This window comes from Brachyistius frenatus, unplaced genomic scaffold (assembly GCF_029030835.1).
Source record: "Brachyistius frenatus isolate BFR_SWC_R1_liver_20210118 unplaced genomic scaffold, ASM2903083v1 Contig_151, whole genome shotgun sequence".
Lineage (NCBI taxonomy): Eukaryota > Metazoa > Chordata > Actinopteri > Embiotocidae > Brachyistius > Brachyistius frenatus.
In genome coordinates, this window is record NW_027210750.1 from 3,230 (window position 1) to 74,202 (window position 70,973).

General features: G+C 42.2%; 5 protein-coding genes across 7 annotated transcripts; 3 read left to right on the forward strand and 2 right to left on the reverse strand.

Moving 5' to 3' along the window:
* Nucleotides 1–21,314: 21,314 nt before the first annotated feature.
* On the reverse strand, nt 21,315–26,291 carry pctp (phosphatidylcholine transfer protein). 3 transcript variants are annotated; one of them, XM_069716048.1, is made up of 6 exons: nt 26,138–26,291; nt 24,756–24,873; nt 23,394–23,473; nt 23,139–23,310; nt 22,727–22,794; nt 21,315–22,044 (listed from the first exon to the last, which is right to left on the reverse strand). In XM_069716048.1, the coding sequence occupies exons 1-6, from the start codon at nt 26,264–26,266 to the stop codon at nt 21,970–21,972; spliced, it is 642 nt and encodes a 213-aa protein (XP_069572149.1). In that variant the 5' UTR covers nt 26,267–26,291; the 3' UTR covers nt 21,315–21,969. The 3 variants fall into 3 exon arrangements, with proteins under 3 accessions (XP_069572149.1, XP_069572151.1, XP_069572150.1); XM_069716050.1 differs by having other exon boundaries at nt 26,125–26,205; XM_069716049.1 differs by lacking the exon at nt 24,756–24,873 and having other exon boundaries at nt 26,125–26,291.
* A 990-nt stretch (nt 26,292–27,281) lies between these two features.
* On the forward strand, nt 27,282–30,609 carry tmem100a (transmembrane protein 100a). Its single transcript, XM_069716096.1, has 2 exons — nt 27,282–27,352; nt 29,328–30,609. Exon 2 carries the CDS (start codon nt 29,432–29,434, stop codon nt 29,837–29,839), a length of 408 nt encoding a protein of 135 aa, XP_069572197.1. The 5' UTR covers nt 27,282–27,352; nt 29,328–29,431; the 3' UTR covers nt 29,840–30,609.
* Nucleotides 30,610–45,462: 14,853 nt separating this feature from the next.
* On the forward strand, nt 45,463–45,765 carry LOC138631208 (small integral membrane protein 36-like). The gene has a single exon (XM_069716006.1). The coding sequence runs from the start codon at nt 45,463–45,465 to the stop codon at nt 45,763–45,765; it is 303 nt and encodes a 100-aa protein (XP_069572107.1).
* A 6,552-nt stretch (nt 45,766–52,317) lies between these two features.
* Nucleotides 52,318–58,248, forward strand: mmd (monocyte to macrophage differentiation-associated). Its single transcript, XM_069716115.1, has 7 exons — nt 52,318–52,713; nt 53,853–53,934; nt 54,180–54,340; nt 54,824–54,898; nt 54,995–55,096; nt 55,619–55,688; nt 56,568–58,248. Exons 1-7 carry the CDS (start codon nt 52,688–52,690, stop codon nt 56,769–56,771), a joined length of 720 nt encoding a protein of 239 aa, XP_069572216.1. The 5' UTR covers nt 52,318–52,687; the 3' UTR covers nt 56,772–58,248.
* A 2,139-nt stretch (nt 58,249–60,387) lies between these two features.
* Nucleotides 60,388–70,242, reverse strand: LOC138631281 (hepatic leukemia factor-like). The gene is made up of 4 exons (XM_069716114.1): nt 69,788–70,242; nt 68,264–68,650; nt 63,093–63,307; nt 60,388–62,600 (listed from the first exon to the last, which is right to left on the reverse strand). Exons 1-4 carry the CDS (start codon nt 69,900–69,902, stop codon nt 62,385–62,387), a joined length of 933 nt encoding a protein of 310 aa, XP_069572215.1. The 5' UTR covers nt 69,903–70,242; the 3' UTR covers nt 60,388–62,384.
* Between the last annotated feature and the right edge of the window lie 731 nt (nt 70,243–70,973).

A 70,973-nucleotide genomic window follows, 5' to 3' on the forward strand; every position in this document is an offset into this window, starting at 1 on the left:
ATATATATATATATAGTTTTGGTCTGTTGGGACAAAACCAGCAGTTTAAAGACATCATATATATTGTTTTGAATCAATTAATAAATAAAAATCAGATTCATGAAGTGTAGAAAAACCACCATTACGTGCAGCTTTGCCAAGAAACGCTCACTTATATCCTCATTCTGCTCGGTCGTGAGTGAATACATGAAAGCTGACCTGAAAAGGCCTCGCGCCGCTCAAGACTTCGCGCGTTTGTACCGACAAAAAAAATCTGCGGGTTTTTTTTCCTTCTTTTTTCCGTTTTGTTAAACTGCGGCTTGGTGGAATTAAACCCGTTTATTCTGCAGATCTGGAGGTTTGATAGGAAGGAAACCTATAAGCTGTTTACCGCCTCCACGAGCTCCCCTCACACTCCCTCCAAATTCACGCCTCAGTCGGTGGCAACAACAGCAACAGTGTTGTCGCCTCGAATTTGAAACACAGACGGGATTTAATACCGTTTCAGGAAGGCGAGAGTCTGCGTTTTTTCTCTCTCTCCCCGTTTTTTTTTCCACTTTCATCATAAAACGTGACAGTAAGGAGGTGAGGTTTGAGTGTTCTGGTCCAGAGCTGGACCAGGACTCCTGCCCCCCCTCCTCCTCCTCCTCTACTCCCTCCCTCATTGATTTATCCCAAATTGTTATTCGCGGACGAGTTGAACCCTCCTCCCCCTCCTCCGACAAAAAGTGTGCGAACGGTATAAATCATCCGACCTGCGCAGAGAAAGGAAAGATTAATTCACGTTTTTTACAGTCTGTTTATGCTGCTGGTGTTTTATGGTGATTGGTTTACGGTTGCGGGGCAGAGGTTGTGTGTTGTATCCGTCACCTTGTCCCTCCGCAGGACAAACAAGCCATCTTCCTTGAGCACTGAGGAGCTGTTTTTTATTGCATTTTTCTGTTGTTAAGTCAAACCTTAAATTTAGACGGGTTACGACGCGGTCTGGGATCCTTCAGACAACTTAAGAAAACTGATATCTTCCCCCCTTCCCCTTTATTTTTTTTCTGCTCTGAAACACTTCAGGAATATTTTTATTTTTTGTGTTTTTTTTTGTTTAATCTCAGGCCATTTACAGTCAGTCAATTTTAAAACTGAACTTTTCGTGTGTTGGGAATGTTTTTGAAAACTTGCAGAGTCATGTCACTGTGTGGAAAGGAAGAAAGAAAAAAAAGCTCTGTGCAGCTAAATTTGATTGAGTGCAGTTAGCTTTGGTTGACAGCTTCCATTTATGACCCGACGTCAAATCAGGAATTTACACTCGTCTGACAGCAGAAACAGAAACGCGTCGCGTGTGCAGCGGCTCCGAAACGTTAAATATTCATCGCACGGACGCCGACGATCCACATGACTTCTTACCAAATGATGCCGGCGCATCCGTGCGTCCGCCTGGGAGACGCTTCCCAGCATGCAACGGGGCGAGAGGCCGAGTCTGTCACGTGATGATGGATGTGGCGGCATCTGAAAGAAGACAGACTGTAAGACGACAACGCAGTAACATCGTTTTTAAATGAATATTAGCGACCGTTCAGTAAAGCGGGACGTCGTTTGATGGTTTTAAAACAGAGGTTCCCCCGAATTCTTCCCCGTATGACAAAATTCAATCACATCTTTCTCCAAATTTTAACAATTGGCTGCCTAACGATCTTAACCCATACACGTTGACGGTGTCATGCGAAGCTGTTTTTGGGTGAAATTTTGCGTCACCTTTGTGCTGCAAAACTATTTCTAAACAAAGGCTTCCTTCCAGAGGCAGGAAGAGGAGCCCTGAAAAATGAAGGAAAACCAGACAGGAAGAGGAGCCCTGAAAAATGAAGGAAAACCAGACAGGAAGAGGAGCCCTGAAAAATGAAGGAAAACAAGACAGGAAGAGGAGCCCTGAAAAATGAAGGAAAACAAGACAGGAAGAGGAGCCCTGAAAAATGAAGGAAAACCAGACAGGAAGAGGACTGAAAAATGAAGGAAAACCAGACAGGAAGAGGAGCCCTGAAAAATGAAGGAAAACAAGACAGGAAGAGGAGCCCTGAAAAATGAAGGAAAACAAGACAGGAAGAGGAGCCCTGAAAAATGAAGGAAAACCAGACAGGAAGAGGAGCCCTGAAAAATGAAGGAAAACCAGACAGGAAGAGGAGCCCTGAAAAATGAAGGAAAACAAGACAGGAAGAGGAGCCCTGAAAACCGTAGGATGGAGGAGGAGCTGGAGACAGAGGTGAGTGGTAGGAGAGGGGTAGGAGAGAGGAGAGGGTTAGGAGAAAGGTAGGAGAGAGGAGAGGGTTAGGAGAGAGGAGAGGGTTAGGAGAAAGGTAGGAGAGAGGAGAGGGTTAGGAGAAAGGTAGGAGAGAGGAGAGGGTTAGGAGAGAGGAGAAAGTTAGGAGAGAGGAGAGGGTTAGGAGAAAGGTAGGAGAGAGGAGAGGGTTAGGAGAAAGGAGAGGGTTAGGAGAAAGGTAGGAGAGAGGAGAGGGTTAGGAGAAAGGTAGGAGAGAGGAGAGGGTTAGGAGAAAGGTAGGAGAGAGGAGAGGGTTAGGAGAAAGGTAGGAGAGAGGAGAGAGCGGTGGGAACTCAGGAAACAAGAGGAAATCCATAGGTGGGACTTTGAGGGGAAGAAGGGATTGTGTGTGTGTGTGTGTGTGTGTGTGTGTGTGTGTGTGTGTGTGTGTGTGTGTGTGTGTGTGTGTGTGTGGTGTGTGGTTTGTGGTTTGTGCGGTGGTGGGGGGGGGGGGGGCATCCCTCTCGGGTTGCTGCTGTCCCCAAGCAGTCCTGTGGGAGCTCGGGCCAGCCTCTCTGTCGCTGTCTGCCCGCATGGGGCCCCCCCCCCACCACCACCACCACCACCTTCCCCAGGACAGCCCCGAAGACAACCTCATGCCGGCTCTACTCACCCTCCTTTGTGCACTTTCAACACAGGGATACCAGACAAATTATGCTTAATGACCGGAGGAGGTTGCCAAGAGCGATGGCTGCTTTGTTGCCCGTGCCAAGTGTGTAAATGTTCGGGTGCAACCTTATACAGCCCCCCCCCCCCCCCAGTCCCACCAAGCAGATGCTCCTGCTGTCACTAGGAACAAACAGGCCGGACTGGGTCGGCGGGCCGAGACCTATTTTCACAAATTGTCCAAAAAAAAAAGAGAAAAAAAAAAAAGGAACCTGAAGTCTCTGAGTTTCAGCTGAGCTTCTATGTTCAGATGATCCAGTTCAACTGACGGGCTATAAAACACATCAACTACCTGACGGGTTTTTTATTCTACGGAGTTGTTTTGGGACTTTAGAGTGAAAAAGAGCAAATAACTCTCGATCCCGGACAGTTGAAATTAATAGAAAATATTGAGTCCATGAGATCAGTTTCAACTTTTATCACTTTTACCAAATCATATTTAAGAAAATTTGTTCTACTGGTGATGAAGTCACGTTTCCTCTGCTATCTTTAACTAACGCGTTGCTAAAAACTACAGTGAGCATGTAGAATATCAGCAGCTTTTAATGAACTCAACTGAACTGTTGCATTTAATATCACAGTATTGTTTTATTGTGTTTTAATGATTTGATAATCAATAATTTGGCTTCATTTCTACATTTCTCGACCTTTAGAAAAAGCCAGAAAAGTAACTGGAGAGTTTTTGGGGGTTTTTTTGCTGTGGAGCGAGCAGCGCTGCAGACTCTTGATTTATCTCCGGTGGAGTTGGATTACAACGCGACCTCCAACACAGGAAAATGTTAATTGATTTCTAATCAATGTAACCGAGCTGCGCGGGTTGAAGGCGAACGACACGAGCTTGAATTTCGACCGATTCCAGGAGTCTGAAAAATGAGGAGTGGCGGAGAGAGAGGAGACTTTATAAAAAATAAATAAATAAATTTTTAAAAAAGCTGGAGTCAGTCTGATTGCTCCCCGGGGAGACATTTCCACCCGAGTGTCCCACAAATGACATGTTTGTATGTAACGTAATATGCTTTCTTTAAGAGGTGACGCTTTAGTGGGAGACACATTCTTCCCGAGGGCCCTGCAGTCAAACGCTGCTCCACTTCATCTTTCTTTTGTCAAGCAGAAAAAAACAAATTAGTGAGGAGCTTCATACCTGCTCAGGTATGATCAAGCCTGATTCATCCACATGCAGAGCTCCTAGATAATCTTGGTTTTGCACTTTTATCTGTACATGCTGCAAAGAGAAGAAACAACTTGACTGGAATTTTATCCCGATTGTTTTTTTTCTTAAGAGGGATTTTATTGGACTATGAAATCAAACATCTGTGTTGCACACAAGCAAATTAACAGGCAATTTGTACCAATGAGATCTGTTTTAGTTTAAATTAGACCGTCACATAAACACAGACACAAAGACATTTTCCACTGCTTGGGGCTGCGTTGCTGTTTGTTTTCTGAAGCATTTTTCTCACGCAGAACACAACGTAAAGACTTTCTACGGCCGTCCGACCGCGGTACCTGCGGAGACACCAGCTGCATTCATTTATTTCAAAAAGAAATTGTTGTTTTATTTTGGTCACGCCCGTGTAAAGTTTTGGTCCGTAAAACTGACTTCCATTGAAACGTGGCCGAACGGTGACAGAAGAAAACAAATGCAGTTTGGTCTGTTTCCCAAAAACCTGATGTGTGAATGTGAAAAACACTAGAAAGAGAAAAAAAAAAAAGTGCAGAGACGAGAAGGAGTTTGTCTTCACGACGTGAGATTTCACGGAGCCCGAAAAAAACAGACAAACATTCAACCGAGACGACAGATTTGATCCGAGCCGGATCTGTTTGTTGTTAGTTTAGTCTTCGACTGTAAAGCTGTCTGCACTTACACGCGGGACAGAAAAATGTTCGGCATTTTAACTACATGGATTTCGACCACGTGGATTAAAGAAGGGGGACACGTACCACTCTTACTGTGTTCATGTGATGTGATAATAGTTTAATAATCACTATAAAACAGGGGTGAGAATCACCAGAGCCTTATTATTACAATACTAGCATGAATATTGAAATTTATTGTGTTTATTCAGCTTTAACTGTTATTAATTATGTCCTCAAAAGAAAAACTTGGTCAACATCTGCTTTATCTAATAAAATAAAAGTTTTCAGTCTGTTTATCTCACTTCAGTCATTTTCATTAAAGCATCATTAGAAGCCACTTGAAGCATCTGCAAGTGTGTTTGCCCACACGTGTGCAGTAGAAAGCGAAAAAAAAAAGATATCTTCACTTCATCTGTGCACATAATAAATTTCATCACTGCCAATTGACGACATCATCATCAGTCAGCTGTTCTGTAATAAAATGACCGAGATATTTAACCTCGTTACAGACGCCAAAGCTTATTAATCGGACCATTTAAAATCAGGGAAACTTTGGACATTTCTCCTCTTTGGTTCTACAGATCATGACAACAGTCTTTACTGGCATTATATTTGATATCAATAACCACACCATACACAGAATATACATATTAAAGAGCTGCTGGAGACCAGCACCACATGGACTAAAATATATATTTTTTTAAATCACAAGATCATCTGCATACATGGCTCATGTATTTCTAATCAGGCTCCTTTAAGGCAAAATCTAATTAAATGTGACACGTGGTAACCAGTTAGCTCGCTATCCAATGACGTAAAATGTGATTTGTCTCTATTTCACATTGTTAATGTTCATTTTAAAATGCATGTATTGTACCAAACCATGTTAAAAATGATTGGTCCAACACAATTTCCCAGGGTCCCCCGGGGGTACGATTATTTTCCCATTTGATATAATGGAATTGTTGAATATTTGGTATGAAAACCAATCGATCAGTTATCCAAACCGTTTGATCAATACTCAAAATCTAATCAGCTGCAGATCGAATCAGAGAAAAAAAAAAAAAAACCGAGTCCCACATGCGACACGTTTGTCCCGCCTCCTCGCAGCATTTGAGAGCGCCGCTGCTGATAAAACGCAGTTTTCTTTTGAGGGAAATCTAGATTGATAGATGGTCTGCTCCGTTGTGACACGGCAATTTGGCGTGGAACGGTGCACCGTCACCGAGGTCCAGTGATCAAAGGGAGTCGAACCGGGGTCGGCGGGACGGTTCACAGTCTTTCACACCCGTTACCGGCCCTCCTCCTTCAGAATCACTGCACAGTTTCTCCATCGTCTCCCCCCGCCGTGTGAACTCTGGAGGTTTTGACTTTTTGGCTGCGAGCGAACCATCTCTGATTAAGGGGAAGCTGCATTTTTCATATATTCCGTTTCCAACTTGGCAACGGGGATTGGCGGGTTTTTTGGTTTTTTTCTCTGTGTGGGTGTTTTTTGGGCAGAAGTTCCTTGATGAATTTTAACAATGGGGTCCCACAGTGTCAGCTTCTTTTGAGTTTCTGCAGGCAGCGGGCTCTTTTTTTTTTTTTTTGGGGCAAATATTACTGCACAGCTAAGAGTATTTCTTTTCCCAGGAAGACCTAACCTGACACCTGGAATTTACAGCTACCGTAAAAACGTTAATGAATTGTGCGGTCGTCGCGGCCAACGTAGATATTTGCCTACTTTTAAACTATTGATTATTTTGTTAAATAATTGACCTGGCGGAGGGAGGGAGTGCAGTAGCACATCTTTCGTGGGCGGGGGGATCAAAGAAATTCTCGGCCAGCATGGGTGCCTTTTGACTGCGAACACTCAACGCTGTGCCCCCCTGACTAGGAGGGATTCACCGAGATAGAGACTGGAGAGGGGATCAGTGGATCGGCAGAGGAGGAGGTGGGGGGGGGGGGTTGAAAGCAAACAGCCTACTGCCAGTGTGATATATGTTTAAGCCCACTGGGTGCAGAGCAGAGACACCCAGCTTAAGATCTTTAACTCGTCTCAGCAGCCGGGATGGTCGATCCCCGCCGACTTTGTGACTCAAGCTGGCGCTTTATTAAAGAAAAACACACACTGTGCTTAAATGCTCACATAAAAGGCGAAGACCGGGAGCGTCGTCTCTGCTTTCAAATCGGTTTAGTTACGTCACGTATTTATTTTTTCCCCAAAGTATTAAACGCAAGAGTAAATACGAGCATCTGCAACCTGTAATCGGGCCTTTTAGTATCATTTTGACAGCGTCTGAAAACGATAAAAAAGAGCTTCTAATAAGGCGAGCGTCAACACATTCCTCGTTGCCTTAGTGAGAGTTGAATTATGTAACTTCAAGGGGCTAAAAATGAACTATACCTCAAAAAAAAAAAAGGACTATTTTTAGATGAGGAAAAGGGATTTGTTTGGACAATGTGTTTGTGAAAAGCCTCTAGAAGTTTCTAGAATTTAAGGAGGAGCGAGGGATACTACGTCCCGCCCACCGATAGCTGTAACCTGCCTGCACCACAGGCCTGTCAATCAAACAGACACGCCCCCACGCCCCAGCTTTTTGAAGCTTATTTTCTAATCAATGACGAATGACACAGGGAGAACGCGTGGATAAAATGTATTGACTTCGAATTTGATGAGAGAAGTTGAATGGGAGTCTATGGAGCAGGAGGCTTTTTGGAGCCGACCTCTAGTGGCACTCGGTGGTATTGCAGTTTAAGGCGCTTCTGCTATGTCCACGTTTATATACAGTCTCTGGGAATATTTGTTTTTGTCTAATCCTGTAAATTCAATGTTTGATAAATCGGGAAAATTTACATTACATGAACTATAATGACTTCAATATTGTAAAAGACAACTACAATGATATGTATAAAGAAATGTGCATCTTAGCTGAGGAAATACAATGACGAAAGAAGTTTTTTTAGGAAGCTAATTTAGCTGTCAATCAGGACTAATATCTTTTGATCAAAACGTACTATTCCTCTAGAAGTTCACTTCACATTAAGTCGATTCAATTTCAATATAAGCGTGATGCACTAGTTCCTATTTTTAGACCGAAAATGTTTGTGCTCACGCCACGTTAAAAGGGCATATTATTATTTAAATACCTGCAGTTAAGTTTGGGTGAATGTTTGTAGGTTTTGTGTGACACGATATCGTGCATATTTATTGATATTTTATCCGATTATACTCATTTTTACGGCGTCACAACCTACAAATCACTACGAATGAAATCTAACCGTAAAACCAGATTCAATAATGTTCATAAAATTAAAATAAAAACTGTCTGGAGGTTTTTGTGTCAACGCAGCATTCATGTGCCACCGTGACAAATCGTTTCAGAAAACTGTGTATACATATTTAATCTGATTATAGGTGCTTTTTATAGCGTTCTGACCAAACAATAAACTCTTATTTCACCGTCAACCAGGAAAAACAATCTTCTGGTGAAAAGTTATGTTTGATTTATTCACTTTCGGTTGATGGAATTTTAATGTCCTCCGGTCGATCAATATAAAATGATGGAGAGTTTAAATCGACTGGAACAATGCTGCATCTTTATGATAAATACATACATGACATCCACCGCCCTCCCCCACCCACCACCCATCACCAGCTCCATCTGGTTTTACATTTATCCGCTCCGTCCAGCTGCTCCGACAGACTCTATAACTGTACCGTGAAAATCCATCAAAACCCTCTATGAACATTTATTGCTCCAAATCAGCTTCCCAGACACTGAAGTATGAAAATAGTGGCTCAGAGACAGCGGCCCCGACCCGAGAATGACTCGAAGTCACAATTTTCTTCTTTTTTCTTTCTCCCCACCTCCTCCTCCTCCTCCTCCTTAAAATTTCAGTCCAACGCCAACCGAGGTCTGAGAGTAAAGACGGGTGGGGAGGGTGGGGGGGGGGGGCTGCTTGCTATTTGCCATGCTGTAACAATTAATTAGGAGACACTCAAATTACCTGAGTGGTCCTGAGACAGTCAACCGAGAAGCTCCCACGAAGACAGACGACCAACTCGGACCACCCAGACACAAATCTTTAAAGATAATAGTAAATAAAAACGATACATGCAGCTAAAAAAAAAAAACTAAAATAGAAAAAAAAGAAGTCAGACCCCAGCTGATTGGGGCTTCAAATCTAAAAAAAAAAGAAGAAGGGTGCTTTCGGATGATTTTAACAATCCTGCGAGCAGTTTCAGAGCCCCGATGACGGCCTGATGGGACTGAATGTTTGAAAAAGGTCACACTGGAAGCCCGATACTTCTTACTGGGTTTGTGTAAACTTCCATTATTTTCCCCCGTGGACTTTTTAAAGCTAACAGCGGTGCTCGGTCGTCTGGGGCGTGCGGGGAGCGGGGTGGCGGGGTGACGGTCAACACGGGCCGGAGTTATGACAGTCACAGCTTGACGGACAGCGGTCCGACATCCTGTACCTCCGCGCGGCCGATTTATTTAATATTGTAAGTCATATCACAGAAATTTCTCTGCAGCAACAAACAGCTGGAGCCGGTGAGGACAGACAGACGGGGGAGTGTTGACGGTGAAAGCCGAGGAGTCTGTGGTCGGACTTGTTTTTATTGTCTTTCCGATTCTGCTTGGCGGGGAGCCGCTTCTGCGCTGCCCGATACCGCCTCCCGAACACGCCGAGGTGAAGTCTACCCGTATCGTTGAAGAGTTGAACTAGCGTGGGATATTGAAGGTTGATCATATAGTACATATGAACAACACTGGTATGAAGGTAAACAGAAGAAAAGTCTTACATCGCATCTCCAACAGGACAGTGCCTCATTCTGCTGCATTTAAACAGGTTAAGAGGACCGATAGTTATGCATCAATAAAAACTGGGCACCTGGACACTCGGTCAGGTTTTAAACATTTGAATAAAAGTGATATGAACACGTACGGACTGCCGTCTCCAACAAACATGTTCCCGACAAATGCCCCAAAAGGAACTCAAGTAAGCGGAGCTACAGGTCGTTATGAGGATTGCGAAGATAATAGGTTTACAAAAAAAAAAAAAAAAAAAAAAAATCATGTTTTGTTCATTGACTGTGTATAAAAGTGGACGTAGCTGTAGTCTGAAAAATTAGGCTGAAGTGCCTTAAGCTGCAATACCACCGAGGGCCACTAGAGGTCGGCTCCAAAAAGTCTCTGGCTGCCTCGACTCCCATTCAACTTCCACAAGTTCTTACTGTGTTGTTAGCTTCTGCACCCAGATGTTTAAATCATGACAACATGACACTTCACACAAGATGTGGATCAGCTGCTTTTTGCTCCAATGGAGAGGAAAAACATAATTTATGCCTTTCACAGATGATTTATAGCTGCGTGTTTGGAAAGCAGAGGACTTTATACTTGTTCTCCTTCTAGGTTTTGCAAGAAAATACTCTTTAATCGGTCAGTTGGAGTTCCTAGTGGGTTTGTAAAATTAGATTTCATGGGCAAAATAATTTATACGGTAATGATTCTTGCTCTAATTTCTAACCAAACATTAAACTCGGTAAAAAAAAAAAAAACCTCTACTGGTTTACACCCAATAATGAAGTTTTATTGTCACAGAGAAATCTATAAAAATAAAAAAACTTAATGTGCAAAAATGTTAAATGATGACAATTTTCCTCTGAATATTTGGATATTAAGGCAGTAAATGCAGGTAAAGTTTTGGCAGTTGAAGGTTGTTGGTTTTTTTTACATTGTGGTACGACTACTTTCATTTTGGTGAAGGATCCAAACACTTAAAAAGCATCGAGTTAAACATACGAGTGCAACACAGCAGCTGCAGAAATAAAAACTTAGAAACTCAATCAAGACTTCATTAAACCTCATCGACGAGACGGAGCGTCCGTCCATCTGTTACAACACAATGGCTCTAATTGACAGGCCGAGGTATTGAACCGACAGTGACTGATGCGCCGCCGGTCATTCAGACACCGAGATTAGCGTCTCCAAGGGCTTTAGGAGCAGAGGAAGCACACCGAGGTCAGACTAAACAAAGACCTGTCCACCCCGGACTCTCCGGGGACCACAAAGGGAAAAGCTGCTCTTCTCAATCCACTTCGAATCCCAGACCGGGGCTCATGGCAGGCGGCAGGTAAACCACTTTAAGAGTTCAAATGATTTGGTAACAGACACAGACACACACACACACACACACACACACGATGATGAACATCCTGTCACTTCAAAGATGTACTTATCTGTCAGCTCAGTCCACGTTTAAAATAAATATTACAGCTCATCACAGCGAGTAAAGACCAAAAAACAACAACAACAACAACAACAAAAGAAGACGGTCAGTTAGAAAAACTAAAAGTTGAAGGTGGTTCTCTTTCTTGTTTTGACCGCCTGACTCAACCGACATTCATTCAGATTAACGGTGGATCACGGGAGGATTTCATGTATTTTAGGACCGATGTCTTCATTTACTGCTGCAAGACAATCAATGACATGACGATTTATGTTCTGAAGAGCTAGAAAGGCATCAGGAACTCTAAATTAATAAATGTGCAGGAGGAAAATAGAGGGCCTCAACTGAACTCTCCATCCAGAGTCCATATTAATTTTTCTTTAAACAAGCTCATTGCAGATTAGCTCATCCGTCTGCTTCTTGGAAAGATCGGCATTCAAAAAGGTGACGCATTTTTCATCCCACAATATTTGTACAGTTCAGCCTGCTAGTGATTGTGTGTGTGTGTGTGTGTGTGTGTGTGTGTGTGTGTGTGTGTGTGTGTGTGTGTGTGTGTGTGTGTGTGTGTGTGTGTGTGTGTGTGTGTGTGTGTATTTTGAAGAGTGTTCGTGCCGCTGACGGAGCTGAAACAAACTACAACACGAGGAATCATCCCACGTAAGAAGCAACGGCACCAAGAGACTCAACCGGACGAGGCTGAATGGCGAGCTCTGTGAGAATCCGGTCTGCAGTTTGAATTCCTTCCAGTATTTGTGAGACGGCTTAATAACTGTAGAATTAAACTAATTGCAAAGTCAAAGGCGGCAGAGCCGATAGGTGCCGAGCTCGGGGAAAACCCCGAGAGTCTGGACCTGGGCCTATCGCCCCCATTCCCAAAAACACGCTTACAAAAATAACCGGATTAAACTGGAGGTGGGATTGAATAATTTATGTCCACAAGCCTCATTTTGTTAAATCTGATTTGTTTGTGGATGCGGAGGGCTGCCGAGCCGACGTGAAATCAATGAGAAAAATAAAAAAATTAAAAAACACGTGGCGATTCGATTGTACTCCGTAATTGACACAAAACGCCAAACTGGAGTGTGCAGTTCAGTCGGTTAAGATGCATTTTTCCAGGAATAAAAAGTGAAAAAAAAAAAAAAAGAGGGCAGGATTTCTGTTGCCATGGCTGCGGCCATTAAAACACTTTCGATTCCTTTCGCAGTGTGCGCGGATTCAAGGGCGAAGTCATAATGAGCAGTGGCATTAATGATACTGCAAGATGTTGCTGCCGCCGCCGCCGCGCGGATTACCGCAGTTAACTGGGTTTGTAATGGGGTACTTTTTCAGGCACGTGTCTGAAAGAAAAAAAAATAGAGCCGACGAAGAGCAGGATTCAATCATATCTAAGTGCATTACTGGAAAGCAGCGTGCAGCCGTTACCATTCGTTACCGTCGTCGCGGAGAGAGATCGGGTCAGGCGAGGTGGAGGGGAGCTTCATCTTTCATTTTCACTGGTTTTCAAGGCAGATTTTTCTACACACATTTATTTTAATTTTTTTTTTACTTTTGGCTTAAAATTTTTACCGTTGTCTTTCGAGTTTTACGCAAAAACAAAAAAAAAACCAGTATGTTACTTGCATATTGAGATGAATTAAAGGTGGGGGTGGGTTTCACCAGCATCCTTGCAGCAGGACGTGGATTATATACATTACCACTGATTTGAAGTTGTGAAGTGAACAACAGCGGAAGGATAATGACAGTAATGTTTGTCGCAGCTATTGTGTGCCGTCGCCGCGACTCCCACGTTGTTTACGACACGGGACGGCAATGAGGGCACCCGAGCCTTTGATTCTGGAAATCAGTAAATCAGTCTGCAGGCGACAATGAGACATCTCATTTGAGGTATTTGTGTATTTTGGGGTTTATAGGTCCCACGATGCCCCGCCCCTCATCCATCCATCTCTGAGCAGCGCAGCATTTAATTTTTTTTTTTTTTGGAGAAGTTTATAGAGGACCACTTCGGTTCACAGACGGCTTTACTGCTGGCTCCGGTGTGAAATAATAAACATTTTCTCTTAAAACCGTTTCACTGCTCGATAGAAAGTTGAGGGGTTTACTGAAAAATCCAAATAGCAGAGGAGACGCAGAGAGATTCAGATTTCAGGAAACACCTCAAGGGTCTGTAAATTCCCAGCTTCATACGGCCGGATGAGGCTTGTTGACTGAAAAGCACAGAAGATGTTAAAAAAAAACTAAAAAAAACCCATCATTTATCAGATTAATTTGAAAGGTACACGCATATTTGTGATTTTAAATATATAGTTGGCTTTGGCAGCTTCAGTACAAGAACTGCACCTTAAAAATCAAACCTGCAAAACTCCAGCAAACCTGTCACAAGAGTTTTCAAAAATATGACTAAAGTCAGAGGTCAGAGCCAGAAAGGAAAAACCTCAAGTTGATTTACTGCCAGCCGAGTATTCGACTGCTGTTCCTCGAGTGGTATTAGTGTGATTTAGTCTAATCCAAATAATCACTGAAGGTAAAGCGCCGCTCCAAGAAAAGCACTCGGATGGTGCCAACGCAAATCGTGCCATTTATCATTCCACAGTAAACATGTCTCTGCATTACATGCATTTTTTAAACCAACACCCTTATTTTTGGGATGCTTTACATCTTCTGCCGTTTAAGTACCACATTTAAGTGTATCAGCACATTCACGGTTCGGGGTAATGACATAATTTGAGGAGCGGGGATGCTGGAAGGCAGAGCGATGAGTCTGCCTTTGGCCGGTGGCAGTTAATCAGACGCCCAGGAGCGCACAAACACATCATGGAGACATTACAGGGGGGAGGGATGGGGGGGGGGGGTGTTTTCAAGACGGTGTTGAAACACATTAAAGTTATGACACTCCGAGTTCCTTCCTTCTGAAAGAGAAACGATGCGCGACACACTTTTGGCTGATCGCAAAGCTCCGAGGATGAGGAAGAAGAGGAGGGACTGACAAAAGCTGGGAGAAAACGCAGATTCCTTTTCCTCTCGGGGTCCAAAAACAGAAACGCTTCACCTACTTTACGTTCAGCCGTTCGTGCTGCTTTGTTTCAAAAAGCTGCTTGGCTGACTTGCGGGGTCTGGCCCTGCTGATTGCAGTGATAGACATGGAGGAATCTGGCGCTGGCTGCCAGAAACCACAGAAAGAAAAAGGAGAGGACCCTAAATTCTGCCGTCGGTCTGTGCCGGTAAGGAGAGGTAAACAACGAGGCGTCCCTCCTTGGTATGCAGAGCTTATGTTGGCCCGCTGAGGAGCAGCAACTCAAGGAGGAGGTGCCAGTCTGTGGTCTGCTCAGCAGAAACACAATTATTTTTAATGAACACACACAAAAAAAAACACCCAGGAAAACAAATAGCTGTCATTAACCGTGCAGTCTGCCGAGCAGCCCATGAGCATTACCCGTTACGCAATCAAACCTTTTTACCGGCACAGACAGGCAGCAGACTTTAGCTTTTTACGTTCAGAGATGCATCACCGTCACGGTAAAGAGGTGGTCGTCTAAATTTCAGGGTGCATCTCCCCTCTCACTGCAGTTTTGTTTTTAAAGAAACCACAAACAGAAACAGGGACTCCTTCCTCACTTCGCTCCCACGACAAGAAACACAGATCCAAAAAACTTCAGGAATGCACAAATCACAGTTGCATGTTGTAATTATAGCTAAACGGGTCCCTTGTAATTCATCACCGGCGATCAAATAACTATTTTCTGCTCCTTTAGTTGTCTGACAAGATGAGTAAAATCATTTAAATGAATAAAATTGTGACTTTCGGCAGTAATAAAAACACAGATAGCAACGAGAGCGAGCTGAGACTCGGAGGAGTAACCGGACTGACCAGGTGTTGGCTGTGATGCAAAGCTATTTACCAATCAAAAGCAAAATCATTTAGTAATAGAGCAATTTGTTGGGAAATTACAGCTCAAGTATAGAAAGAAAATGTAACAAAAAGGACCCGAGAACTGTGTATATACACAACGTGTACTTTATTATAAGCCTAAAAAGTCAAATATCATCTTCATGGTCGTCCTGATCCAAAACGTTCAGCAGAAATACCCAAAGTCTTCGAGTTTTGCTGTTGGAGAGCGTTTAACTCATGTTTGTAAAGAGGTCATTCACCTTGAAAATATCCATACTGTTGAAAGACCGTTTACAAATAAAAAAAACAAGGATGTGAAAATAGAGATCAATATAAAATCTGTGAAGAGATGCTGCAGCTTAAGAACGGTGACTACGGGAGTTTAACGAGAGGCCGGAGATCCTTAAAATAATGGAGCTCTTTGTTTGTTTTATTTTAAAAATAGCTTCAAAATTAAGAGGAATCCACCGTTGTGCTTTTGCGGCAGTGAAAAAAAATTAAAAAAAATTACTACCTTCGTGTAGTTTCCTAAATGCACACATAGATCATATCTAAATTACACCGCCTGAGGACTTGTCCCGCTTTTATAGGAAACCAGTCATCTGAACAAGCACTTAAGCGTCGTGCAGTTTGATGAATTATCATTCGCTGAGGTAGAATTACTTCAAAATGTTCAGCGTTTGATTTACTCAACAGAAACCTGGCAGGAGAAGTGCAGCTGTGTTCGAATTAAAAATGCCGTCTTCAATGAAACTGTTTTATGTAACTTAAGAAGGTGAGGGCGAGACAGCAGAACATTGTTAACTGACATCCACCCAAGATTTTACATTTGTAGAACTAGTTCTAAGTAATAAGTATTTATCCATCGACAGTAGCTTCCCTTCTTTTTTTTTTGAGGAACCGGTGGAGCTAAAGATTCAGAATTTTCTCGAACATTACAACCAAAACGGTCTTCAATAAAAACAATTTTACAATGAAGTAAAAAAAAATTGTACAACATAAAACAAGAGTGCTAAATAGACTCCAAACTATGACCCATTTTGTATTCCTGACAAACATTTGCATCATAAAGACAAAAGCAAAATCAAGCGGCAACTTCCAGGGCTAAAAAAAAAAAAACCCACAGCCGATACTGAAGTGCAAAATACTGCACTTCCTAAAATGGGCACTTGAGGGTAGCTACATAAAATGAGTAAATCCTTACAGACCACTACACTAAAACAAATGCTCAAAGTTACAGTAGAAAACAACATGTTTATAGCCTGGTTCAAAAAACAGTTTGGGTTCACGACAACTGTACTATTTTTTATAGAACTCGCACATCTAAATGGTGTTGAGGCTTAAATTTATGCCGCCTTCAAACAGCGACCGCCGGATTTGATCAAACTCATTTGTTTCATTCTTGACACAACTACTTCCATCAAGTTTACGTGCACAACATCAAAAATACCTTTTAAAGTTTCCAATCTGAACAGTTATCATAAAACATTCACGGCAAACGTACCCTATCACACGAGATGCCAGCTGCTGTATGTACACCGGGCATTAGAGCGTGCTGACATCACACTAAATGAGAAAAAAAAAACTAAAACAATTGCCATCTTCAGTTTAAGCCCTGGAAATGGACTCGCATTGAGCTTTCATGTGAATCTGCATGCATAATGGAGCAGAAAGCCTTCCACAAAAATATGGCCGATTTGCAGAGCTGAGCGTAGGAAAAAAAAAACAACACATAAAAGCCTATTCAGGATCAAGGATTCCCTCGAGTACACCAATATCACTCGTAGTAATCTATTGAAAATCACAGAAAAAAAAAAAAAAAAAAGGTTACAAAATAGGCTTCCAAGTCGGAGCCATTGTTTTGTTCCCTCTGGCAGACAGCGAGGCACCTGGGAAATCTGAGCGAACGTTAACGGGCAGCGGCGGTCCAGCAGAAAAAAAAAAAAAAAAAAAAGAAGCTATATCACTTTCTTAAGCTAATTAGCCCTGTATATTACCAATCACAAGAACCTCACTCTGAAACACAATGGCCGGCCAAGAAATATATTTGCCTTCCATTTGTGAGAGACTGGCAATGGAAGGAGTCCAGGACTGAATATTATTCAACCGGGACATTCCTGGGGATAAAATGTTGCATTAAAGTGGGATCTAAGCGTCTGATTTTTGTCACTGCTGCCACTGTTATTCCCAAACAAACGGACGAGAGGATGAAAAGATGAAACTGGATCGCACCACTTCAGATCCAATAAGTCAATTAACATAAGAAAGTGAAATGAAGGGTTACTGCTTGCTCAGAATTTATTTTTAGACTGATGGACTTGTCAGAAAATCCTGAAAAATTTACATTACAGAGTTCAGTTTTGGTGTTTGGTTTCTAAACTTTGAGAGAGTCTGTATCTGACTTTTTTTTTACTTTACCCTTACACCTTTTTTCAGACTTTATTTTGAAAATTTTAAATGACAAACATCTCTAGAATTACATCTCCATACTGTAAAAAAAAAAAAAGAGAGAGAAAAGTAGGATCTTTTCGGTGTACTTTTCCACACTTTGTAGTTCACAAGCTGCTTTTATTTTGTATCTTATAATTTCCAGTAAAAAAAACTTTTAAAAAAATCTGTGCCTCCAGGAAATCTTGCGATTACGATAGTTAATGCAGTTTTAACCAACTTGCGCAATATTTTGTAGGAACCTTGCAATTTCCCTCAATGACCAAACAGAAGCTCTGCGGAAGACATTACAGCACGAAGTACGTCTTCTCCAAACAAAACTGTGCTGTAGCAACAAAAAATAACTCCTCATTTAACATCAACAAGGTTCTCAAACCTCCTATCGTCAGAAAAACAAAGCGCCGGCCAGCTGACTGGAGAAAAATACCCGGCACAACAGGAAGTGACGAGGTTTATGGGACGTGTGGTCTTATCATTATTATTTAAAAAGCAAAATATTTCCAGGTATTTATATGATGTGAAGCGTGCTCACTTAAACTTCACAGATTGCGTTGCAATTTTATGAGAATAAATCACTGCAATATTCAGGCATTTTTGATCAATAAAAAAAATATACACATAATATATAATCCTACGTGGTTGAGCGTTTTGGAAGTGTTGAAAACAAAAGATGTATTTTTTTTTTTTTTAAAGATGGTGCACTTTGAAGCTGAGACTATCTGCTGCTCTCAGCTGGCCATGAAGGCGGCAAGACTTCAAATCAGTACAATGTCGACCTTTTACCAGCAGAGGGAGGAAAAACATCAAATATGGAACCGAGCTGTCAGACAGAGACAGTTTTGTACTGAATCAGTGCTGCATGAAAAAAAAAAAAAACTAAAAACCTAAAAACCAAATTATCCCTAATTGATTTTCTTACTGTTGACTTTTAAAAGGTTTCTCATCATATATTTGACCTCTTAGTGTCATAAAAGTCAGCGTGTCGCCTCTTTTTAAAATATACTTTTATCAGGCAGCCTTGATCTTATTTGTTTAACGGGGATCTGCTTTTATTCATTTGTCTAAATGCTCCGTTATTGTCCGGTTATGTCGCTTTACATTGCATTTGTTTTATTTATCGGCTCTATGTTGCTTGTTATGTTACGTGGTCGTCGTTTTAATTGATTTGCGAGCTCTGAATTTGTGAAGCATTTATTTAACGCAAGTCTAGAAAACTGGTCTGTAAATAAAGACGATATAGATCATATTCATTCTTGATGGGTCACCTCTATTAATACATTTTGTAGAAGGAGATCTTCACCCTGCATTTATTTAGTCTTTATTACCTCATCTCTAAAAGTCAGAACTTTAAAAAAAAGAAGAAAAAAAGCATGTCCCTTCTTAAACTCTGTTTTGTAATTCTACTTCCAGCTGTTCCCATTACAGGTTCTTTATCTTCACTAATGAAATCTTTAAATGTGGGTTTATTTGGGATCTTAACCAGCTTACACGCTGGACTGCTGTTATATGGACAAAATAAATCAAAGTTTGGAGGATTATATTCGCTTTTTATAGCGCAGAAAAAGCCCGTAAAACCCATCGCTGCTGCACCACCAGCAGCAAGAGTGACCTCATAGGAAACTACGACCGTCGTCTTCCGTGAGGAAACATCTGGGCCGACACACAGCTTCACGACTCATCAGCAGAGAGAGAGAGAGAAAACCCGGGCAGGGCTGGGAGGGCGTGCTACAGCGCAGAGGGATAAAGGTCTCTGGCCCGGTTTCACTTTTAACTCCATTGTAGAGGAGTAATCAGGAGGATTATAGAGGCAACAAGGAAATGACCCGGCAATTCATTGTTTCCACTCAGAGCTTCTCTGACGCAGCGACAAGTAGAGCTTGTAATAAAAAGAAGAAGAAGAAGGAAAAAAAAATAAAGTCCACATCCGATGGATGGCGGATATTGTGATCAGAACAGTGTTGCATTTATTTTAACAACTACTTTTAAGGCACTTAAATTTATTTGTATAACTCCTGATTTAACAAAAAAAAACTAACTAACTTGCAGATGTCACACCGAGCGCTGATGTTTGTGGAGATTTAAACAGAATTAATATCGGATGAATCAAATGCTACATGAGAGATTACGGGGGGAAATGAAAGGGGGGGAAAAAAGGAGTGTTACAAGAGTGGAGGCTGTTACGGCAGCAGATTAATGCCCTCAACAATCGGGCCAACATGTGGTGTGACACAGGACTGATAATTCAGATGCAACCTGGTGAATGTTTCAGACTCATCACAGAAGCTGCAGCAGCACAGTCGGGAAAAAAAAAACCATAAAAAAACCAGAGGACCACCAACCTTCTCAGCATCCGACCCTTCACAGGTCTCAGGAGCAGCTGGCTGAGGTGGAGCGAGAGCATTAACCACACCAAGGACAAAAAATCTGGGTACATTTGGGTTTTGCAACTACTTACTTACTTACTTCAATTGGACAATTGAGATTTTTTGTTTTGTTTTGTTTGTTTATTTAAATGATAAAACAATTGGGGAAAAAAAAAAAAAAAACTTCCCAGTAGTATTTAAACAGAGTTCTGTTCATGTTATAAGCTTTTCAGGGATTTCTCTTTCCAGGAAAAAAAAAAAAAAAAAGATGCTGAACTCTTAATCTCGACAACAAAAGCCACATTTTAAGGTTAGGCTTACTTAAAAGTGTTTCTCAAATTGTAAGAAAACACCTGTTCTCACTCAAATCTCATCAGCGAGGCAAACATGTGGTGCTCGGTGGAGTTAATGCTGCTGAACATTATACTTACGAGGACACGTGGCGTTAAAAGCAAAAAAGTCCTGCTGGTTTTCAAAGCCAGCCTCGGTCCCGTTAGTCTTTTTTTTTTAACAGACAGTGAACTTCCGCTATAAAAAGGCTTTTTGCTGGAGCGTCGCAGGTAGCTCAGGTGAACGCCGCCTACATCCGGGGATTTTCGCCAGCCGGTTAAAGTTTAAACTTTTCAGCTGGCGACGTAGACATGACTCACTCCCGTCACAGTCCGACCTCAAACTTCGCTTCATCCGTTAGTCGATAAAAAAATATATATATATTTTAAGTGAACAATTAAACAACGTACATTTCGTTCCCGCAGCAGCAGCAGCGGCTCCACCGGTGAGGGAACATGTTGCCGAACCGCTTGCCCGTACGCGCATGCGTGAAAAGCAGCCGTAACCGATGCGTTAAAGGTCCTATTTCAGTTTTTAATGGGACGTTTACAAGCTCGTGTCTAAGTACAAAGTTCATGTTAAATATTCAGGTTTTTTTTTGTGTGTTTTTTGTTTTGTTTTTGTTAGATGTCATTTGTCAGTCAGCAAACTAAATTATGAAAATGTCCAGTTAGCTTGGTGTGTTCCTGGAGATTTACTCTGAGGCCATTACGCACAGCCAGCTAATAAACTGGATGCTTAAATGTGTTTTATGAGGAAAGTTTTTCTTTCTTAAAGCCTTCATACTCAACTAAAACTGCTTCAATAATTACATATCCCCATAACCTCTTTTAATAGAATTTTTTTAAAAAGGGTGAAATATACGTTGTATAGTGTACTAATTCATGATGGTGATGTTTAGGATGTTATAGACGATCACATCTTTTATTGTCAAGTTTTATCTGCATGGAGGAAAACCACAAAATTAAGAGAAATTAAAAAATGTAAATTGTGTGTTTAACGTCACAGCTACCAAGTGACTGAAAGTACCTTTATTCCTAGACGAGCAGCGATTGTGTTAATTGGCCAATAAAATATACTTTTAGTTAATTTGAATCAAAGCAAAACAAACAGCACTAATGTACATGAGTCAGAATACCTCATGTTTATGGAGCACAGTGTTCTTCACAATATGCTTTATTTGCAATGTCAGTATCAAATGCTGCTGTTTTTTTGGGGTTGTTTTTTTTTGCATCATTGTACTAACATGGACAGACCACACCTAGGAATTCAAATGAAAGTTTATTTGTGTCAAGAGCACAGCGATATTACACAGTAATAAGCTATTCGTGATCAGATCAAACTACATTCACCCCATCACCAGGAGCACACAGGTACTGATGCACAGCCCAAATCAATACAGCACCTGACGTTATATCAATCGTATGCAGCCTTTGCATAAGCAATGAAGTCGTTTTCACTTCGTTGAAACAAAGAAGTGAATCCCAGCGAATTGAAACGGACAACGAAAAGATTTCAGTGTGATCAAAATATACGGCATCTGTCATAATTTCACAGGTCCAGTGAACAAATTTAAAAGTGATTAAATCCTTTAAAAGAGGATCCAACTCGGGCTCAAAGGAACAATTCCTCTGAATACCTTCTATAAACGTTTGATTCAAACATAACCTGTGACAGCTTTTGGAGATTTGCACAAACAGGACAACACAGCACAGGTTAATACAGCACAAGGGAACAGATCCGATTCACACAAAGCTTTTTTAAATGAGGGCGGCCAGTAATGCACCATCATGCCTGAGTCAACGAGCAGCAGCCACAAATCATGCCACATTCACCCCTTACACAAAAGTCTGATTTGATTACACAACTTTACAATAAAACAGCAGTCGAACTACTCCGAGTTCGAGACGCCGTCGTGTTCATTTCTTCTCGCAGTAGGTTTTGAAGTTGCTGCAGGCCTTCTGCATGTCTGTTAAGAAACCGGGAACGCCGCTCTGTTTGGGGAAAAAAAAAATTAAAAAAATACACACACGTAAAGAGCATCTCCATCAGTGAGCGTCACGGACACATGTGCCAAGAAGCCCCCGCCCGGGAGGGAGGGGTCAACGGATGGCGCAACTGTTGACGTAACCCTTGCAACACATCTGCAAACAATAAGGATGGAAAACCATAAAGCAGGCGGAGCTCCGAGAGGCCTGCGAGTGAACCCTTTAAACACCTGCTTTAATGTCCTCATCAAACATCCATTTAAGCAGGTCAACAACGAACACATGTTCATTTCAGAGACTTGTGATGTGTGCTGGTGGGAAAGTTTGAATATTCCTTTGAACATACAAGTAAAATACAAGCTGTTTATCTTCCCCGCCGTCTCCGTATCAGTTCATCTGAGCGCTAAATGAACTTCATTACCCAGGGTGCGATTTTGTCAAATACTGTCTCATATGACATACTTCCTTTAGTGCACTCACATACTGTGTCGCACTCTTACATGTTAGTGCACTTAAATGTGTAAATAACATAAGAATGCATCACCTGGCAACGTATCTGCAGGCTTTGTTTGATTATGCTTATTATCATTTGATTATTTTACCTTTTATTGTTTGTGTATATTGCAGGCAGATTAACTCACTGACACAATAAAAAAAAAAAAAAAAAAAAAAATTAAATAACACTCACCTTCGCTGCCCAGTTCACCAGCCAGGTAGGAATCATTCCACCGGGGTTGTCAAAGTAATTCAAGAAAACTGAAACACAGAAAATTCACCTTTTATTCTTCATTCAAGAGATTTTCCTCAAAGGAAACTTTTGCATTTATAAAATGTATTTGCCACAATCTTCAATGTTTAGTGATTTCACAATCAATTAGATAAAAAAAAAGCATCATAGTTAAGAAGTTGGAAGCAGAGAATTTTCTGCATTGTTGCTCAATAAATTGCTTAAACAATCCACCCTTTATCAAATTTGTTGACTATTAGCTTTTCTGTTAATATGTTTGTAATATGTTAATATGTCTGTTTATTCTGAGCATCGGCTGATTTTCGTTCACACAAAGCTGCATCGTTATTTTCCCCCATCAACGCGTGTTGACCTTTAGTTCCGCAGCCTCCGTCGGTCTCCATGGCGACGCTCTGCTTGTAGTCTTTGACCCGCAGCACGCCGCTCTTCTCCGTGCACGGCGTCTCCGGGGAGCTCTTGGCCAGGATCACCCAGATCTTCCTGCCGTCCACGTCCAGGTCTCTGCGCTCCCTCACGTACACGTACTGGAGGTTCAGGCTTGTTAGGGAACTCTGCGGCGAGGACGAGAGGTCGGCGAGAACGTGTTCGTGTGAAACCAGAAGGATACGTCTCTGTTGGACAGAGGGAACGGGTACTTCACTTGCCAGTAGATCGCCGACTGTCCGTCAAAGTCCTTCTCGTAGAGCTCTGGGTTGAAAAATGTCACGAAAACAGTCAATTACGAAAAGAAAAAAAAAAGCAGCTATGAACACCAGCTGGAAATGGGTGGATTACATGAAGTGATCTCACAAAACCCTGCTATTACTCCACATTCCTTTCCTCATCTTCATAAGGAAAGAAAAGGGGAAAAAAAGATTTTCTGTGATAAAGTCCAACACGTACTTCACCTTCAGTAAGCTACAGTTTAGAAAAATTCGGATCCATGAAAAAAAAATCCTACTTTAAGTAAAAAGTACAGAAGGATTAGCGGCAAAATGTAGTTAAAATATGAGACTAAAAGTCCTGGTTTGGTCTCTCTGACTGATATTATATATATATATATGACATCATCAGATTATTAATAGTGCAGGATCAGTGTTTCAGCAGCATGTTACTGTTGTAGCTGCTGCAGGTGGAGCTGCTTTGATCTACTTTATATCCAGATTTATACCAAGAGGCAGCAGATGAATCGGAGATTATTACCGGGAGAGGAAAAACTAAAAGTTCTGATCCACAAATCTGTTTTCACTTTCTGTTTTTTTTTTTTGCTGAAATAGCAGATCGTTTGAACATTTATTGACATGAAATCATGTGAGAAGCCTAGAGGGGGAAAAGTCCCGGCCGGATGGAGCTGTTAAGAACAGAAATGTGAGCCGGACGACACGCTGCAGTTCGTACGACAGCAAGTTGGACACCGCTGCTTTCATCTTTAAAAAAAAAAGGGGTTGCAGTTTAAAAGCTTTTTCAATGTGCCAAATCTTCATCTGAAAGTACTGTAAGTATCGTAAAAGTATCTCAAATTTGAACTTTGGTACTTTCCAGTACCGCAGTAATCGTAGGGTGCAAAAGAAACCATGTGAGACACGACGAGCTGCAGCTTTCGACATGCAACACAGACAACAGGACTATTCCAGAAACCATCCTATACGACGGAGGGGAAAACTACTTAAACTACCACTAAAAACAAAGTTACATCTTCCTGGTTTATGTCGATTTTTATGTCAGCGATACAGATAAGAGCTACAACAAGTTACCTGCTGGTTACTGCAGATGTGCATGAAAACGAGAACAAGGAAAGTTGAACATTTCAGTGTGTGAAACCTCCCGGTATAAAGAGCATTATTTAGAGACAAGAAGATCTTAAGTGAGAAAACGACAACAAGAAGTCGTGTGCGCTACTATTATAATTCATAGACAATATAGAGAGATGAGGGGAAGTTTGATTCGGGATGGTGTACGAAGGGGTTGATTATTTGTTTTTCTTTTTTACCTTTCACATATACATCCCAGTGTTTCCGATACGTCAAGTCCATGTAGACATCTGCACACAGCTCTGGAGTGCAGGTGGTGAGCACACCAAAGACTTTGTACTCATAAAGTCCAGTTTCCTGCAAACAGCACATGAAAGTTCTCTCTCTCGCTCTCTCTGTCTCTCCTCCACACGCCACACCACACCATGCAACTAATCCCAAACCACACAACTCTGATTAGAGCCGGCCCGCGTTGCACCCGTTCTCACACTCACAGAGTGAGGAAGTGTGTTGGATTTGATTCAAAGGTCCAGATACGAGTCCGAGACGCCTTCGTATGCGCTGAACTTTTCATAGTTTAAGCAGTAAACCTAAAGAATATGCACTTATAATCAGATATATGGGGAAAACGTGTGTCTTATAAGGGAAAAAGTCGTACCAAGGTCCATTCACAAAAACAGCTGTTTAACGTTGCCTTGTATTTTCTGGGAAGTGGATGAAATCTGATGTTGGACTTCAAACATAAATAGATTATTTCAAATGTAATCGAAAATAGTATCCTCTTGTTGAAAGTGTATTATTATGATTTGAATTGATGAAAAGATTGTTGTCTGTGATACGGATGATAGTTTTAATGAATTGTCTATAACGCAAAATACAAATGACCCATATGTGTCAAAATGTGTACAATATTTCTGTAATTTTACACTTGTTAGCATTTTTTCTTTAAAGAATTGAAGTGCACGGGTGCCCCAGAGATAAAGGAAAGATTGAACGAAAAGAATGCATTTCTATGGAAAGGCATTATTTTTGTTTGATTGCATTCTTTTCGTTTCATAAATATATATTTTTTTAATTTATGAATTGATGTCACCCTGCATTACTGTAAATAAACAGAAATCCCTCTAAAATCCAGCTTGGTAACTCTCCAAATATTATATCATTTAAAATGAATAACAAGATAACGCCTCGGTGTGTCAGGTGTGTGCCGAGTTAAAGAGCGGGCCTTTCTGTTTTCATAAATGTAGTAAATCAACTTCATGAAGGCGTGCGTATCCGTCCAAAGGCGAGGCAACGTTAAACTGACAGATTTTCGAATGGAGTTTGGTACCGAGCCGGTACAGCCGGTTTCTGAGTCAATTAAAAACACACTGCAGCTCAATTTCCGGCTATTCCCCACACTGGCCGCTAGGACGTCAGAGCTGGTGTCTTCATGTTCTTTAATAGTGAAGGAATTTTTGCTAAATATGACACTGCCTCAATGTTTTAAAAGATAATCAGATCTCAATACCGACGCTGACGGCTCTGCAGAGGAAGCCCAACCCCATTCAAACTCATGCGCTCACTCGGTCCCCACCAGCCTTCCTGTTGTAGCAGCGGTAGTTTTACCGATATTTCCCACCTTGTCGTAGAGCCGGTGGATTTGAACCCCCATTGTCTCGGTGAAGAGCTCCCATCCTCCCTCCAGCTGCGGCTCATCCAGCTCCTTCCACGCGCTCTGAAAGTCCTCATCTGTAAACAGCAGCGCCATGACGGAAGCGCTCCTCTCAGCAGCTGTCACGCGCAAGCCAAGACTCAAACATGGCACTTCCGGTGTCCGCATTCAAAATAAAAGAGGCAATACAAATGAAGTGAGCTGGATTTCCTTTACATTGTGTCGCAGTGGAAAGCACTTTGTTAGGTTACTTGTGTTCAAGTATCGTCGCATTTTGTCACTTTATGTACTTGTGTGTTTTATGCTGCTTTATTATTGGTCTTTACAGCATATCAAACGAAAATATTGTGTTTTATTTACTCAGCTGTTCATTTTTTTGTTTTTTGTACGGTTATAAAGAAGCCATAAGCTCATTAAATGAAGGTGTTCAGTAGCCTTCTTCTTCCAGGTGTTGTGTCGACATGTGAAGAAGCCAAAAACTAGTCATAAACCACATTTCATAGCTAGAATTGGGTTTTTTAATTAAAGGAAATTTTAAAAAAAATTGTTGATCCATGGCTGAATGTCTTCCGATCAGTGCAAATATTTAGTTTAAGAATCTGTTTTTATTTTTTGGGAGTGAAATGCACCATGATTTTACTATTGTTTAAAATGAAAGCAGAATTTCTCTGAATAATAATGAAAAAAAATTAAATAAATAAATGACAACATAAATACTGCAGACTGGAAACCTATCCTGTGAGGTTTTCCTAATCCTTCTTGATTTTCACGTTTGGGCCTTCAAAATAAATGCATCCAATGAACGTATTGTCATTTTAAACCGCAGCGGACGGGAGTTTTATTCTGAAATTCGCCACCGGATGAATTAGTTGTGCTTGATTCATTGTGAGCTTCACAGTCCGGTCATCGATACTTGAAATAGCGGCTGTGAATGGGGACCGGAGGACTCTGCAGAGACGCTTCTCATGAATGGGGAGTCCGATTCCTGCAGACAGACACAGACGCTGTTTGGGTTGTTGTCAGCTTCCACGGGGAGAAAAATAACATTCACTTTTAATTAGATGTTACACTGAATATTTTATCAAGTTTCACTGCAGCGGAAGGGGTGGGGAGGGGGGGACACACCGTGGACACACCGTGGAGACACCGTGGACACCGAGCGACATGGAAAACGGCTGTGAGGTAACGAACCTGTCTTCTCTATATTCTCTCGAGCATGTCATGTAGATTTAGTACACTGTAAATAACAAACAGAGTTTAGTTTTAAAAGGGAACTTATACATCTTCCGACAGCTGCAGTTTAAAGAGAAGATGGTGCAAGATTCATGCGATTCCAATTTTTAGGAAGACTTTTTAAACCTGATCTTGACAGCCGTCAAATACAAACTTGAATCTTCAGCGACAAACATTTGAAAAGCTTTCTTTTAGGAAAAGAAACAGCTCAACTTTCTCCTGCAGCAGATTTTCTTTGTTTTAAAGTCTTGTGGTTTCACATCTTGCATGTTTAATCTCCTCCTTTTTCTTTTAAATGATAAAATTATTGACGTCTTCAATCTGTCCAGATGCTTTTTTTCATTTCATGTGAATTAACCAAAGTCAACTACTATTGACGGGTGATTGCTTTTTAAGATAAAGAAAAATATCACCGTTTTTCTGTTTAACATGTCAAATTTGGTTTTAGGAAAATTCTTCTATAGGAACATATTTAATTAAACAAATAAGTAAAAAGACACACACATGTAGGTGTATGTCCATATTGCTAATTGAAGTTATTTCTAGTGTGGGCTATTACGCTGTTTATACAAGTTTTTAATTTTAAAGCTTCTGTTTTCCACAGAGTAAAATAAAATACGCTTTTCTTTCCAAACTTGCACTTGTTCCCAACCATTTTTAAAGCCCAGTAACATCTGCATGTGATTGTGTCTGTTCTGTCCAGTCGAAGAACAATATGACCTTTTTATGATCGTCTGGTTTTATAGGTTGTTTTTTTTTCAAAGCCTTTAAAATTTCCTGTTTCACCAGAACAGATGAGGAGTTGCCTGAAAATTTGTGTAGCAAAGATACGTTTCATCTTCTTTTTTTATATTAGTGTTTGTAACCCACGACTTTAACATTGGCTGCTGAAATACCAACAGTTCAAATCCCTTCATTTCTTTTCATTTGGAATTGTTTGTGCTTTTTTTTGCCAGATTTTAAACGTCTTTCTCCGTCTCGATGAAGTTTGTTGGACTTGGAAAACACCGGGGACAACAGTGGAAACTTATTGCTGTAGTTTTATGTGTTTATATGCACTTTGTATTTAGAATATTTGGATTATTGTCATGAACCAAATCCAAACCAAGGATTCAGCTCTGATTGGAAACTAGAAACGATTTTTGCGTTATTGGTCATTTTTCAGGGCTTAAAATGAATTTTCTGAGTCCAGAAATATTGGAATCAGTAAACTAAAAACCCACCAAGTGTAATGTCTTTAAGAAAAGAATATAAACTCCACCCTGTTTGCTTAAACTCTCAAATCCAGAGGACATAACGTGAGTCGTAGCCACTCACTGACCTCTAGGCGGGGCCTGACCCCCGACCCCCGACCCCTGACCGCCGGGGTCAGTCTACAGCCGCTCAGTCTCCTCAACTACGTGCTGTTCTTTTTCCAAAAAAACATTTAATAATCCAACATCTGGCCGTCGCGAGGTGAGAAGTGACACTGCACTTCCCTCCTATCGTCGCTCGGTGTCTGAAACCGCAGCTTTTCCGGGTTTTTTTCCTGCTCGGCAGATGTGAGACAGGAAGAACCGGCGCTCGTGAAATTGCTGTTGGTTTTCGAAGCTCCTTGCGTTTCACGGAGCGGTTTGTAATGTCATATCCCGCGCTCTCCAGGGAATGTCTCAGCTCGTGCTGGGCCGAGCGCTCCTGCGTCATTCTGCGCTGACTGGGTCAGGAGGCGGCCGGGATTGTGCAAAGAGGTTACATGGGTTTATTAAAGCGGCGTGCGGATGGTCAGAGAGCGGCATCGGTGAATTGTGAAACTTGGGGGTGTCGGATTGGAACAAAGGGCGTCTGTCAGAGTCTCTCTTCGGGTTGAGCAACTAGTTCTGAGTGTTTTTTCACTGCCTTTTTCCTTTTTTAACGAGTGGCGTGTTTTGTTTTTTTCTTTCCACAGCCCGGGAGACCTTGACTCGGGACGGAGTGGGGGGGGGGCGGGGGGGGGGAAATAACGAGGGACCATCTGCGGCTGGTTAACGGAAGAGGCTGCTGGATCCTGCGATGCCAGAAGAAGCTAATAAAGACGCCATGAGAACGCCAGCGACCCCACAGAAGGCCAACAACAACAACGCGGGGCGCCCCGCGGTCGCCGCGACGACGGTCAACATCCCCCTGGTTAACGAAGTCCAGCTGACCGCCGCCACCGGCGGGGCGGAGCTCTCCTGCTACCGCTGCACCATCCCGTTCGGCGTGGTGGTGCTCATCGCCGGCGTGGTGGTCACCGCCGTCGCCTACAGCTTCAACTCGCACGGCTCCACCATCTCCTACTTCGGCCTGGTGCTGCTCTCCGCCGGACTCGTGCTGCTGGCGTCCAGCGCCCTCTGCTGGAAGGTGAGGATGGAGAGGAGGAAGGAGCGGCGGCGGGAGAGCCAAACCGCCCTGGTGGTGAACCGGAGCATTTTTACTTGAACGGCGCCAAAAAAACTTGTGGTTAGGAGGTCTTTTGGGTGGAGGGGGGAGGGGGGGGGGTTCAAAGCTCTGACTCTCAAAGCTTTGAAAAACATTGCGAGGGATTTATTCGTCAAACAGACGACGAGCATCTGGTCGAGCCCGGGAACGCAGCCAAGAGGAATGCATCACAATTAAGATGAATTACCAACTGTTGCGAAGCGGCGAAGAGGAAGTCTCCCATTAATCTGTAGTCGGACGGGCCGGCTTTGATTGTAACGTGAAACAAAAAGAAGAAGAAGAAAAAAGTCCAGGAAAGAAGAAGAAGAAGAAGGAAACCGGGGAAATCCAGGACGATGATTCGCGCCTCATTTACCGGGCTTCAACTTGCACATATCTTGTTTATAACGTCTCATTGTTCTAATTACAGAGAATGAATATTATGAAAGTGTATTGGTACGTGACTTCGACACAACAGAGGGGACTATTTAACCTGAAATATGTATTCTCTTAAAGCACTTTGGTCCTTCACACTCATCATATTCAGTATTAAACTACTTCTATTAACAAGTTCGACGAGTCGTACGTTCCAAGTTTTTTGGGGCTAGTATTGGTTAATACGGCAAATTTTAAAACCTTTAAATTGTCTTGTCCAAAGTCGCTATTTTTCAAAAAATATATTAAATGTAGTATATGTTTATTTTCAATGTGATTCCTTGCATGTATTAATTGTTTCACGAGATGTCACGATGTTTAATAAAGTCATCGAAACATGTTACTGTCACAGTCGGGAGGAACAGATTTCTGTGTTGTTTTTTTTCGAGTCCGATCAATGCTGGAAAAATATGAAAAATTAAAGGGATATTTCAACATTTTGGTAAATACACTTCCTCAATTTCTTCACAAGGCAGGTTGTAGTTAGCCTAGCTCAGCACAAATACTGCAAATCAGGAGGAAATGAGAGTGTCTTCCCTGACGCTGCACCTGTTTGTTTGGATGTTTGCAAAGTTGTCGACTTGCTAGTTTGCGATCGTACAGCAAGTCGGTATTTCGGTATTTGTAATAAGCGCTCCTGTCAAGCTACGTCGGCTAGCTCGCCGACCAAGTGTGCATCACTTTGTGTCGGGGGGGAATCCAAGTTTTGTGAGGCTAATTTAGCTGACAAGCTCTTTTTCTGACTTGACCTGAGAAATTATGGTTTTGTGTCATCGCCACTTGTGGCCACAGAGGGCGCTGTTGCTGCCGCTCAACAAAAGTCACATAACGTTGCTTTAAGGGTGTTGGTAGGACTTTTTTTTAAATTTATACTATACTCTCCTTTAGTTTGAGGCACACTAAAAACAACTAATCAAGACAGTGTGAAAGTGCTTTGATCACATTTAATTGACAGCGATCAAACAACTCACCTGACTGTAACCAGAAATGTTCAAACTTTTCTTATTCTTGAAAAAATTTTGCCGTTATTTGGCAGATGCAGTCATAAATATTCCTTAAGTGTGGTTATTATCAATATGTCAAATGAAAACTGAACAAAACATAATGACAAAGTTTCTAAATGACCTCAGAAAGTCTTTTGCCTCAGTGTACCCCATCTTCTTGCTCCTTATTGGAGGACAAATATCAATATGCCTGTGGATTAGTCAGTCAGAGGCTCTTGATATTCCTGGGAAATGTGACTACGGGTGCTTTGACGTCACTGTTTGTATTTCTCAGAGACAGTTTATGCAGTTTGTGGGTTGGAGAAGTGATGATCTATTATATTAACATGGAGCTCTTTGCTTTCGGTGCTGAATTGAAGGAAATGTTTTGCTCTCTCGTGACGTCCGTGGGTGTGCCCGAGTCTCCTCACGCAAATATACCATTTGTGTCTTCTGGTGGTTATTTTGAAAAACTCCTGGGAGAATTACGCATCTTATAAAACTTTTGTTTTTGGGAGTTTAAAGTCATGAAAAGGGCAGTTTTAATCGTTTTTTTTAAGTGTCATCACGTCATGATGGACTAATAATTAGAATAATATCTTGGCGTGGCTTTCATAAGAAAGCCGACAACATCAACACGTTCACCGTGTTTACGGCACGAAGGAAGGAAGGAAGGAAGCATTCAGACCCTTTACTTAAGTTTAAGCATTAGGACACTTTAAAACTTTAAAAATACTTGGTTTTAAGTAAATGTCCTGCATTTAAAATATATGTTAAGTCAAAGTATACAAGTGTAATCAAACAAATGTACTAGGTGAAGTACATAAAATGACCTCTGTGACTTCATCAATTCATAACTGTTTCATATGCATTGATATAAACTCGGGATTTCACAGTTGTAGTCGATTGAGGTGGAATTGATTTATAATTTCATACATGGCTGACCCTATTAATTATTTTCATCATGGATGAATCTGATGATAAATTGATCGACTGATTAATTGACTGTTTGCTTTGTAAAACAAATTGGAGAATAATGAGAAGCCCCGCCACGAAAGTGAAACTTTTGCACGACCTCTTTTTCCGAGAAAACAATCCAAACTTCATAATTATAAAAAACAAATATTATAACGCAGCAAATCCACACTTTTTTTTTTTTTTTTTTTTTTTTAACTTTTGTGACACCATAAATGCAAAATTAAAAATGATTATCATAAATCGCAGTTTTGTCAGAAATGTATTAATCTGTTAATCAACAAATAATTTCAGCTATATTTGTTTACACTGTATTTTCATTTATATTTGACAAACTCTTCACATGTTTGGTTGTTAATTTGTAAAGTAAATAATGAATTATTTTGGAGTAAAAGTCAAAAGAAAATACTCAGCAAGTTTGTCAAATCTGTTCTGAAGTACAAAACTTGTTTAAAATCATACTTTGTTAAATTCCACTGAATGTTATAAAACATGTTAACCAGCCTAAGTATTTTGTTCAGGTGATATCAAATGGACTTTTTTCTCAGTTGCAGAAAGTTATAAATTTTGTCCCCTCTAATAATTAATTTCAAGTCAATTTAATTTCGCAATCTAGAGTTTGTTTTTCCACCTTTTAATCCGCCTCATCCTAATAAATTATGATAAAAGGCCTTTGCATTATTTATCCCCTCAATTCGTACATTGTCTCAATAATCATCAGCTATTCTTCTCTGCTGGACTCTACAGGTAATTAAACATTTGAGGGTATAAATTCTGAGTTGTAAAAGGAAGTTGAACTCTCCTGTTTGACCCTGTTGGGGTTTAAAATAGCCTGGACATGGAAGCATATTTATAGGCAGCATTTGCGTTGCTATGCGTCCCCGTGACACCAGACACTAACAACTAAATGGTTTCCTTGCGTCAGAGGAGAACCTACAACACACTTTGTCACTTTTGGGAGATCACCGCCACGCACGCCATCAGCTGCAGGCTCGCAGCGTAGAAGAGGACATGTTTACGGGACACGTGACACAGTCAACCGTGAAGTTAGAGGAAGGCCAGACTGAAGCTGGAAAAACGGGAGACTTGATATGAAGTTTGACAGGTGCTCTCCGCCCGCGTCTTTCGTCTCTTTACACACTGCTGGCACCTCGTGCGGGAGGGTGGAGGAGGGATGGAGGAGGCGGGGAGGAGGAGGAGGTGGGGGGGCGTGCGTCACTTTTTGTGCCTGACGTGGTTGTCATTCCACTTAGTGCCACGCTGCCGGGTTAGTTTATCAATAAACACGAGGAACGCAAGTGGGATTGGTTTTAGCACAACAGGGAAACATTCATGTTAGAAATCTATTCAAGTATTAAAGTGAGAAAAGTTTAAACCACTTCTGGTGTCGAAGGTTTCATTGTTCTACGATGAAAAGTCCAGTTTGTGGTTTTCAGTGTTTTTAGGTCAGTTAGAGAGAGAGAGAGAGGAAGGAGACTGAAGAAGGAAAGGATGAGGGAGGGGAAAAGGAATTAATTAGGGGGAAAATGTGCAGAAACAAAGAAACAAAGAAAAAGAAACAAAGAAACAAAAACTGAAAGAAAGAAGCAAATAAAGAAAGAAACAAAAAAAGCAAAAAGATAAATGAAAAAAAACAAGAAAACAAAAGGAGAAAGAAAGAAAGACTCAAAACAAACAAAACAAACAAACAAACAAAGCATTTGATGAAATGTACGTTTGCTTTGCGTCTCTTTCAGCGAACTGCAGAGTGAAATTCCAGACTTCACCACAACCGATTGCACATTGCTCACTTCCACCACGATTAAAGGTAATGAGCTCAGCGTTACAGGCGTCCTGCTCCGCCTCATGAAACAGCTGCGCCGCCGGAGCGTGAAGAGGTTGGAGCAGACCGGACCCGACAGCTCCTCCGACCAGCTGACTGGACCCACGTTTTCCAGAACAACCCGCAGCACCGAGGAGCCAAATGTTTCCGGAAAAGTTTGGTTTTGCTTCAGAAGCCACAGGAGACGTTTCTTCGCTGTCTTTTTTCGACCATTTTCCATTTCGACAGTGTTTCGTCATTTTCAGAGGCCTGCGCAGTGTGTGCAGCTAAATGCTAACAGCAGCATGCTAACCACTGAGTGTATATAAAAGTGTTCGTAGCTTCCAGGGTCTGAAAAAAATTAAGCTGCAATACCACCGAGTGCCACTAGAGGTCGGCTCCAAAAATGCCTCCGGCGCCGTAGACTCCCATTCAACTTCTCTCGTGGAAATCAATAATTTCTTTACTACGAGTGATTTCAGTGTTGTTAGATGAAGTCGCTTCTTTTTATTAGTCCATCTGAAAATAATCTCGCCATTAATTAGAACATAAATTCAACATTTTTTGAATTTGTGAGTATTTTGCAGTGTTGAAGTGCAGTAAAGTCTGTGGACGTGAACATCAGGGAATCTGTTAGTGTCTCTAAATCCTGGTAGGACAGGACACCACCCACTGGAAGGAAGTCCAAGTCCAGAGTCAGAGCTGGATCTTTGAAAGTCTGGTCAGTGTCACGCATCAGCTCAGCTCCTTCCTGCCCCACAGAGGAGTGTCCGCTCCGCGATCGCAGGGTTTGTTTGGACTGAACCGGAGACCCGTTGACATTTTTGAAATATGCACTGATGCAGTAGAGAAATCGCATTCATTAACATGTTGAATTTAACAGTCTAGGAGTCAATCTACGGAGAGATTAAAAAGACCTTCTGTACTTTGGAAAGTCATCCGTACAAAAGGAATGACTTTGTTGGAAACAGCAGTTTTGGGTTTAGTCAGCAAGAACAGCATCATACAAGAAAGAAAAAACAAATAACTTGTCGTCTTACAATTTGCTGTTAAGTTCCATTAAAAAGTCACAGAGATTCACGTTTCTTTTATTTTTCTACGCTGTCTCAGGGAGTCGGCTGACAGAAAAAAAGTGAAAACCTGAAGAGCATTTCAGCGAGGGGGCGAGTTATTTCTATACATCCAAGCATTTAGCACTGAGTACATACAGCACCGTAATAGGTCAAAGTTTAAAATGGACATATTTGGACATATACTTGTGAAAAAGAGCTCACATGGTTGCAGGTTTGCAAAGCTGACTTGTGAAATTGAGTTGCGTTGATTTCAACACCAGAATTTCAAGGTTGGGTTTATTATTTGTTTTTCGACACACCTCATCTCTCAAGAAATGAAGGTGAAAGAGCAGTAGGACATCATCCACGGCTTAAAAAACAGCCTCCATATTCAACATAACAAGAGCCGGTGATATTTAATGTGACAGCGGCTGATAGAAACTGTGCACGACATGCTCCTCTTTGATGCTTTCATGTGCTGCCAGTGGTTGTTGGCGAGTCTGCGATGTTGGCTGCCGACGGTCCCACGAGGGAGCTGCCGTCGAGGTTCGCCCTTGTTCTTACCACATAATAAAGAGAAAGCACTTCCTGACCCGTTTCCTCCCTTTTTTTTTTTTTTTTTTTTTTTTTTTTTACAGTAAATCCCACTTCAACAAAACGACGGTCTCCGTCTTCGTCTCCAATAGAAGCTGGCAAGAAATATTCTCCTCGAAAAAACAAAACAGCAACACATCTGCATTTCATAAAAGCTTACAAGCCATAATACTTTTTTTTTTTTTTGATTTGATTTTTTTATTTTGTCTTTATTCGTCATTCTGTACTTTTCATTCCTCTGTGCCTGCAGAGTCTGAGATGTTATATTTTTTTGTTTGTCCATCTGTCCTATTCTTGTGATATCTCATGAAAGTCTCGAAGGAATTGCTTAAAATTTGACAGAAACATTCACTTGGACCCACAAATGAACTTATTTGAATTTGGTTGCCAAAGGTCAAAGGTCGAGGTAAAACCGTGCAAAACAAGTTTGTGGTGATAAATAAAAAAAATAAAAAAAATACCAACACTAATTATGACAAGATCTTTCATAAATGTGCAACAGGATCAAAAGGATGTAGTGATGACATTTCATATCCAAAAGGTCAAAGGTCACCTTCACTGTGACATCATAATGTTCAGCAAGAAACACGTTTCAGTCCAATATTCAACACCACAACTTGGGAACAGAAGGGAAGATTGGTGACTCTAAACCTGGGTGTCCACCTTCAAACAAATAATTTAAATGCTAATTTTCTACAGAGACCTTTCACCTAGTTAAATAAACTTCAGAGCCGGGCTGCATTTTCTCATATCTGAGAGTATTTTGTTCACCCGTTTGATTCAATCTGTAGCTCCACCACATCGGAATCCTTTTTCTACCATTTAAAGTTTGCGGTCTACAGCAGAAGAACATCTCTGCAGTCGAACACAAAAGAACAAAAGTAAAGTTAACACCCTGCTGTCAGCCTCATTGTGCATGAAGAATGATTACATCCATATGTGTAAGAAAAATACCAGAGCAGTTGTTTGATTTAAGTTGGTTTTTTTTGTTACTTTTTTGCAGGCGGATTGTTTAGTTTTTCTGCAGATGCACGGCCAAGTGTGTGTGTGTCTTTTATACATCCCTCCACTGCAGAAGAATGAAAAGATAACTGCAGATGGCTCAGGGGCATGAGGTAAAAGCCTGTTGTTATTACAACAAATAAACTCTTTCAGGAAAAGCTGTTTCTGATCTGCAGTGCCCATTTCACAGAGTAATCAGAGTCCCAGAAGTGTTTATTATACAAAGATTTACTCTAAATTAGATTACGATTGCGTAAATGTCTGACAAGAGCACATTAATCAGCTGAAAACTGTGTCATGAGTCACGTATGACAAAGCAGGAGATTGTGTTAAACTCCAGAGTATTTCATCAGTGCCTTGTATGGGCCCCACTTCACCAGAACCCGAGGTTTACTGTAATCCTCTTGGCAATGTGTGCTACTTAATTATGGAAATCTTCAAGACAATGATTTTAAAAAGGTCAAAATCAATGGCATAAAGACCACAAATAAGTAAAAATGATTTTAAAGTACTACGAAACAGCCTGTGACCATTTTGTTTTTGCAGACAAACTTTTCAATTTTTTTTTCACCAGTAACAGTTACTGAGAGTTTTCACAGAACGTTATGAAGTTGACCTTTGACCTTTTGGATACAAGGTGTCATCACTTTATCATTTTATCCTGTCTAGACATTTGTGTGAAATCTTGTCATGATTAGTGGTTGAATTTCCGAGTTAGTGCCACAAGACAAGTTTTGTGCGGTGTTACAGTGACCTTTGACCTTCGGCCACCAAATTCTCATCACTTCATATTTTGAGTCCGAATGAACGTTTGTGCCAAACTTGAAGGAATTCCCTCGAGGCGTTCCTGAGATATCGCCCTTTACAACAGAAGATAAACTTCTCCAAAATCGTAGAAGGTCCGAGTGAACGTTTGCACCAAATTTATAGAAATTCCTGAAAGTAGTTGCTCAGATATAAAGGGATAGACATGAGGTTACATTAACCTTGACCTTTGACCCTTCACCAATAAAATCTAGTCAGCTAATAGTTGTATTTTACTTTTTACAGTGATTATAAAAAAAAACATATCTTCATCACATATAAACTTTGAAATAATTGGACATTTGGAGCAACAAACTAATTTGAAAACCCAATTATCTCAATTCAAAAAGATTATTACAGACTCAGGCTGCAGGTAAAAAAAAAACAACCTAAAAATGTAAAATAACGTGTCTGCATGATGGAGCTGCGGGCCTGTAAAGCAGCGGGCCACCACCCTGAACCCTGACCCAGCGGAGACCGGGACCGCAGCCACCCTTCACCCTCCTGAGTGTAAACACTCAAACAGTCCGTGGGAGCCTCCGGTAGAGGAGGTGTGTTTTGATGAGGTCTTCTTTTGGTGTTTATCAGCGGTGGACATTCCTCTGAGCGCTGCCCCCGGCGAGGAGTGGGGAGGGGGGGTTAGACGGGCACACAAGCTGCTGTGATGACGTACACGGGACAATGGTGAGGAGTCGGTTTTACAGCTCCCCCGCTGGTTTCGAGTGGGCGTGAAGTTTTGGGCTGCGACAAAAAAAAAAGCACACGAGCATGAATAGAAAGACGTGGACAGCAGAGATATTATTCCCGTTTTCGTCCACGAGAGTAAAAAGGGACTCTTTTTCACTGAGTCTGAGTTCGTTTGTTTGAAACTTCAGAATCATCCTATGACTCTCCGTGTGTCGTTTCTGGGGAGCTGCAGGATGTAAACTCTTCCTAAGGTGATTAAAATCTGCACATTCCAGAAACAGCAGCTAGTTTTTCCCTCCTTGTTCACTGCGGTCCAGATTCCAACATGCGAGCTACAGTTTGCACTCGGCAGATAATTCGGATAGATTAAACTCCACTTTTAGTTGCCTGTGTATTTATCATTTTTGTAATAACTCCCGGCTCCACGTTTGCAGCCCTGGTTTCAGCACATACGCTACAAAAACGACTACAAGCATGTCATCTATCATTTTTGATGCTTTTCTACTCTTCTCTTTTAACCTATAAAAACTCAGGGTCAGTGGAGGTTTTAATAGAGAAAAAAAGTAATTCATTTTTGAAGTGCTTATTCTGCTGTACTGCACACTTCACATCCTCCTGAATGCATTCTGTGTATTCAGGCATTCATGTGAATATAATCACATCATAAAGTTAATAACGAAACTGTCAGCATCACATGTTCTTCTTCTTTGTATCGGCTTTATCATTTCCAAAGGAGAAAATGTGATTTTATGTAATAATTAGATCCCTTTTTTTGTGCCAAATGGCAGTTATGAAGCAAGTCAAAGATTAAGAAAAAAACAGAAACTTTAACATTTTATATTTCCATCATATTCTATCGTTCAGGTGCAAATGTTGCGCCTGCACAACAAAAAACAAGAAGATGAACTCGTATATCAGTGATTTCTGTGCCGTGAGACATGAGCGGGGTTTTCTCTTTACGTCCTCCTCGGTCGGTCCGTCTCGGGTCTGAATGTCCCACGCTGGCCGGCCGCTGACGGTCCTTGACGAGAGGAAACCATGAACTCTGGGAGGAGCAGGTTCCCACACCCAGAAGAAGAGACGCAGAGCCCTCTAACACAAACAGTCCGCCGCTCAGGAAGGAAAGGGCTCTCTTTGGGCCTTTATCAGATCTGCAGGATCCTCGGCCCCGTCCGTCACCCAGCGCTGCAGCCTGAGAGGGGGAGGGGGGCGTGGGAGGCTGGGGGGGGGGGGGACCCCACCCTCCACCGGGCTCCTTCTTCGTCTTCATGTTTGCAGCTGTCGTATTTTTTCTCTCACATATTTATCCACCTTAACTTTTAGCTCTGATTCCATTTTAATACCTCAAAAAACACCTCTGCTTTTAATCTACAGCTGCAGGTTCAGAGTATGCGCATGGAGGTATTCCAACCCATAGCGTGAAATAGACACGCCCCCGTCCACCACAGCAAAACGTGAGATAGCTACGCTCCGGCGATGTCTAAGCGTTGCGGTTACACGCTTTCCTGAAGTGGACGAAAATGAAACCGACTACATGTTTTTAACCATTTGATTTACAGGGAAAAAAAATAATCTAACATAGATAAATAGTCAGATACAAAGATGTGGTTGGGGTGAGGACAAAAAAACAAGTCAAATAAGTCAAAATAAGTCAAACTGAAGAAAAACCTGAAGAAACTTAGTCTTGCTTATATAAATAAAAGAAACAATCTTTAAAAAAATTTAAAAAAAGTGGAACTAAATGAATGAAGTGTCTCCGGCTGGCGGTCGTCAGGTTCGGACGATGTTTTGTGAGTTAGCGGCGCAGCAGGAGCTTCGCTCCGCTGCCTCCTGGTTGTGTAACAGCACCTCCTCCCTGACCTCATGGAACATCTCCGCAGCGACTCGGGGCTGAAGACACAAAAGGAGACGGAGGATCACGTTCACCTTCCTCCACACAGGCCTCCTGCAGGCCGGCTCAGGCTAAACTGAACACCCCCCCCCCCCTCCACCACCACCCCCTCCGGCCCCATAAAGGAGTCGGTTCCCGGATGTAACCAGAACTGTGTTGTTGTGTAACTGAGAGGCCTTTTTTTGTTCTGTTTCTGTAATGTCACCCTCAGTGTTGCTTAACATTTACTTTCCAGCGGAGGCTCACAAGTTCAGTTTACATGAACTGAAATTTATTAGTGACAGCGATGATGCAACTGGATGTCGACTTTAACGTCACAGGAAGGAAGGTGAAAGAGTTCATATTCATGCTTTAAATAGTTTGGATTGGATACTGTGGTATATGCAGGTATATTTGGTCTTTAAAAGCATATTTATCTATACCTGTCTGAATTATATTGATTGCTGTTCAGGAGATATGAAACTAAGATGCTTTGTTTGATTTTAAAGGACTGTGTGCTGCTGCTAGACAAAAAATATCAATTATTTAACTTTTAGTTTATTTATAAATGAGCTGCATTTTTTTCAAATGTATTTCTAAAGTAAATTACAAGTTTGAAAATGTAGCAGAAGGAGCATTTGGGGAGGGGTGATTAAAAGTAGAAAAAGATTTTGCCATTTCTTTTCTTCTTGGTACGAAATTAAAACAAACACCTGCCCATAAATATATGTATCGGGGAGGTTCGATCACCGGTTTTGTTGTATACAAACTTAAAAAATGACTCTACAGACCCGTGCTATTCTTATTTGAAGCTGTAGCTGTCTTGTCCCGTTCGCGTGAATGTGAAATCTCAAGAACGCCTCGAGGTGATGTCTTCAAAAGCTCCAGGATGAACTGATAAGATAAAAGGTCAAAGGTCAACTTCACGACAACATCTTGTAGTGTTCAGCTAAAAACGCTTTTCCGCCCGCATCTTTCAGCACCATGAACGAGAAGAGACACGAGCTGAAGCGCGTGAAGATATTTACTGATTCCCTCAAAGTCTTCATTATGTAAATGAGTCTGGACAAATTCTAGTTAGTCATAAAAAACATCATCCAAACTGTCAAAACACAGTAAAAAAAAAAATTAAACCAGGGAGTCTCGCTATCTTATGTATCTGTGTATTGATTACCCTTTAACTCCACATTTATCATCCTTAAATCCCCCCCCTCTCCCCTACACCCCCCCTTTAGATAAACGTATAACCTTTCTGAGAGTGTTTTCTCGGAGTATCTTCCCACCGTGAGGTCGGGGGGAACGTGCTGCGTTTCTTGCTCCCCATTTGTATTTTGGTTTTGCTGACGACGGGAGAAACAGAGGTGAGGTCAGGATGTGTCGGATCACCGTGGGCGGGCTGGGGGGGGGGGGGGGGGGCACCCGGCGACACGCTGTGAAAACCAACAAACAACCTGTTGGGTGCTTCAAGCCTCGGAGACTCAGAGAAGAACATAAAAGAATAAAAAAAACAAAAAACTTCTCTACATCCACAGCTGAATTGTATAACTGCAGGATTTGTCAACACAATCCTTTCCCCGTCCATCTCCCTGCTGTCTGTCCGTCCGTCCTCCAGGTCCCTCAGAGGCTGCCGGACTCGCTGGCACCAGAGTCTGGCGGTGGGGGGGAAGATCTATCTCCCAGATAGGAGCAGGAGAAACTCCACCCGAGGGGGCCTGGTATGTACACACAGACAAACCTATCACATCCTCTGAGCTAATCGCTCCCCGACAACCACGACAATACAAACATCCCCGGGACAGAAAACATCGGTCTTCCTCCGACTCGCTGCTGTTTTTAGAGCTCCAAACTTCTTTTCTTTTTTTAATCTTTTTTCTTTTTCATTATTACTAACAGCGAAAAAGACTTTTTTTCAGCCACCTGACCAAAATCAGCTGCAATGTCGAACATGCAGCACACAGAAACACATAAAGGCAAAATAAAGACACATGATGGGTTTTTTTTAAATGTTAAAAGCCAATATGTATTTGATTGATTTATTGATTGATAAAGCGTCCTGCACCATGACACCCACGATAGACCCTAAAGGACAACAACAACCACGGTGAAACTAAATTATGCTGTAGAACGTTTTAAAATCCAATTAACGCAACTTAAAACGTACGAGCTGCCACGTTTTATACAAAACGACAAAAACAGATCGCCTCGAGCATCAAATAGACACGCCCATCCACTACGGCAAAGCGTGAGATAGCTACGCTTGGGGCTGTTGAGGCGTGAAATCTACACGCACGTAAATGTCATGTGACGGAGAATCATGTGACTGCGGTGCCACAACAGAGATCTTGAGACCAAGTACAAAGGACTTCTTGTTGTTGTTTTTTTTGCAGTAGGTTTAATTTTTCCTTGAAATCCCTACAGACCAAAGCGTGTAATAGACACACGCATTCACTACAGAAAAACGTGTAACTGTCACGGCCAGACATCGCCCAGTGCAGCTTTCTCACGTTTTGTTTATTGCTATTTCTTGCTTGTTGCAGGGTGATTTTTACACTTTAAGACGAATTGAATTGAATTAAAAACGTCAAGCGAACGTCAGCATGTTAGAAACACTGAGGTCACGAGCCTCCTCATTTCCCTCTCCGCTGCCAGGAATATATATATTGTTAAAACTGTACAGATGCATTAATCTAAAGTCATTTTTGGGCTTCAAACTAATGAAATTAAATTAAAATTATGATTTAACTCTGCAGGAACGCCTTTACATCAATATGAGGGGCCTTAAAGCACATTACCTCATTTGTCTTCTCTCCAAATTATATTTAATATCATTACTCGGTTGGACTGTATTCATATTTTACTGATGAAACACGGAGGATAATGTTTGCTGTCGTCCTTCTGCAGATCTTTTTGCAAAAGTTTCCCCTCAACACTGAAGCCAGTCTTTACCAACAGCAATGTTTACGACCAAAACACCGTCTCTGAAAGACAAGTGATGCGTCCATTTCTTCAAATTAAAAGCAAGAAGTGACATGACGCATGCATCACGGATAAAATGTCAATGACAGACTTCCAAATGGAAATTAAAAGCACCACAGGGAACCTCCGAAATTGACTTCCCTGCGTCAAACGGCGCAAACAAATAGAATTACATCACATTATCCATCTTCCATGTCGTCCTGGGAGTGCGATGTATCACACGCAGGCTCTTTAAAACAAGTAACCCGTGTCAGAAATTATATTTATGAACTTTTTTTTTATCCCTCGGACAGATCTTTGTCCCCCGAAGCTCTCAGTTAGTCTGACAGTTAATCCACATTTCTTTGATATAAAGCCTTTTTTTTTAATCAAAATGTGTTCGTGAGCACGTAATTAAATGTCATGAAAATATTCGGAGATGAGGAAATGATGCCTCCCCGACGCCAATATGCAGAGTGACTTGTTCCAGATGCTACCTCCCCCACCCCCACACCCCCTTCCCTCCACCCACCAGTCTCCATCCTGAGGAGCCAGAGGAGCAGCGCGGAGGTCAGGCAGCATCGGGGTCAAAGCCTTTCGCCTCTGACATCACTTTCCTGAACACAGAGAGGGATTAGAGGCCTGAACATCAAGAGAGCACTGAGGTCATCTCTGCACTCTGCAGATGTGATGTGCACATCTGCCGGAGGCAGGAAACATCAGGACGGATTGAGCGTGTTTCGGCAGGAGAGCTGGAGCAGATTAGCGCTTGATTTCACGCTCCTCCCCTCTTTATGTTGTGAATCCTTTTCGTTGGGAGGAAACTCCAGTGAGCTGCCCTCGGTTCTCTTCTCTAGTGAAGCTGGTGAAGTTTTAGTGTTTTAAAACACATGATGAAAATATAATTCACTGCTGACAAAATGCAGAGGACACCTACGTAAATTGTTTGTAGCGGTAATCTCCTTTTGCACACAAAGTTTGTTTAAATTGAAGTCAAGAGCCCAACGTTACATTTGAATGAGATGAAATCCGATATCAGGCGAGAATGGGACCACATTTCACTTTCAAAACTCCAGCAACGGGTCTCCTCGGTTCCTAAACGTTTACAGAGTGCTGTTGAAACAAGAAGAAATGTAACACAGTGGTGAACATCATTCACAAAAATGAGCACATATTTTACAATAAACGATAATGTTTCTCTGTTTCTCAATGATATGTTGCCTTCGGTCTATTTTCAATTAAATACAGATTTATGTTATTCGCAAATCGTCTCGTTTTGTTTTACACAGCGTACCAACCTTTTTGGAAACGGAGTTGTAAAGGGTTGTATCTTGCATGACCATTAAGTTTGCATCCATAATGACTCCTTGTGCCCCTCATTTAGTCTCAGAAGCTGCTTAGAATCAGAATTTGCATGATGCAAAAGGGGCTTTTAATATAGAAGAATTCACAGTAAATACAATCAAATTTTCGTTCTTTTTCATGTCATAATTTCAGTATGAGTTTAAGTTATATTTGTGGTTTGTATGTCACCCGCTACCTCTTTTTTTCTAGGGTTCCTCTGGGTCAAAGTTCACCGTCCAGCTCTGCTTCGACTGTCGCTGCTAACTGCTGCCCTCTGCTGCTCAACGCTCGCCACAACAATCTGAATGACCGCACCACATCAACAGGTACGAAGAACCTCCTGAAACACATCAAATACGTTCCCACCTCCACACAAACTCACAAATCACATTGGGTGTATTATCCTGCATCTAACCCAGATTACAGGCTCAATGACTTTGGCTTTGCATCGTTTTAATCCCAACACAAAGGTCGCTGTAATCTGCCTGGATTGCATGTGCAACAAAAATAAATCACATAGAGCCCGACATTTTTAAGAGGGAAACGTCTTTTTCCCGCTCTGTCTCCTGTTAGCGTTTTAGCATGTCAGCATTTTCTGAGTGACTTTTTTTAGTGGCGCTCTCTGGCCTCTATTTAGCCAGATGGCTTCCTCCGTCAATCCCCACTCACAATCGAGATTAAGATTACACTCACTCACACACACAAACTCGAACATGCACTCAAACACATCACAAACTCAGTAATCAAATGTTCACTTGATGATATAACGCAGAAATCTGTTGCAGTTTTGCCGGGTTTGCAACCGGAAGATTAAGTTATTAAAGCGAGCCAATCGATCGCTGGAAATTCCAGGTTGGAGAGGAGTGGCGCAGGATTAAAGTATTTTTACCACAAAGCCACTATGTGATGGCCCGCATCAGAGGTGGGAGACAGAGGGGAGGCAGGGAGGATGCAGGGAGGGTGGGGGTGAGGACGGAAGAGAGGACAGATTGAAAGGTGATAGAGGAGAGAGAGGAAGCCGCCGGGCTGCTTCAGTGTTTGTTGCGGCGGTCCGTCGACACCCTTCCACCTGTCCGTCCTCCTGAAGGTCCTGGTTCTTCCGAAACGCCTCCGCGGGGCCGCCCAGGCATGAAGCAGGCGCCATGGGCTTTCTGGAAAACTACCAGGAGATCGACCCCGTCACTTTGAACCTTTGCATCCTCATCGCCAGCTACGTTATCTTGCTCCTGGTCTTCCTGATATCCTGTATCATGTACGACTGCCGGGGCAAAGATCCCACCAAGGAGTACGCCCCGGACCCGGTGCCGACCCAGACGCCCATCAGGCTGGTGGTGATGCAGAGCACGCCGGCGCCGGTGGGACGCTGGGACACGGCCAGCATGATCACCACCTACCACGAACCGTCGCACTCGGACTTCAGGGAGAAGAAGAGCACGATGGTTTGAGTTTGGACTTTGTACATACCAGACTCTTTTTTTTTTTTTTTTTTTTTTACTTTTCATTTGTGCGCGTTTTGCTGGGACGATGCCGGGATTCAACCTACAGAGGACCAGATTCGGACGGTAAGAATGAGAGTGTCGATGCATTTAGGTACGGTGTGTTTGCACATGAAATCCCTTCTTTATCTGGAGGTTCTCGGGCCAAAGCCTGCCGGTCCGCCCTGGAAAAAGGGAAAATGTCACAAAGGGATAAACCTTTCTGTTGTGTTGTAGAAGACAGGAGAGGTTCAGGATTAGGGGTCATTAAAACACAAAGAGAAGACCTCAACTTGTGCTGCTTGTTTAAACATTTGAATACGTTTTTTTGTTTTTTTTACCTTTACACAACCTTGACACCGTTGGACTTTCAACCTCTCCTCCAACCGAGAGATTCATTTCTCTCTACTTTAACTACTCCGTTGATATCAAAGGTGCGTTGCCCTTGATTGGCAGCCGTTCAGGGGTTCGTGTTCAACATTTGAGTTGAGTCTGGACTCGCTGTGACCTCTTACGTAACTCGAGGAAGGTGCGACGTCATCGAAGAGGCAGACGGGAGAGACGTGTTCCTGTGACCCGCCTCGTCCAGATTCCTTATTCCGAGAAGTGCGTGTCTGTAATCGCCAGCCGGCACGACACGAAAGACGCGCCCTTCGGCCTATTCGGAGCTCCAAGCTATCAGGGGTTGAAAGTTTACCTGTGGGTCATCTTAGATGTTAAAGATGAAAGGTCACGCCAGTGCTGCGAGGAAACAAAGACGTGAAGCTCGCGATAGCTTCCAGTAAACGGAAGACGGTTTGACGTCAAGCTGCAGTTGGGGAGGAATGATCTGACCACCGTGTCTGAACAAGAAGTTATGAAAGTGGTTTTTCTTTCAAAAGCTTCTGTGACGCATCGTCTGACGCGTCCGAAACAGCTCATCGATTGTGTTCGTCTTGCGTGCAAAGTCCCGCCGTATATCTGTGGCGAGTCAGACCGATTACCGGCCTGTCAGAGAAAGTTAGAGGGTCTCCAGTCATCTTGGTTTTATTTTAGAAACCGAGTTTAAAAAAAAAAAAAAAAAAAAGCTTTCATGTGTTACTCAACACAGTCATGGAGATAAATCATTTACCAGCCTCTTGGAGAAAAAAAGGCCTCGACTGGAGTTAACCAGGCAAACATTTCCTGGAGAAAGGTCTTTGCAGGCAGAAAAGGATCCGATTGGTTTGATTGATGCCAAGCGGGCGGAGACTAAGATCCAACCCGGGAAAAAAAATTAAGAAGTTTTTCTTGGTGATACTGAAATAAAGCCCGAGCTTTTTATTCTTCTACATGAAGTTAGCCTAGCATGACATTACGAGCAAAATTATCCCAATTCAAGCAAGTTCATACTGAATTTATCTTTGAATTACCACACAGGATTTATGTCCAAGTCAAAATTGTGACGAGGAAATTGAGTTTTTACCCGCTTTACCTGCATCGGTGATGCTTTTAGCCACTACAGCCGTTTAAATAACACTATAATTTATCTATATATCAACTGGTACAGTATTGAAGAACAGTATCTGCCCTGCTTCCTGTTTATTCGACCCGCTGTGATTACAGCTTCCAGTCTGAGCTGCCAAACACTCTGCAGAAATAGATCCGAGAAGTCTCAGTAAACATGGTCGAGGATGTGGACGAGGCTCAGAGTAATCCCGCCACTTCGGAGAAACGTGCAATAAATGGAACGCATTCATTAAAACAGGCGTAACGTAAGATTTGGCTCAAGAGGCATTTAGATTACATGGATGTGCCTCATGCAAAGAAGGAAACTGCTTCTTAATTCTTTTAATCGCTATTATTAATATATATATACACATAAACTAAACTGAAAAAAACTAAACTGTCATGGCAACACTTGATTTATATATTTTTCTGCCAAATTTGTTTATCACTAATATGGATGTGATCAAATTCAGTGATTTAATGAAATAATCAAAACCGCATCAATTTTGGAGCCTTTAATCTGTATCGATTCCACTTTATTATTATAATAATATTCCCAAAAAACATGCTTTGGTATTATTACAAAATAATCATTAATATCATGTTCCTGATGTTGGATTTCAATAGAAAATGATGATTAAATTTGCAATATGTGAAAGATTTTCTCTCGTAACAGGAAAATATGAACAGTTTCAGCTGAAAACAGAATATATAAGGAAATATTCAGACAAAACCAGACATATTGGTGAACTTAAAGTAGAAATATTGCTGATTCTGAATGTTTCTGTTATTGTACAAATCAAAAGATGTCAGCCGTTGACACCGAGGTGTGTAAAGTGAGGACAGCCACGGCTCGATGAGCACCGTCAGCCTCTGCCAGCAGCACCGGTGTGTTTTCCACTAAAGTGTTCTCTAGGCTCGGCTTGGCAGCAATTAATTAATTAATTAAATTAATTAAGTTGGGCGCAGCCAAATGTCTCACTGCATACTGTGTTTAGTTTTGCTTCTTTTTTTTTCTTTAAACAGGTGTTTTCATATTGAAAAGTGGAAATCTGATCTGAATATAACTTGAGAATATTTAAGAATTATTCAAAATATTGTTCAGTATTACACCATTTAAAAAAAAAAAAAAAAAAAATCACCACAGTTTTTCCAGCTGTTTTTTTACATTTGAGAAAAAACATCCCAAATAAATTGTCTTCTCCAGATTTCCCAACCCTGCATTCAGAAAACACCTATAGAAGCTGCATTCTAGACATGAAACCGTAAACCAATTACAGAGCTGGTTAACGCCGGGTCACATGTGTACAGAAAGCCTCTTTTATTCGGAGGGTGCAACCTATACGTCTGACCTACAAGACGAGCGGAGGTTGCTCCGTTAGAAGCTGAACGTTTGCTGCGGTTAAACATGAATCCTGCGTGTGCTCATCGAGCGTCGGGACCGTTTTCTCGGCATACAAAAAATAAAATTAAAAATTTTGCACCTCGGATTTGATAAGCTGAGAGGTGAACTTCGGGACACTTGAAACCAGGTCAGCAGCTGCGTAGGTAAACAGCATTAACCTGACCTTTGACCCTCTGAGTTATCAGGAAGATTACATAGTGAGATTAAAAAAAAAAAAGTGTTCACTTGCTCTTTGGGTCACACGATGCATACATGGCAGACATTTTTAATTAATGATCATCAAAAATGAAATATTGTGGCTGTAAACATTTGCTTGGCGTGAAATTGTGAGTCAATAAACAAAGTAAACAACAGCTAAAAGAAACGCCTTGAATCCAAACTCAGCGCTGAACCAAAACTCTTTTCATCCGGGAAGGAAAATGGATCTTAAGAAGATAAAAATGCTCAAATAGGTCCAGAACTAGTTGCTGTGATTTCAATCTGCTTTCCCATGATTAGTTTCACAGATTTGTTTTGACCATTATAAATGCAAAATTACACAATTTACCATGCTAAATTCAACAATTTCTTCCTGCTATTTTTCCTTTTATGTGTTGTATTCCTAGGTTTCATTTTGTATTTTTTTTTTTTATATATATATAGAAGCAGCAGCAGTTGAGGTATCAGGGATCTAAAGAAAGGCAGAAACAAGATTGCTTTTAAGGTTTTTCTGCATGACAGTGGTCGACGAAAAAAAGGTTTCGAAACAATAAATGAAAGGTTGAGCTTCAAACGGCGCTCTGCTGGAACAGACGAGCAGCGAACAGAAGGCCAGACGGCCGCGGCAGGTGAGACGATCTGGAGCCGGGGAGCGGTTGTGTATTTCTAAACTGCCTGACGACGGAACGAGGAACAGGTGTGGAGGGATCGACGGCGTGCGGCGAAGCGGGGAAACGGAAACGCACGGGGAGAGATAAACGTGGAGATGAATATAATACCTGAAAGATAAAGTTCACGTACGATTGGGAGGAAGAGATGGCGACGACGGTTACAGTCGACGCCTTTTGTGCAGACGTGTTTAGCCTTTAAGAAGAAAAAAAAAAAAAAGAAAAAAGTTGAATAATGATAATAATAACAAAGTGCTAAATTAATGCGGGATGACACCGGAAAATTCCAAATCTTTTAAAGCGTCTCACTACTTTACAGGATGCTGTCCTAACACTATGCACACTATGCTCGTGCACCAAAGTAGAAACCAACAACAAAGCCTTGGCAACTGCACAGCACCTGCTCGGCATCAAACAGCAGACAAACAACATTTATAGACTCAGTCGGTGAACATAATGGAACATTCAGCAGCTAATAATCCAGATATAAACTCCCTGAGAGGTGGTGGACACCAAAAACGGAGCTAAAACAGAGTCAGTGTTGGACTGTCGAGCCAAATACTGAAGCATCGTCACAGCCGTCGGCATCACAGAGATACGTACCGGCAGGGAGGAGGTTTGATGGATGGAACAAACACGGGACTTTAAGGCGGACTCAGGTTCAAGTCAACGATACAGTAAAAGTCCAGGTGGATTTCTTTAAAGTAACCGAAGCATCATGTGAAAATCCAGTTTTTTTTAAACCATAACCGTGATGTTTTTTGGTGCATAAATACGAAGCGACTCGTGCGTCCATGATAAAACGTCACAGTTTGACGCTCTGGAGATGAAAACGTGGCAGCGTTGTGCATCAGACGGCTACCGAGGGTGTAAATAAAAGCAGGAAACTCCACCCGGCACCCAACAGACGAGGTGATCAGTGCAAGTCAGACACACACACACACACACACACACACACACACACACACACACACACACACACACACACACACACACACACACACACACACACACACACGCACGCACACACACACACACTCGGGATTGTTTACGGACATGACAGGAAGTCGTCCTGAGCCACCGGGACACGCTGCCAACCTGCAGGTGTGCACCACATTAAAAAGGTGTTGGCGAAGCAGTACAATAGACTGAAGCCAGCAACAAGGAGACATATGGCCTCTGGCATCGCCCCCCTGTTGTCTGTGCTAATGTCCTGTTTAAAACACCCCCACCCCCACCACCACCACCACCACCCTCCAACGTGGACAATGAGCTCTTTGTCTTCGTCTCGATCAATCCTATTCTCTGCTGCCACAAAGGCCTTTATTGAACAGGCTGGTGCACCGTTCTTCTTTGATGTGAAACTTTTTCTTTGTAAATTCCAACAGAATATTGTGTGTGTGTGTGTGTGTGTGTGTGTGTGTGTCGTGTGTGTGTGTGTGTGTGTGTGTGTGTGTGTGTGTGTGTGTGTGTGTGTGTGTGTGTCACTTCGCAGCATCGCTCTCTCATTTCTGCCTTTATTATTAATTATTCCAATAATCTGTCATAAATCCTGCAGGAAGTTGTCACTTTAGCATCTTTAATTAATCACAGACTGACGTTTTTAATGTCACATCCTCCATCTGAGGAGGACATCTTGTATCACAGCTTTGACAAGGAGGTTTTGTTGAGCAGATTTCACTGTGCCTATAAAAATCTGACAAACATGACACTTAACATATTTAGCAAAAATACTATTTGTTTATTTTATTCCCTTTTAGGAGGACGTTAACACCGTGTTAAGTAGAACCACAAATCCTCTGATTCCTATTTAAGCCGTTAATTATGATTGAATATCAAATAGTCTCTGTAATGTCAGTTTTCATACAGCATTTCATTTAAATGAAGTTTTTAATTAAATGACAGAGAGCACAGCGAGGGGATCATTCAAAGTGCTTCCAGCTTTTGCATTTCAACAAATTAAACAGTTTAAATTCAGCACTTTATAGTCAATGAATCTCCATTTCTCAGTTACAAATGTTAAAATAATTAATGAGCATTAGTTTGATTCAATTCTAATCATCCTTCAGATTAGTTTTCACACGTTTTAAGAGTATCAGAAAGGTATTAATTATTGTCCAGATGTGCAGCTGATCTTTTTCAAGAGGTCAAAGGTCCAATAATCCCTGGGTTTAGCCTTCCTGATAAACTAAGAGCTTTAAAAAAATAATAATAATTTAAAAAAAAATGCAAGTGTCATGATGAAGGAGGACGGACACCAGACTCAGATGTTTTCAGACATGGCAACCCAGAAATGTGTCATATCAACAACTTATAACTGATCTATGAAGCAAATCGTTTATAGCAACACGTTTAAGAAGACAGTTTGTTACATGTGATTACTTCGGTCTTCGGGTTTGGAGACCCATTTTGCCAAATAATGCATTATTAACATGACATAAACGAAAATAATCATGAAACACAACCAATAACAGACTGGGACAATACAACAAACACAGAGACAGAACAGAGAGCTTAAAGAAAAAAACAAAGTACAAACAAAGTTGTTTGCAGTTTTTGCTTATTTATGTACAGGTTTGTTTGTTTGTTTGTTTGTTTGTTTGTTTGCCCCATGAACAGCCACAATCTCAGCCTTTTTATGAGCAAACCCGACCGTCACGCTCCTCCTCCGTGACTCCGCCTACCTAACCTCTGATTGGCCCGTGCGCCGGCAGCGTTGCTGCTCATTGGTTGCCGCCGCTGTCACTCGGCGTCTCGCCACCGGTCGGGCTCGCGGAGGCTCCCAACTGAAATCATTCCCGTTGAGCGGCTCAGCGGGAAGCAGCGCGGCTCGCGCGCGGGGGGTTAGGGTCTTTTTTTGTTTTTACGGCTGCCCACCGGTGCTCATGGAGATTTTCTTCGGTTAAAAGACGAGGCAGCGAGTCGGTGTTCTGCTCCAGAATGGTATTGAGAAAAAGATTAAAATGGTGCCTTTTGTAGTGGCGGTGTTAAAGCTGCCGGTGCCTTGGAGCTGCAGCGAAAGCTAGCTCATGCTAATGCTAGGCCTTTTATTGTTTTATTCTTCGCGTTGGAAAGAAGGCTTTTTGTTCGCTGGCTCTTTTTTTTTAGTTTTATTTTTCTTTTCTTGGCTCCGTGTGGGTGAAAAAGGCTGAAAATGAAGAGGGTGAACAGCTTTCAGAGGTGGGTGAAATGTCAAAATGGTGTTTTGTTTTGAAGGCAGGCTGAGACTGTTGATGTTTTATAAATGTTCATGAATACCTTTAATAAATCAATCATTACACGCCTTTAAGACAATTTATTAAGAGAGAAGAAGACTAAATCCATTCGGACTGTTGGGATTAAATGAGACATTTTTTAAAAACATCACTTATTTGACTTCTTGGATCTTGTGATAAACCAATTTATAGACTTAAAATCAACAAATGAATGATTTCAGCTCTGAGTCTTTGTTAACCTGTTGAATATGAAGTATAAATCTATTTTGTTAATGCTTTTATGATTGTCTCAATATAAAACTAATGCACCTCTCTACCTATTAAGGCTAAATATGAATTATTTCCTTGAATCATAAACTCACAACCAGATTAAAATAACCTATTATTTTATTATTATTATTATTATTATTATTATTATTGTGTTTTTGCTATTAGTTCAATATCTGCTTCCCTACTTTTCAACTCCATATCTGTATTTCTTGCATATACAGCCGGTTTTCTACACACAAAATAATTATTGTGCGTTTTATTTACAAGTTTGCATTTTAATGTTTTTATTTCACGTCAAAAAAAACCGTTTTTTGTTGTTGTTGTTTTTATTATTATTATTCACTAATCAGGTTACTGTTTTAGAAAAGTGCCCCCAATTTTTATTTTTTTATTTTTTAAATGTTGTATGAAATTTTCTTTCATAAAACAATCAAATTTCTCAGTTTCAACATTTGATGTGCTTTCTTTGGTCTAATTGGTTTAAAAGAAACAAGAAAAAAAAAAAGGTTTATTGTGATTTGCAAATCATTGCATTTCATTTCCATTTTACACGGCGTCCCAACTTTTTGTTTTTGTTTTTGTTTTTTTGGGGGTGAAACGGGGTTGTTGATTTTTGGGCATCATAACATGCATGTTGCGTTTTCCTGGTGTAAATGTTTTGTGAAAGCACCTGGAAGTTTTCCAACCTTAAAAAAAATTTAAAATAAATCAACATTTTCTCTTGGATAAGCGCTTGTGTTTTGTTTTTGTTTATTTTCTCCGTTGGACAGAAGCTGCGAGGTGTTTAGCCGGTCTGCTGTCGCCGTTCACGTTTCCGTTTTGTGTTTGTTTCAGGTTTATGAACAGACGGGCCTCCGCTAACTGCCGCTACCAGCCCACCTGCTACGAGCACGCTGCGAACTGCTACACTCATGCGGTGAGTGTCTGGTTTTCCACAGTAGAAAACACATTTCAACGTCATTAAATAAAACAACAACAACACAGTAACTCGGGGGGGGGGGGCCTGTTTCACAAAAACTGGATCAGGGATTAAACCGGGATTTTTCCAGGTATCGTGGCCTAATTGAGCCTCGGTTTGGTTTCACGTACGTTACCATGGAGATTTAGATGCCGACCTCGTCCGTTTTTTTTGGTCCTGATTTCTCGCCTCGATCTCCGCAGCTCCTCATCGTGCCGGCCATCGTGGGCATGGCGCTCCTGTACCGCCTGTCGGACAACGGCTGGGAGAAGATCACGGCCTGGGTGTACGGCATGGGCCTGTGCGCCCTCTTCCTCGTCTCCACCGTGTTCCACATCATCACCTGGAAGAAGAGCCACATGAGGTGAGGTGGTGGTGGTGGTGGTGGTGGTGGTGGGGGTGGGGGTGGGGGGGGATATATGCACATTCAAGTAGACAAACGTCAAACCTTCTCAGTTTGTCCGTCACGCTGCGTTCAAGAGACTTGATGTTTTACTCTTAAATTTGAGGATTATATTCTTTCTTTTTCGGTGTCAGTCTTCCAGTTACAGGAGCTCAAACGAATAAACGAGTCTGACGAGTGACACGAAGCGGCACAACAAGAATCTAGTTTTAAGAAGCAAATCTGCGCTGCTGTTGTTGCCGTCGTTTCTTAATCGCGTCGCTAAATTTGAATGCATTTCGGTTTCTGAGCACTCCCTGTTTTGGGTCACGCCTGCTCGTGGAAACATTAAAACCCGTTGGATTATTTCTTTCTTGTTTTTCTCCTCCTGTACGAACACGCAAATCGTGTTTTTCTCCACGTCAGTGAGTCACAAACACTTAAAACCCGTCTGGTGTGTTTCAGGTCTATGGAACAGTGTTTTCACATGTGTGACAGAGTGGTTATCTACTTCTTCATCGCTGCCTCCTACACACCGTGGTGAGCATCACACGGGGGGAAATACGCTTCTACTCACGGAGACATGCGGCATTAATAAAAAAATTAAAACAAATTCTTTCTTTCTTCTGGTTTCAGGTTGAACCTGCGTGAACTGGGACCTCTAGCAGCACACATGCGCTGGTTTGTGTGGCTCATGGCTGCTGCTGGAACCGTTTACGTCTTCAACTACCACGAAAAGTGAGTCGGTGTCACATTTGGATCACAAAGCGTTTGTTTGTGTGAATTTCAAAGCCGAACTGTCACCGTTGAATCAGGATCAGCACCACTTTGTAATATTTCTCGTAAGACGGTATAATAAAAGACATTTTTAAACATCGTAGCTCAAACAGACTGAACTGAAAGAATAATCACATGAATCCATTTTAAAATAATGCAGCCGTCAAATAAGAGGACCAAGAAAAAAATCAGATTAGCATCAAATGAGACAAATCCTACAAATGAACAACCATTTATATGACTATCAATACATAATTCACATGAAAGAACTGACTCACCACAGATCCTCCTCCTCCGTTTGAAGCAGGTTCGACAGCTTACATTGTTTTGTGTTCAGTGACATTAACGAGCACCTGAACGCCTCTCGAGTGGAAACATTTGGACGCGCCCGTTACATCATCGTTTTCTACCACCTGTCGCTCGTCTCCTTTTCCCTGAATTTGCATCACCCTGAACATTTTTCTCTCCGTCTGCCTCCAACAGGTATAAACTTGTCGAGCTGGCCTTCTATTTGATGATGGGACTTTTCCCCGCGGTGGTCGTGACGTCGATGGTAACGCCACTTTTTTTTTTTTTTTTTTTTTTTAAACACTTAAGTTTGTGTCCTGAAACACCACATCCACCTCTTCTTCCACCCACAGCAGTTCTGCTGCAGGGTGGAGGTGTGACTTCCTCTTCCCGCTACAGCGTTTAACAGACAAATAAAGGATCCATTTTATTCTTAGAACTCATCGTGATCCTTTTAGATGTGAACAGAAGAGTCTGCTGGTTTGTTTTCAGCTGCTCTCTTGTGGTGACAGTGAATTTAACAGCCTTAAGTCCCTTAAATACTATTCGGTGTAAAGCAAGTTTATGTTGCACAAAAAGAAAGCAGGTGGAATAAAAAAATAAATAAAGTTTTACTTGCGTGCTGGATTGTTGATTGTTGACTGTTAGAAACAACTGAAATCATCAAATCCAAAGGCTCAAACTGTGAGGATGTGCACAGGACGTCATCTGGTGATTGTAGAGGGGCTGCAGCTGGGGGCAAATCAGGGGATTGGGAGCAGGTGAGGTGGGCGGGGCTTACCAGGCTACACGGTATGGAGAGAGATGGTGACCGGGGACCTCTGGTGGACGGAAGGAGCGACAACCAAACAACAGAACGGGGACATGATCGTCCAACACTGGACTCTTTGGGCATCTATTTTACACAAAAGATTCTTTACTTGACATCACGGTGGATTTTAAACCGAAGAGATTTAAGGGGTCTATTTCAAATTAAAAGCGCTCGTTTCAAAATAAAAGCTGCACGGTCCAGCTGTGAGCTGCCATTTTGAAGTTACTCTACGATGTCATTCTAAACTACTTTGATGAGCGTCTCTTCCACAAATTACGCTTTTTTTTTTTTTCCTCACACGCTACGTATTGTTTCCTTCTGCGTGTTTTGCAGAGCAACACCGAGGGACTTCACGAGCTGGCGTGCGGCGGCCTCATCTACTGCCTCGGCGTGTTATTCTTCAAGAGCGACGGCATCATCCCCTTCGCCCACGCCATCTGGCACGTGTTCGTGGCGCTGGCCGCGTCCGTGCACTACTACGCCATCTGGAAATACCTCTACAAGGCTCCCGGCGGCGACGCCCTCCTCCACTCGTGACCGGACGCCTCCCCCACCCTCCCCTCCCCCCGCCGCTCCACGCTGTCCCGTCGACTCCCTCGACTGCAACGACGGCCCATAAAAGTTTACGAACACAACGACCGTGAATTGTTTACTGTTTTCTAACGAGGACAGATCTTTTTCAGCGTCTACTACTTTGAGAGCAGTTTTGTAAAAAAAAAAAAATAATAATAATAATAATAAAACAAGAAAAAAGGCGGTTTTGACCTTTTACTCTCGGTATCGACCTTCGGCACATTTGCGAGCGTTTGAATGATAAATTTGATAGAGGTCTTTTGTGTATCGCTCGGCGGGTTACATTCCACGTTTGGGGGTCCTTCGGAGATTCGACCCGTCTCAGCCGATTTCAACATATCGATCGAGCGAGGTGCTACGAGTCAGCTCTCATCAGTGAAGTGAATTTTTCAGACGCCGAGTGTCGATTTTAACGGCTGAATTTCAGGAAAACCGCTTTTCTTTCGTTGAACTCAAGAAGCCAAAGGGCTCCGATGTCGACGTTTGCCAAAGTGAAGTCGCTTCAAATGGCAAAATTCGATTCAAAATCAGGAGCTAATCGATCAAAGAACAAGCAAGATATTAATCTTAACCTCACGTTTGATGCCAACTCACGACACTACCAAAAATGTTTCTCTTCGATCCCGTTATCAAGTCGCTGATTTAAATTTAAAGTGTGGTCAGTTTTTTTTTTAATTTAGTTTGTAAGAAAGAAAACAAGTTGTTGTTTTTTTCTTCCTGTTTTTCTTTCTTGAATCGAAATGATCTTTGAGTGATTTTGATCTGATCTGGGTTTGCACTTTTTTTTTTTTTTTCTTTGTCTGATGCATGCTTCCTGCTTTCTGTTCCTTCCTGGTCGGCACGCAGCGCCCCCTGCTGGCGCACCGACGGGATCTTTCGACATTTCAGAGTGAGAAATTTGAAACGAGAAAATCAGTGTGACGAAATGCAGTTTTTCCACTTTATTTGTAAAGTGAACAGTTGTGTGTGTGTGTGTGTGTGTGTGTGTGTGTGTGTGTGTGTGTGTGTGTGTGTGTGTGTGTGTGTGTGTGTGTGTGTGTGTGTGTGTGTGTGTGTGTGTGTGTGAGCGTTGTGCTGTAGTCCGGTGTTATATTTCCACCAGTGTCCTCTGTCTGCGTCGGGTCCTATTATTTTTTCTCTCTGTTGGTTTTGTAAAACTTGCTCCTGATTCCCGACCTTTCGTTGCTTCTCCTCGTAGGACTTTTTTTTTTTTTTTTAACTGTGACTCTTGTTGAAACTTCTTTAACCACTCTTGTTTTGTAATGTTTGTATCTTCTGTCTTTGTTCTGTTGATGACTGGCCTTTCGCAAGGAAAACAAACAAAGAAACGTTTGCTTGCTTTGTTCTGCTCCGTTGGCTGTTAATGGTGCTGCATATAGGAACAAAACTGGACTTCTAAATATCACCTTTCTAATGTGACCATAAAAATGATGATACCTAACGTCCACGCCTCCAGACAACATCCTTATTCCTTTTTCAAATTCAATTTGCAGCCACAATTAAGACTCATTTCCTGAAACCACGATCTTCCTTGAAGGACAGTTGTTGTTGTTGTTTTTTTTTCCAGGAATTAGACGACGACCCAGAAGGTCTTTTAAAACCTTCTGGCTTCAGCAGTGAGCGGTTACGCTGCAGTCTGGCTATCATTAAATTCAGTTGTTCAATATCTCAGTGAAGAATATAGAAGTATTCTTTATCGATAAGATGTTTTGTTTTTATTTTTTAAACGGTTTTGAAAGCAAATTTCTTCGTACGAACTGAGAATAAAATTTACAAACAAGTGTAGGAAAAAAAACAAGACACGGCGTAAAAGAATTGGGATTTTTTTTTTTATTAGACACTACAAATTACAGAGACAGAGGCCGAGGGCTGAACAGCACGAATAAATGTTCCACATCCGTTCATGTGACAAACGAGACCGAGCACACTCTCTACTCTCTGAAACAGTCTGTTGGTGTTGCCATGAATACAATGGTTACAAGTCTGTTGCAATGTCCAAAATTAATCAAAATAAAAAAACAAAATTAAGTAATTAATCGAATATATATATATGTATATCGATTTTTGATGCACTAAGAAGCCCTTCAGTGCAGATCTGAACCTATCCGAGCGGCGGTGGGATGAAAACTTTACATTGCTGAGAGACCGGGGAACAGTCAGTGTATTCAAGGCACTGGAATAGACTCAAAGTTATGGTTAACATTTCCAGGTGAGGTAGTGAAATCACTCGACAGTGAGGTAATTTTGGGATACACGTGGATTAATTATTGGCTTTTTCCTATATTTATATATAGATATATATCTATATATATATATATATATATCTACATAGATATATATATATGTATATATATATATCCATGTACGATTTCATAAAAAGATGCTCCACAGATTTGGGGCGGCATCGTTCCAGTCTTCAATGTACGCTGCAAAAAAACCCTCTCGAGTGCAGATGAGATGCAGGAAGAAAAAAAACAAAAAACACACCCTCTAAAGCGCTAAAGTTCGCGGTTAGAAAAGAATCCTTTCACATCGCACACACCTTTGGATCGGATCCGCGGCGTTAGATCGGGTCCGGGACCGAGACTGGAATGTACGAGTTTTGTTTTTATGGGGCGGATAAAGGTTTTTCAGATTTTTCTGAGTTTGGGGCTGTTTTTGGCTTTAAGTCCCGCGTTTCTCCGAAAAGAAGCGAAAACACACAAAATACAGACGAAAATTTCAACATGTCGCCACAAAATATGGAAGTCCAGAGATGCCATGAATAAAAAAAAAATAATAATCAGGAACTCCATTTATGAACATGTGCATTAAGGTTAAAGGGAATTTTTTTGTTGTTTAAAAAAAAAAAAAAAACACAATTTGAAATGTTGAACAAAAAAATGTATTCAACTGATTTTGTAAATAAAAAAAAATTAAAAAAGTAGAAAATGTTGCTGCCACATTATTCCAGATGATGATTTTAAACACATTGACGTGTACTAGAATCAATGAATGGTTTCGCTTTTGGGGAAATTATTTCTTATCTGGAATTAATGTTTATAATCTTTTAAAGATGGTCAAGTGCATTAAATATGAAGCTACAATCAGCCAGCTTAGTTTAGCAGAAAGAAGAAGAAAGCTTTTCTCTGATCTGACCAAAAGTCAAGTCGTCTAAATGGTACAAAAACAACAATTTGTACTGGAGTTTGTTTGAAAGCCTTCATTAAAGAAGAAGAAACAAAAGCTTCCCAGTGTCCATCACTCAGGTTCAGGGACACGCAGCAGGAAGCAGCTATAGATCTCCTTTCCTTCATAGTAACTTCATCCCGTCAAATTGGAAACCAAAACCAAAACTCACAAGCGCGGCAGCAGATGAAAAGCCCGTTTACACCGGACGACTCTTTTAAATTCTGGGATTGTGTCGCGGCGGTTGTGACACCAAATACGGTGAACAAAAAGCGTGTGTTTTATTCCATTTTTTATGGATGTGGGTTCATGAAAAAAGGTGCCTGTATTTACATTCTTCTGAAATGCATTTGGTTTTTTTTTTTAGCTTCTTTTGGGTTAAAAAAAAAAAAAGCCGAAAAGTGGCACCAGCAAGAGTGTAGTCATAATATTTATAATCATAATAATAAAATTAATAAGGATGATAATGATTACAATAATGCCCAGGAGGTTTTGGGTGCTGCTGAATGTCCACTAATCTCTGCAAAAAACTACCACAATCCTAACCTAATATAGAATATCAAAATACCAATATATGCATTCGTCTTTTGAGTTTATATACTTGTATTCTTTAATAAATGTTTTTTCTGGATCTGTTGTGCCTTTAAAATACATAGTTCAGTAATGTATAGGAAAAATACTGTACAAAAAGAACAACTTATAGGTTAGGTTCATATAAACATATCTCTTGTAACCAATATATCATCTGTTTGCGAATCGTTTTGGTCTGCAGTAAACAAAATGATCGGGGTGAACCACAGTATTGGACAACACCATCCAACTTGTTTTTGTTTGTCAACATCTTTTACATTCATACAGCCATCTCGAAAAAAAAAAAAAAAAAAAAAAGAAGGCGAACATAGAGCTACGTAGAAGAGACTACAGACGTCTGTATTGAGTTCTAAAATAAAAACACTCGTATTAAATCATGCTACGTTCAACAGAAGCAAAAAATAATTATCAACAACTTTACGAAAAAGAAAAAAGGTCATAACAGGAGAGAGAAGTCGCTTTTTCGTTCTGTGACGGAAATCATGCTTAAATCGGAAAAAAGGAGGCTAAACAACAACGATGTCAAGAGTAGCATTAATACTAACAATTATATCAACAATATATATATATATATATACATACATACATACATATATATATACATATATATATATATACATACATATATACACATACATATATACGTATATATATATATACATATGCATGTATATATATATATATATATACACACATATATATATATATATATATAAAAACAACAATCTTCCATCTGAGAAAATAAAAGGTAGATAAATATGAGGCGGCGGAAACGTTTGAGTGGAAACCGGAGCAGATTGTGAGAGACGCAGTTTAGTGCAGAAGTTAACTACGCTTAGCTAACGGAGGGGAGCTCTGAAGGTACGAAGTGGTTCGAAAAGGGGCGGAGCCAGGAGAGAGTGGGTGGGGGAGGAGCATGTAGTGATGTCAGTTTAGCTGTGGACAGGAATTATTGCTCAGTGTCCGATGACGGAAAAAAAACAAAAGAAAAACAAATCTACACCACGGGGTTTTTTTTGTGTTTGTTTTGTTTGTTTTTGTTTTAAATAGCGAAGAAGTCCGGAGATGAGGAGCATTTAAAACGCTGGGAGGGTTGGACAACGGAAAAAATACAACATCGAGAAAAAGAGTACAAAAAACAAAACAAAAATTGCTGCTAATAGAAGAAAATCTGTTACGGGGCGGGGGGAGGAGGAGGGGGGGGGTTAAAAACAAACAACAAACAGGATTCAGGGCTCGTGGACACGTCACGGAGACACGAAGAAAAGAAGGGAAACTAACAGTTTACACGCTTGATCTCACGTGTAAAATATATATATTTATATATATATATATATAACCGGTATGAAAGTGAACAACAAAACAGCATGGCATCGTTTCTGAAAAAGTGGAAGGTAGCAGAGGGGGAGGGGAGGTTGGCTCATTAAAACTCCTCACAGTACATTAAAAAGTGGGAAGTATACATGTGTAAATATATGTATATATTTATCTATGGATACCGTATATATATTTGATTTTTTTTTTTTTTTTAGTCAAAACGATGTGAACAAAGAAAAAAAAATACAAATAAAGGAGGAAACGGACGAGTCGAAGCTTATGATAGAAAATGACAGTTATAATAACCAGAATCATACAGGTGTGTCTTGGTGGGGGGGGGGGGGGGGGGCAGTGCCATCAAAAGAGACACATTGTCCTTCAAACTCGAGGGAGGGGGAGGAGGAGGAGGAGGAGGAGGAGGAGGAGGAAGTGGGGTGTTTCTTTGGGGAGTGGGTGTTTGATGGGCAGGTGGAGGAGGTGGAGGTGGAGGTGGAGGGAGGCTCACAGCGGCCCGTGCCGGGCCTCGTATTTGGCCACAACGTTCTTGCAGCGGCCCAGCTCCTTCCTCAAGTCCGCCACCTCCATCCGGAGGGCGGCGTTCTCCTTCTCCAGGAAGCCGGCCCGGATGGCGATCTGGTTCTCCTTCAGCCGCCGGGCGTCCCGCGACCGCTTAGCCGCCACGTTGTTCTTTCTGCGCCGGGCCCAGTACCGGTCATCCTGCAAGGGGGAGGAGGGAGGGGGGGGGGCAACAGGCGGGTTAGAAAACACCGATCCATCATCAAACTCATGCTTTTATTTTGACATTCTTGTTTTCACATGCATGTTGTTTTAATTATTTTTATGGAGTCATATTATTGAGATGGAAGTGGATTTTTTTTTTTTTTAATGTGCAGAACATTTAAAATCCTGCTTTTATTCTTTTGTTCTTCAATTTGACTGTTTTTTTTATGAAATCTGCCAGATGTTTTTGTTGATGTCGCTTTATTTTTTTGGAGTTTTCTAGAAGAAAGAAGTCTGGGATTCATTTCAGGGCAGTAATTCAAACTTTAGCCTCAATTCTTTTTTACTTGTTCTTTGATCACATAGTTTCTGATCCAACAACAATTTGAGTGAATTTTAGACCACGAGCTTCTTTTTATTTAACGGTTTCAATCAAATAACCCCCCCCCCTCTCCCCCCCTCCTCCCCACTACTGGAGCATCAGGTCACCTTCAGGTCTTCGGGGATGAAGACCTTGCGGGCCTTTTTGATCATGGGCTGCGGCTTCAGCTCCTCGGCGGAGAACTTGCGTTTCCTCGGGTCGAACATCTCCTGGCCCGGCACGCTGGACAGAGCCAGGTCCGCCGGGTCGGGCTCGTAGGCCATGGGGACCTGAATGGACTCCGGGTCGATGGGGCTGGGAGTGTCCCGGGCCGGGGGCAGTGCTGCGAAAGGGGGGACAATTTGTTTTTTTGTTTTTTAAAACCAAACATATAGCTGCCACCTGACGAAAAAAAGGTGTGTAGAGTGTCATCGGGGAACCGTCGGTGGTTCTGGCGGGAACGGCACTATTAAAGTCCGGACTGGCGCCTCCGTGGGAGGTAATGGGTTACGCAACATGGTGAGAGAGTCCTCACGGAGCTGGACGGGGAACGGGGGAGGGGGGAGTGGGAAGCGGTGGGACCCTTGAGAGAGGAAATGAATTTGCGCCTCCTCTGACCAGCAGGGGGAGCTGTCACACAAGCTTTTAAAAAGCACCCTAACAACCTGTCCTATCTTCAGACTGTCAGCCGACTTCCCACCACAGGGTTTTTTTTTGTGTTATCTGGAGGTGAAGTCCTGCAGGGTTGTTTTTCTAATTGATCCGAGGCGTAAACGGGACAATCGGTGATCCATTTCATCGGCGCTCCTTTGTACGGACCGACACTTGAACTCAGCTCGGAGTTCAGAGCACTTCACACATCGTGACCCACACTTTTTTGCACTTGTGACAGCCGGTCGGCGCTGCAGACATCAGAACATCAGAAACACACCCGGATGTTTGTGTGCATCGGGAGGCACCGTCCTCCCCACAGGAAGTGACATCACAGCGCAGATTTCTCAGATTAAAATAAAAACACCGAGTTGTTTGTTTGGGAAAAAAAACAACTGTTAAATCGGGTGATTATCACCTCGTAAAAAGTGAGCGGAAAACAAGAACTTTCTCACATCGGCTTCGCAACATCTGGACGCCTTCAGCCTGATGTTGATGTTTCATGTTGATCTTTGATTCATTTTAAAAGAACATTTCAACGGGGTTGTTCCTTTAAAAACACTTCTTTAAATTGAGTGCTGCACAAGGACTCAAAAATAATGTAAACAAAAGCTACACATGCGATTTGGACAATAAAATGTAAGAAAACAGAGAAAATTGATGTTTTGAGTCGTAATATTCAACATTTAAAAGGTTCTTTGGGTTAATTTCTGATCAGTCTATTAAACTTTAATAAGCTTTAAAAGAAAAGCTTGTTTGGGCTGGAGCGAATAATCACAGGACGTTTTTTTTGTTGTTTTTTTTACTCTGCAGGAGGTAATTTGTCCGTAAGCCGAGACATGAATAGCCCAACTTAACCGCCCCACCATTCAGAAAGCGAGCGCTGCCGGAGACCAAGCTCCTTACGACCTAAACCCGGTGTCCGTCAGAACCACCTCGCCCTAATCACCTTTACGAGTAACTCTGATCTCACTCATTATCCGCGTTACGGCACCGGGCAGCGACCTGAAACTAATGGACCGCACATTCCAGAGTGACAGGAAGTAGTGCCTCCTCCTCCTCTTCTTCACACACACACACACACACACACACACACACACACACACACACACACACACACACACACACACACACACACACACACACACACACACACACACACACCGAACAGGAAGTCTAAAATTAACAAGCCAGGAAAGGTAGTCCAGACCTGACATACAAAAAAAAAAAAAAAAAAAAAAAAAAGCTGCAAGAATCAAACAAACAGGGGACCCTCTCTTTTATTTTGAAAGGGCAGAGCGAGTGGGTTTTTTTTTCGGTGTCACGCTACGTGTTTGCATCACGCGGCGCTGGGAGCATTTTTTTTTTAGCGATAAACAAGAGCTTCTGAACTCTGAACTGGGCGTGACACCGAACAACAACTTCTTCCTCTCTGAGAGTTTGCTTTGGAGGTTAAAGGGCAAAAAAAAAATGTTTTTGGTACTTTGCCAGAAATACTTAAGATGATATATTAATCCGCCGCTGATAAATAGTCCCCCAACAAACCCTTAAAAAAAAAAAAGTCCCCTTGTGGGATTAATAAAGTAACTATCTATTTCAACCTCGTACCTGCAGATGAAGAGACACTAACAGAAGATGACATTAAACGGATCTCTCATGACTGAGATTCACGACACATTCAAGCTCCTTTAAGAGTCGCCGATATTGTTTTCTCGTCGAGCTGCCTTTCATTGACTAACGCGCAGGAATGCACCGCGGCACACCCTCCGATTGACACCCCCCACCCCCGACCCCCACCCCCCGTTTGGCCCCCTGCCAGCAGAGGCACCACCCGGCAAAACCCCCTGACCCAAGAACCCTGAACGACCGCAGAGAACAAACGTCTTTGGTTTGTTTTTTTGCTCGTGATAACATTTAGTTATCAGCTGCTTGTGTGGAGCGCAGCAGCACTGTGGTGTGTTGTTGTTGTCTGTGGTGGTGGAAGGTGGTGGTGGTGGTGGTAGGGGTGGTGGGTGGTAGTAGGTGGTGGTGGAAGTTGTAGGTGTTGGTGGTAGTTGGTGGAAGATGGTGGTGGCGGTAGGTGGTGGTGGTGGTGGTGGTAGGGGGTGGAAGATGGTGGTAGGCGGTAGGTGGTGGTGGTGGTGTAGGTAGTAGATGGTGGTGGTGGTGGTAGGTGGTAGTGGTACTGGTGGTGCAGGTGGTGGTGGTGGTGTAAGTGGTGGTGGTATGAGGTGGTGTAGGTGTAAGTGGTGGTGGTATGAGGTGGTGTAAGTGGTGGTGTAGCTGGTTAGACTAGACCGACTCGCTGAGCTGGAACAATGTGGCACGTGACAACAGCACACCGGAGTCCATGTGATCTCTGCAGGGTACAAGCTGTGCTTTGGCTCCGAGTCCAGGGATGTGTGTCGGAGCCGAGGCCCAGTGAGGGGAGGGGGAGGGGGAGGGAGAGGGAGAGGGAGGAAGGGAGAGGGAGGGAGGGAGGAAGGGAGGAAGGGAGAGGGAGGGAGAAGCAAGCAGGTTCATGCTGTGACAAGCTCCTGTTTGCAGCTCGCAGCGCTGCACACGGCGCCTGCATGTGTCCGTCACATGGACCGGCACGCTGCGGGAAACCCCACGTTCATGTGACACACACACACACACACACACACACACACACACACACACACACACACACACACACACACACACACACACACACACACACACACACACACACACACACACACACACGGTGTCCATGGAAGAGCTGAATAATTTCATATTATGAGTTTTTGGAGAAGTTTCTTCTTTCATGTCTCTGGACCATAAAAACATCGTCACCTTCAATTCTGGAAGCCGTGAAAAACCCGTTTTTCGACACCAATTTTTTTTTTTGGGGGGGTGACATTTTCCGACTAAAAACATAATTAATCTTTCCGACGTCTTCGGTGAGGCCGAAGCTTTCTGGGCTTCTTCCCCTCGTCCGTGTAGAAAATCATTAAACCATTAAACTGTTGTCAAATCTAACGAGGAACCGACATTAACGAATGATTAACTTTCAGAAAAGAACAGCTGTAAACTGGGACTGGAGGATGTGACCTCACTCACACACACACACACACACACACACACACACACACACACACACACACACACACACACACACACACACACACACACACACACACACACACACACACACACACACACAGGGCCATTTGTGTTTTATTCTAACTATTCAATTGTACATTTATACCTTTTATTTAAATGCACTTTGGGCTGCAGATGTGTTTGTTTGGTAAAACTGGCCTGAATTATTGTGTGTGTGTGTGTGTGTGTGTGTGTGTGTGTGTGTGTGTGTGTGTGTGTGTGTGTGTGTGTGTGTGTGTGTGTGTGTGTCTCCTTCGGGAGAGGAAGTTATGGACGATTTCACCCAGAAGACGTGCAACAGGATCGAACCGGTTTCACGTAATCAGGCCGAGTCGATTGCCAACCATCCTCCGTCTCTGATCGCAGATAGGATCAATAAACGGGTGATTAACACACCCACACACACACACACACACACACACACACACACACACACATCCTTTGTCAGCAGCCTTTCAGCGTGAAGTAAAAAAAATTCCCTCGGTTTATGCTTACAGTGAAGGTCGGCCCGTTTAAAAAATAACAAAAAAACCCTATTTAAATCGTCCCGGTGGTGTTTGGTGGATTGAAAACAAAACCAAAACAAAACCAAAACGCCCCCAAACATAAATCACGCAGCAGCTTTAACACTGAGCTGCACCGTCTCAGCGCTCTCGGTCTAAATACCAACCGCCTGCTTCACGTCAGCTCGTGGCAATAAAACCATTTCCTGTTATGAAAAAGCTGAATATCACATGAGTCCAACTTCCTCTTCTTAACATGTTTTCATGGGAAAAAAAAGAAAGGAGAATGTCAATAAACAGCAGCCTAAAAATAAATAAATAATAATAAATTTTAAAAAAGCCTGTAAATTCATTAAAAATTAAATTGCTTGAGTCGAAACACTGCGGGACAAAATGATAAATTAAGCTCGAGCAGAATGCAAGCGGCTTAAATAAGTAATTGCCGAAACCCTGCAGGGAATTATTGGGAAGTTTTACAGACGAAAAAAAAAGTGAAACTGAAGATTTACCACCGAAACGCAGAAACATTTAGAAAACTGGACTTTTTGGGGTTTTTTTGGGGACGTGAACCGGTTCTCTGGGAGTCTAAAAGTCCAGTTTCAGGGCCGTAAAAACCAGGCTGACGTGTGTCAGCGTGGATCTAACCAGCAGAGGATTAAGGAGGGGGAGGGAGGGAGTGTGTGTGTGTGTGTGTGTGGGGGGGGGGGGGTCACTACGAGGCGATGCCTTCAGGGACTCAAAACCGCAGGAACTGGTTGTGTATCTGCATCTCATCTCGGGTGGTTGACGGTTACTCGAATGGTGGAGAGAGTGTGTGTGTGTGTGTGTGTGTGTGTGTGTGTGTGTGTGTGTGTGTGTGTGTGTGTGTGTGTGTGTGTGGCAGGTGAGCAAACAGCAGAGCCCCCCCCCCCTCCCCCTCCTCCTCCTCCCTCCACCAGCTGACATTTGAGCCCACGAGTGCAGGTGTGTTTTTCAGGCGCCCGTCGGTCCGCACGCCGACACGTGTGCGTCCTCACCTGCTGTGCCGGGGTTCTGCAGGCAGGTCTGAGGCGCCATGGCGGCGTGGACCGAGGTGGTGGCGCGGCTGCTGAGGTCCACGACGGAGGGCGCGGGAGGGGCGGGAGGCGGGGCCTGCTGCAGGGGAGGCTGCGGCTGCTGCGGCTGCTGCGGCGGCTGCTGCTGCTGCGCCGTCCGAGAGGCCTGGTCGCTCTGGGCCGTGTTGGCGGGAATGCCGTTCTCCGACAGGAACTCCTCCAGGTCCATGTACTCCAGCTGAAAGTTGTCCCCGTCGTAGGGCAGCGTCTTGTCCCACAGCGTCGGGCCGAGGAAGGCCGACTGCGGGTGGCTGCCGGCGCCGCTCTCATCGTCCAGCTTCTTCTCTTTCTCCTTGTCTTTGCCGAACCCTGCGGGAAGTGCGCACCATTTCATTTTCTGAGTTAATTCCCAAAAACAACAAAGACATCTCATTATCTGTCCCCACTGTGGAAGCGAGACCACGGGTCAGCGCATGGGTATAAATAGAAAGTTAAAAAAAAAAACTAAAAAAAAAAAAAAAAGGTAAAAAGAAATTTAAATACTAATTTTTTTTCTTTTTTCTGGAAACTATTCTCTACCAGAGGTTTAAAAAAAAAAAACACTCATAAACATCAGTTAATTATTTCTGAAGGTACATTTGTGCCATTTTCCAATAACAGTGAGCTAAATCAAAACTCTTTTCACTTCAAGTGCACTTAAGCGGAGCCTAAAGTCTAAGCTGAGTCTATTTTTAACCTTGGGACAAATAAAACCGAAGAGATCTACGTGGTTAACTGCTGAAATATGTTGTTATTTGTGCGAACTGACCCCTTAGAGGTTAAAAAAATAAAAGTAGGTCTCCATTCATGTTCAAATGATCTAATGACACTCAGTACTCACGTATACAAACACAGGGAGTTACTGCAAAACATTCACAACAGCTTGAGAGCAGGAAAAAGACGCCCTCTACCGACAGCTGACGGTATCACTAATATCAATCCCAATTGAAAGACGCTTTAAAGGTTATAAACGGCGCCTGGCAGCTAAATAAATAACAAAAATAAAAAAGCGCAGTCACAATAATAACACACGCTATTTAAGTCTGTATTTTGCAAATTTAGGGATTAAGTTTGCGCTAAAATAGCTCGTGGGCACTGAGCTGAAGTTCACGTGAACCTGTCAGTCAACTTAACATTCAGCCGAGACAAACAGCTTTCTGTTTTCACGATCTGTGCCGCTCCTCGACTTAATGAGATTACATTGTTTCTGTTTTTGACAAAGATCGCAGAATGTGTACGAGGGGTCACTCGGGTGGATTTCTGCTGACCCGCGTCCTTCGCTGCGCTGAAAGCTGTCAAATCCACAGAACGACAATAACAAGCAGCAAAAGAGTGCGACAGACAACCGCCGTCGAAAAGCAGAGTGTGTGCGTGTGTGTGTGTGTGTGTGTGCGTGTGCGTGCGTGTGCGTGTGTCTACCGTGCAGGACAAGTTTTATCCGTTAAAAAAAAACAACCAAAAACGTACCTTCATCGTGATGGAAAGGCAGCTTCAGCGGGTTTTCCAGCAGCGACTTCAGCACGCCGTGAGTCGGCGGCAGGAAAGTTGAGTTTATAGAAAGAGGTCTGGCCATTTTCTCCATATGTCTTCAAGGGCAGTTGGAGAACAAATCTCGCAAAGACTGAATTCCCCCCCCACCGCAACGCACGCACACGCACGCACAGAAAAAAAAAAAAAAAAAAAAATGACGCGTCCAAACTCGCTGACCGGCGCGTGGAGTATCCGCGCGAGGTGAGCGCAACAAACGCCGGGGCTCGGAGGGGGAAGACGGGCACTCCGCGCGGCAGCAGCAGCAAACAGCAGCAGCAGGACGGCGAGCGGCTTGGCTGGCTGGCTGGCTGTCTGTCGTCGAAGCTGGCTGGCAACTAGCTGGAGGAGGAGGAGGAGGAGGAGGGAGCGGAGCTTCTACACCCCTCCATCCATGTGCGGAGACGGAGGCCGGTGACGTCAAAGCATCGCGGTGTGTTCAGGTGGCGTGGGGAAAGAAAAACCAACTTCGCCTGATTGCAGCGAGCTCGCTTGGAAGCGTGCTGTCTTCACTGACCGTCGGAAATACTCAGATCATTTTACGAAGATAAATAAATAACAAAACCACAGTTTCAAAATACTCAATTGCAAGTAAAAGCCCTACTTTCAAAATCGTTATGGAAAAAAAAAAGTACTTTGAATGCAGTCATGACAGGGTATATCATATTTTGACGTTATTATATTGTTACTGATATAATAATGTGTAATTTCCCTCCAATTTAAGAGTCTGGGAATGTGTAGAAAATGATCAGGAGTCATGAGGTAAATCATGGGAGCTCTAATAAAATGAAATATATTTTTGGATCTTGTAAACAAATTTGAATAAATTGATTTATTTAAATGAATGCTGCAAAGTTTAGAGGGGAAATCAATCTTTTAAACATTAAAACATGCTTTTTTGGGGGTAATTTGTCAGATGGTTGCGAAACCAGGGATTTAGTCTTGAAAAATGCATCATATTTTATGTTAAAATGTTGTTTTTTTTGTTGTTTTTTTAATAAATTCATAAAATGAATACAAGCAACACACCATGGATTTATGGGATGGAGCTGGGAAGGTGGTCACAAACGGCTCCTTTGAACCATAGAGGATTAAATCCAGCCGTATACCAACCAGCGTTGGGGGT

Bases quoted from the DNA above. Each gene is read 5' to 3' on its own strand.
- pctp (XM_069716048.1), bottom strand. From the start codon at position 26,266: ATGGCGCTGCTGTTTACAGATGAGGACTTTCAGAGCGCGTGGAAGGAG. The intron at 22,795-23,138 runs GTCAACACGCGT...TCTGTGTTTCAG, and splicing joins CGGAGGCTGCGGAACTAAAG to TTTTCTTGAATTACTTTGAC. The intron at 22,045-22,726 runs GTGAGTGTTATT...TTCCCCAAACAG, and splicing joins TGGTGAACTGGGCAGCGAAG to AGCGGCGTTCCCGGTTTCTT.
- tmem100a (XM_069716096.1), top strand. From the start codon at position 29,432: ATGCCAGAAGAAGCTAATAAAGACGCCATGAGAACGCCAGCGACCCCA.
- LOC138631208 (XM_069716006.1), top strand. From the start codon at position 45,463: ATGGGCTTTCTGGAAAACTACCAGGAGATCGACCCCGTCACTTTGAAC.
- mmd (XM_069716115.1), top strand. From the start codon at position 52,688: ATGAAGAGGGTGAACAGCTTTCAGAG. The intron at 52,714-53,852 runs GTGGGTGAAATG...TGTTTGTTTCAG, and splicing joins AGGGTGAACAGCTTTCAGAG to GTTTATGAACAGACGGGCCT. The intron at 54,899-54,994 runs GTGAGCATCACA...TTCTGGTTTCAG, and splicing joins GCTGCCTCCTACACACCGTG to GTTGAACCTGCGTGAACTGG.
- LOC138631281 (XM_069716114.1), bottom strand. From the start codon at position 69,902: ATGGAGAAAATGGCCAGACCTCTTTCTATAAACTCAACTTTCCTGCCG. The intron at 63,308-68,263 runs GTGAGGACGCAC...CCCCTTTCGCAG, and splicing joins GCAGAACCCCGGCACAGCAG to CACTGCCCCCGGCCCGGGAC. The intron at 62,601-63,092 runs GTGACCTGATGC...TCCCCCTTGCAG, and splicing joins TCATCCCCGAAGACCTGAAG to GATGACCGGTACTGGGCCCG.